A 72,089-nucleotide genomic window follows, 5' to 3' on the forward strand; every position below is an offset into this window, starting at 1 on the left:
AAAGTAATAAAAAGTGAGGACTTCTCCCAAAAGGTGAGAAGTGGGAAATGATTATAGATGGAAGTTGTCTTGATTTGTATTCTAGTTGATTTGAGTTTGTAAGTCCGTAGGGGTGTTTGAACGCCTAATGCCCTAAAGCCGTCTGGTTTGGGAGTCATTGACCTAACATTCGACCTCATGAATCGCTAGAAAGCTTAAGAGATCAACGCATTGCACAATGCTTCCATCTTTGATTCTAAAAAAAAAAAAAAAAAAAAAAAAATTGAGTGAAAAGAACAAGCATACCTAGATGAATAAAGCTTTAATAAAATGTCCAGTTTTTGTCTTGATGATCGGTACTAGATTTGTGTGCTAGTTTGAGGGTAAGGATGTGATTAATTCTTTAGTTGGCTAAGATAGCAACACATTTGATGCCGGTCCACTCAAAAAGGATTCTAGAGTTGTTTTGATTTGCATGATCATTTTCTTGGTGTGTGGAGGACCATACTTGTTTGCTTGATGTTGAGATTTTGGGAGATTGCTTAGAAATGTTTGAAAAATTGCATACTTGAGGTAGTTTTCTCCCAATGCTTGTTTGCAATATTGGTGTCTCTTTTGTGAGAATGAGCTTAATGTTTGTGGGTATCATTTCTGGAAACCCTCACAAGACTTCACTCGTCCACTAGGCGTAACTTAGGGGTTTAAAAGGCTTGTTGCATATGCTAAGTGCAATCGTGTTCCCTACGAAAGTGGCGTTATCCATTTATTGCTTTCTAGTTTATAGTTGTTTAGTTATTCATTTCATTCCTTTACTTTCTAGTTCATTGCTAGGGACTAGCAATATTTAAGTTTGGGGGTGTGATAAGCGCTGAAAAATGCGTATTTAAACCCCTTAAGCTTAGGCATTCTAGTACATTTATTTATCTTACTTTACCGTTTTAGATTGATTTCGTGTTATTTCTATTTTCAAGCACTTATCCCGAAAATAAGCTAACTCAGCCAAATAAGAGTAGAAATGAAGCAATTCTGGGATGAATCAAAGAAATGAGCCAAGTGGAAGCAAAAAGAAGAAAAAGGTGGAAATCAACATCTTCGATCGATCCAACATGATCGATCTCAGAACTTCAAGATGGATCAGAGCCATGATGACATTTTTAGATATCTCAAAAGTTCGATCGATCCAACATCATTCTTCGATCGATCGAACTACCTTGTCCTTATCCAAATGATTGATCTTATTCAGTTGTACCACCCTACCAACCACTTTTGTCCTTTTCCCAAAAATATCTTTGAAATATCTCAGATTTGTTTTTATCCAAAAAACGCCGCCATTAAGGATCGATTCAACTTCAGTTTGATAGATCTCAGCCATGTTTAATCAATCCAAGTCCAAGGTTCGATTGATCGAACTTCCTCCAGTGCGAAAAAGTTAAATTTCCAGCTCATTGAAAGCTGTCCTTATCCAATCATTAGGGAATATTTTGTGCACGACCCCAGCTCATTTTGTGTGTCACTTAACCTACCTATTGAGGAAGGATCCTTAGCATACCAAGAATCAATCTAGAGGCTATTCTTAGGGAGGAAGAAAGGAGGAGGAGGCTAGAGACACAAGCTTGGGAGCTTTTCATCAACCAAGGAGTATATTTCTTCCATGGAGTTTGCCCTTGAGGGTTGGAGAAGCACTACCATGAGTGGCTAGACATCCTCTTGGGGCTAGAGTTAGCCCCAAGCATGCTTTCTACATCTTAATTTTGTGTATTATTGAGGGATTAGTGTTGTAATACATGTTTTGGCACTTATATATATATAGATCTTGTTTATTCAATGATTTATGTGGTTTAATGTTTCCAATTGATCATTTCATTCTATCCATAAGTCTATGTATGCTAGAATAGATGTTCATGTATTTGTCTCTATTTCTTGTGTTCTTGATGCATGTCTATGTGTATTAATGTCATAGATCTAGAGATTGTCAAAACATAGTGCTTAATAGAATGCTCTTGTAATTTTCTTGATGGTTCATGCTCATTTCTTAATGGATTGTGCCTTTCCCTTAGCTTAATTAGTTTAATTTCATGTCATTAGCTTAATTGTAGTGTAGTGGTAATATAGTTGTTAGATGGGAGGACAATCCATGCTTGTTGTTTGATGTTCCATACTTTTGAATGCAAGTAGCATACGTCTCTAACCTTGTGGTGTATTTGGCTTGTGAGCTTAATGAAAGGATTAATGACTTGTTAGATATATTGTGCTTTTCACATGCTATTTAGACAAATATATACTTAATTGTTAGATATATTGTGTTTTTCACATGTTGCTTAGACAATATATACTTAATTGGTCACCCTTGCTAATTGAATCAACCAAACACACACACACACATCAATATTGCAATACACATTTCCCTCATTAGTCACTTGTTAAGGGTGTAGAAAAGTATTGTTGTGTGGTGACTTCTAAACCCCAAGATCTCTCTCTCTCTTACTTACTATTTATTGCATTCAATTATTTAGTTTAATTTGCTCTCTAGTTTAATCAACCAACCAACTATTTGTTTGATCATTCGACCTACTAACCCTAATTGTGATTTCACAACCTAATTCGACTCCAATCCCTTGGGACGATCCCTACTCACCCTAACTATATTTTTAGTGAAGGTAGTAGTGGCTTTTATAAATGTAAAACTTGGCCCTCACCTTAATGCACACTTTCTAAGCTTGTGGTAGGACGGCGGCAAACCCACCACCACCATTCTCATCAACTTGTGGCTTCTTTTAGACTATTTTCTAAGTATAATTACACTTGGATCTTCAACATTGCTCGGTCCCATGAAATGTCATCTTTTAAAGCTCAGAATCACTGGTCTTGACTGATTTACAATTAAAACCCTGAAATAAATAAAAACAATAAACAATGTAAAATCTCAAATAAGTTACTATTAAGATAATAAAACATGCAAGTAAAGGGGTTAAAATGTATAACATTCAGCGCCTAACACACTCCCAAACTTACATATTGCTTGTCCCATAGTAATAAAACTAAATAAAACATAAATGCCGCTTTCGTGGGAATCACGATTGCATTTAGCGTATGCAACAAACCTTTTAAACTCCTAGGTTACCCCTAGTAGACGAGTGAAGTCTCGGGAGAGTTTCCAGAGATGATACCCACAAACATACAACACAATTCAATCATTTGGCAATCAACTTATTCTTATATCAAGGCAATAATCAAGGGGAAGACTACACAAAAGTACTTTAAAAATTATCAACTGATAATACTTTTTTGTCCCTATTTTCATACTTCATCCCATTGTTTCCCACACACCTATATAATAAGAACAATAGCAAAATCAATCCCCAATGTTGTGAAATTAGTGAACTAGCAAATCACCTATGTAGTAATGTATTTTCAATTGAACTCAACTTCTATGACTTCAATTCCTCAAATCCCTACTCAAGTTATTTTCTATGGCACAATATTATTTATTTCTTTTTTATTTTATTTTATCCTTATCCCGACTTCTTCATGCGAACACTCTATGCATGTGAGACATGAGCCTCGATTACTCCATGAATGGGTTACGAATTTTTTTTTTTTTTTTTTTTATATCTATGTCATAGTAATAACCTTCAAAGTTCACCAATTTATATCCATCTATAGTCATCAGAATTCAACCAATAATATAAATACCCATAGATAAAATTCTAGTATGCATGTGAAATCCATCAGGGACCGACAATTACTAAAATTCCTATCATACTAGATAATGGAACCCACATAAAATAAAACACGAAAATTAGGGATTCAAAACGATCTCAGAAAAGAATTTTAAAAAGTACTCAAGTGTCTTAATCCCCTAACAATTCTCAAATACTTGAATTAAAGTCAATATGCTAAACAATTCAATATGTCAATATGTCAAAACAATTCTCAAATACTTAAATTAAAGTATTTAAGTAGCGCCCTCTGAATTACTTCCGCGCCAGGTCCTATGGGCTTTGAGTAGATACCAGCAGTCAAAATCCGTGAAATAATGTCGTGATCTTAATGCGACAGACTGGCCAGGCCTGAACTCTATTTTTGATGTTAGGGTCAATGTCTACGTATTTGGAGTTGTCACCTATCATTAAGTTTTAGTGTGCTGTTAGGTCACCAGATTATGCTAGAATGTGAGATGTTTGAACATTTGAAATTGTAAATCCTATAATTCGACTCTCGACTTATTTGTTTGAACCAGATAAACAAATTCGGTAGTTTGTTTACGTTTGGAAAATATCTAATTTGTTATTGTGTCACATTACCATAGCATGAGGAGAGACTTCCTCCTGCTCTGTTAGAGAAATAAATGAGATAGAAAGTAGTATACATAATAATTGAACTAAATTGACATTGATTATGTATAAGACAAGGTTTGAATACTATTTATTTAGAAAAACAAGAGTGAGCCAAAGGTAAAGAGTGTAAGATAATATCATAAGAGAGTATCACAGACCAATTTGCAAACAATACTAATCTAGTAATTAAAGTATCTCAATACAATAAGTTAATATAAATACATATATATATATATAATGGAAGTAAGTTGAAAAAAAGAAGAAGACACTGTTAGAGAACTAATATTACAAGGAATTTAGAATACTGATTCAAAATGCGAAAGGTTGATTCTTCAACTTTCTTAGTATATCTTTTGTAGGATCATCCAAGACTCATCTACTCACCAATAAATAAGTCATTCTTACTACCGCTGACATTGTCAAATAAAAAATATATAAATAATTTATAATTATAAAATTAGAAAAGTAATAAATAAAAACAATAATTTTTTTTTTTGGTAATAAATTTAGTCACATTTCCTTATTTGTCACTTTTCTAATTTTGTAATTACAAGCTATTTATGCATTTTTTATTGGACCACATCAACGACGGTCAGTAGAGATAACCAACTCACTTGTGAATAGACAAGTCTTGTCCCCACCGGTACCTTATAATGTTCGACATACACCACTCATTCGAAATTTGATTAGATCTTGGAACTGTAGATACCTTATTTCGATTTTTTTTTTTCCTAAATGAAATGATTGTATTAAAAGATCAGGCAATAAGAGAGGGCATACCCTCTCAATACAAAACAGAAGACACAGAGAAACACCACTTCCAGTAACAAAGGAAGTGGAAGTAGGCAACTACAGCCACGGTGGTATACATAATATTACAAAATGAACCTCAATTCTTGCAACTAAAAGTTTGAAATATCCAGAACTTCCCCCCAGGCCGATTTTGCAATGTCTTCAGCAGCCCTAGGGTTGTTCCCGTGCAGACGAGCATTTCACTCAGTCCAGATACTCCGGAGAAGAGTTACAACTAGCCTTCTAGCAATTCTGTGCTGACGAGACTGACTGTTAAAAGTAACAATAGAACAGGTGATCATTGCAATCCTCACCTCCAAAACAAAGATGAAAAATCAAAGTAAGAGTAAGGCCTCTCTTCTGCAAGTTGAAAAAGGACAGGTTCTTGTTCCAGAAAATAATGCAAGCAGTAACAGATTTCCTCCGTCTGCAACCACACCAGCTCAAGGAAGACCAGGAAACAGCAGGAAGAGAAGTTCTCCAACACTGCCATTCTGTCTTTACCTGAATGAATAGGCAACAGAAAGAAGGAAATTAAAGAAGATAAAGTTCAAATCCTCCATCTGCCATTATCAAGAAGGTCACTAACAGCAGCATTTTTTTGGAAGATTTAAGGATCTGTAAAGACTATGAGAGCACGTTTGCAATAAAGTTTGTCCATCACGCCAAGTGTCTAAGAATAATCTGATAGGAGAGATGCTGACGACGAAATGGTCTGAACTCACAGCATATATTTCCAATACCTCGAACAGTTAGGATGCCTCCTCTGAAACCAGGCCACCCACAGACAATCTTTTGAATTGTCCGTAATCCAAAAACCACCTTCCAGTTCAAACAGTGACTTTTCCTGGAACCATCAGTATCTTTCAGCTTCCAAACCAGAGAGGATGGAAGTTTAAATGCAGACCACCAGAGGTAAGTGAAAGAGTACAACACTGTTTTAATAAGTTCAAGTCTGCCAGCTCTAGAATGATTAAGCCCATTCTAAGCACTCAATCTGGACTTGATTTTATCAAGCAAAGGGCTACAATGATGCTTTTTGATACACTAGTAAGAGGCAATCCTGGTTGAAAAAATTAAAAAACTTTTTCTCAATTTTAAGGTTTTGTGATCATGCCAATTTTTAAAAATAGGTTAAATCCTACGAATTCTCAAAATCGCCTTTTTGTTTCATTTTAAATTGGGATCCCTGAATAAACCCTGAGAAACTTCCAAAACAGAATTTTCACAGTTCAAGGCAAATCTTTGCCGTCATAAAAATCAAAAGCTCATATTGTGACCATGCAATTGAGGGAAAAAATCCATGTAAGAAACTGACCTGGACTGCACATATATAATGATTACTCCCAAATATAATAAAAGCTTACAGTGATCATTTTATAAACCATGCCACTTGATACAACACACCAAAAAATACAAAGGGTTATATACAGATCAGAAGTTCACTGCATCCACAAATCATTAAGCAACAACTACTTCTATAGATGAAACAAAATTAAGCAAAACTAGTAGTGATATACAGCTGCCCAGAAAGAAATACCTTAACACCACCAAAATACTAATTTGCGAGACTGTAATCCAGAGGTTGGTTTACTTGCCCTGCATACTCCACAGCGCGAAATATGGAAACTTGTATAACAAGATCCTTCAGAACCTTGATCAGCTCAAAGACACAAACATCTCCTTCCACCAAATTATTTTCCTTTGCAAACATTCTCCAACCCTTGCTTAATATTGCCTGTCGACCACCGCTATCATGAATGCAACGGACACGCCACTCTCTTCCATCAGAAACCTGAAGCTTAACAATATCTGAAACACCAAGCAAATACTTGATTTTCATGGCAAATTCTGATGGTATATTCTGCATGAGAAAGAAAAAAAGATATCATTCCAAATTCAAACTGAAAATAATACTTGACCGATGAAGCAACATAAACAGATTAAGCAATAATCTTACACCATGTAATATGAATTCAAGAGCTCACCAAGGAAAACCGATTGTTTACATTATTTGGACGCAATATAACCATATGGAAAGGATTTTCAGACTTAAACATTCTTGCAGCATTAATTGCCCCCTCTCTTGCTTGGTTTATCAATGGTCCCCCTGTCGAACAAGTCGTTGAACAAGTGTTAATACCAATAATTTCTTCACAGTACCATTCGTGTTTTACCAATTGCCCATCTGCAATTTATCAAATTAGTGACAAGAAAATCGACTGTTACATTACTTCTGGCTGAAAAAAGTAGTCTGAAAGCTTACTAGAAACAGTTCTTTGATTTGTAGTCTTTGAATATATGCTTTCATCAAACTGATGAGGTAGGTTTGGTTGCCCTGCATACTCCGCAGTGCGAAATATGGACACTTTTAGCACTAAATCCATAACCTTGATCAGCTCAAAGACACAAATATCTCCTTCCATCAAATTATTTTCCTTTACAAAGGTTCTCCAACCTTTGCATAATCTTACGACTGGCCTTCTTCTTTTATGAATATAATGGACATGCCACTCTCTTCCATCAGAAACCTGAAGCTTGACAATATCTGAAACACCAAGCAAAGACTTCATCTTCATGGCAAATTCAAGTGGTATATTCTGCATAAGAAAGAAAAAAAACGGTATCTATCATTCCAACATCAAACTTAAAATAATACTTGATATAAGGTTAATATATTGGGAGAAAATTGCTTCTACTTATAAGCAGCTGGTTGGACATCTTTACCGGCATGATCAGTGAAGCAACATAAACAGATCAAGCAAAAATCTTACACCATGTACCATGAATTCAAGGGCTCACCAGGAAAAAGTGGTGGTTTACATTATATGGACGCAATATAGCCATATGGAAAGGATTTTCAGGCTTAAACATTCTTGCAGCATTAGTTGCCCTCTCTCTTGCTTCGTTTATCACTGATCCCCCTGTCAAACGAGTTATTGAACAAGTATTAGTCCAAGCATTTCTGCACACCATTCTTGTTTTACAAAATAATTTCTGCACACCATTCTTGTTTTGCAACTTATCAAATCAGTGACAAGAAAATCAACTCTCACATCACTTCTGGCAGAAAAAAGTAGTCTGAAAGCTTACTAGAAACAATTCTTTGATTTGTGGTCTGATAACTTGTATCTCTATTTCTTTGAGTCGCGACATGTGAACTATTTGCAATTTTTGTTGGATGCTGCTCCTCTACATCAATTCTATATGTTTTGTCTTTAAGTTCACTCTCATTCAACTGATCAAAACCCCTATCACGAACTGTTGGAGCCGATGTTTGTAAATTCTGAATATTCTTAGTGACAAACTGGTTCTTTCTCTTGGATTTATCCAATAAAGAATCATGCCAGTTTGACGTTTCGCTTCTGCTTGGTTTTCTTCCACACGCTCCATGCCAATTCTCTAATTCAATTGTTTGCTCCTGATCTTTTTTATATCTTTTGGTTCTTGTTAGACATCGAGGAGTGGGTTTCGAGCTCTCCAGCAAAGCTGCACTTTTACCCTTTTTGTCAAGTCCCAGACTAATTTTAGATGAAGATCCAACAAAACCTAAGGACCCCAAAATTTCAACAGAGTCATCATCTTCGATTTCGTCCTCATCAGATAATTGACAAAATTTTCCATTATTGTTTTCTTCAGAACTACTGCGAATAGTGCATGAATACTGGATCTCGGTGGCAGTCAAATCAAATATAAGAACATCAAAGCTTGATTTCCCTTTATATTTAAAGACTAAAAAGTACCCACAACTGATTGAGTAACGTTCCATAAATTGTTGCCAACCATCACAAAACCAAAGCATCTTGTCAGCCTTCTCTAATCCCACATGTGAAACGTGGCCAGTGGGAACAGTGAGCATGGCAACAGCAGAGAGTTCATCACCATATTTCCTGACAAACTTTTTAGGGATCGTCTGCCAATATAAAAATTAAATTGGGCTCAATTGTTTAAGTGAAGCTTAAAGCGCTCGCACAACATGAATGCAGCTCCAAAAATTGTAAATATTATTATTAGAGAATTTAAATATTAAAGTTACACTGCCTTTAACAATTTAAGCTTTTTAGAGTAGATGGTTGTTAACATGGTATCAGAGCAAGTAAAGTCCTGAGTTCAAACGTAACCGTTGAAATTAGAACACATGTTGGACCAAAACAAGGCTGCGCATGAGGAGGAGGAGGCGTGTTAGAGAATTGAAATATTAGAGTTATACCCTTTCTACAACAGAAACTGTAATCGCCTCACATGACTTACATTTTCGTTGTTTCTTCACTTTGGTTTGCAGCGAAGCGACCGCAAATGGCCACATAGCTACAAAACTGCCCCAATCACATCAGCGAGGTTTCAATAAAACGAGGATGTAGTCCCATTATATTATTTAAACTACATTACTCAAAAAAATTGCACATCGTGTAATATTATAGATTCATTTATTCTGAGAGATATTCAACATATAACAGGGGCGGAGGTAGAGGGCGGCCACGCGCCGGGGGTGGGGGGACAATTGCATGCACTCCAAAATATGATCAGCAAGGACAAGAGTTTGGTCATATTTTCTAAGTCTGTCAAGAAGAGAAGGAGTATAATGAGGCTTCTGCATTTCACTAGAGGCAACCTTCCAATTCAGTATCTTCGACTGCCTTAGGTTGGTGGTTCTCTCAAGAATGGTCATTGCACTCCATTACTTGATAAGGTTAATGCTAAGATCTCTTCTTGGAACGCTTCTTCTCTCTCTTTAGCAGGCAGGGTTGAGTTAATTAGATCTGGGCTTCTGTGTATAACATTCCTGAGGGCACCAGAAAGGTCTTCAACAGCAAGGTCAAGAGGTTTTTGTGGGGTTCTCATGATGATACCAGGAAGCTCCATCTTTCAATTGGAACAAAGTAGCTCTTCCTAGATCAGAAGGAGGCTTTGGAGTTAGAAGAATTGAGGATATCAACTTCTCTGCGAAATGTAAGCTTGTTTGGTTGCTTGGTTAATTATTGGAATTATGTGGTCAAAGGAACTGACTGTTCAGTATGGAAGAGAATGATCCAGGTCATAAACTTTATGCTCCAGAATATTCACTTCGGCATTGGGAATCGCAATCATTTTAGTCTCCTGTTCAATCCAAGCAATTGCTTTTTCTGGACAAGATGCAGTGAGGTGGAAGCATGGGAAGTTCAGCTTTAAAGTTGTCTGGGATGTGTGTAGGCCTCACATGGTTTAATCTATGTTGGGGGACACACATCATAAGCCTAGAGTCTCTTCCGCTGTAGCGTTGCTTCACCATGATGTTGTTCCATTAGAAGAAGGTCTTCCTGTGATTTCCATTTGTCACAATTGTTTTAGGGCCATCTTTTAGTTCACTGTCCTCTTGCTCAGGCAGTTTGGCAGTGGTGTTGGGAGCTCTTCAAGATTTCTTTCATTCTATCACCTATGGGATTGGTTGTCTACAATTGCTACTGGGAATGCTGCGAAAGCTAAGCTATACTGCAGTCTTATGCAACCTAGGTGGGGAGAGAAACTGCAGAATTCATTGAGGCATTACAAGAGCTACAGTTCTGATTGCATTGGCTTCGATTCTTGGAGTTTCTTTTACTGACCTACTTCTATTTTAATGAGTTGATTTAGTGTCATTTGTCTGATTGATTTTTCTATTCCTTTTCCAGTCTAATGGAAGTGGTGTTTTTCATGTGCTTTCATAAAAAGGGAAAGTATGCCCTCTCTATATCCTATGTACTTCAATGCTTCATCTTTTTCTAAAACAAAAACCCATTCAGGAAAAAAAAAAAAAATGTAATATTGCAAACGAATCTAACTTGTGACACCAATAGTAATGAAAAATTTTAATTGAGCCCCCAAAATATATCAAAACACTTATTCATTTGCCCCAATAATTATGAATTTTAATGTATTATCATCATCATCAACTTTGCATTTGTCCCAAATTATAGAAATAAAATAACTTTATCCTCTCAAACCTCATAAATTTTTTCAATTTCGACCATTTTAGCCTACTTTAAAAGCTCAAATATTGTTTGATAATTTTTTTTTTTCTTAATTTTTTTTTATCAACGTAATAATGACATTTTCCTCAAAATGAAATCAAAGTAATCAAATTAATTTTTTTTGGAAAATTGAATTTTTAAAATTTTAAAACAATTGTTGAATAAAATCTAATTCTTAAACAATGTTTTTTCTTCACCTCATTTTTTTACAATTAACTTATTCCTTCCTCTTCTCTAATTTTTTTTTTTTTTTAAATCCTGAATTATAATTTCTCAATGGATAATTCTCCACAGACTAAAATTTCTGGATCCACCCAGCAACTAAACCTATAAAGAAGATCCATATAAAAAGCCCACATTTTTGTGTTTAGTTTCTCAGAAAAGGTAGGAAAAGAAAGGAAAAATATAGAATTTTTTAACCTTGTGTTCCTTTGAGAGAATTGCAAGGGAAAATCTTCATTCACATTTGGCTTAGGTTCGTTCAGCTTCACCTCCTTGGGGAAGCAAAAAGGTCCAAACAAGCACAATAAAAATCCGTAAAATGCCAAAAAAAAAAAAAAAAAAACAGAGCTTTTCTTTACTTCTCATTTATTTTCTAGGGAACCAAACGCAGACTTATAAGGATTTTCAGCGGAACAAAACATAAAATAATGGAATATATTTATCAAGAGAGAGAGAAAGAGGGATCATATATTACCAGCTTCTTCTCATTAATAACGGAGGGTAATATTATCTTGAAGAATTTTGACGATGCCCTCACCGGAGATTTTGAGCGGCGGCAATCGCTTCCGTTGGGTTTCACTTTCCGCTTCCGCTTGTGTGGTTCCATTACTGTACCTGTACCGAATTACCGATATGGTGATGTATATCAACTGGGTTCTCACAAATAGAACAAAAGATTCACACTTCAGGTACATGTATAGATATTCCATATGAATTGCTTACCTCTTTATCCTTTCATTTTTCATTGCACTGTTACTCCTTGCACACAATTATAATCTACCAGTACTTTCATGATTAAATAACCCTGGGAAATGACATTCACGTTACGACAAATCTTTCTAAGATTCCATGTTTTTTTTTTAAAATGCCCAGACTACCCTTTTTCTTGTTTCTTCAAGTATACTGTATGTGTTATTTGCGAGTTGTTCGAGATGAAATGGTTGTGGAAAGAATACAGTATTAATCTATAAAGCGGGTGAAATGATTTTACTTACCCTTTTATTTGATTTGTTACTTAATATAATTTTTTAATCAAACAAAATTGAATGAAGTTTTTTTTTTTTTTTTTTTTTTTTTTTTTTTTTTTTTTTTTTAGGGTTTAGTGTTATAAAAAAAAAAGAAGGTAAATTACAATTACCTCTCCTAAATTTTAGATATTTTTTTTTAGGGTTTAGAGTTATAAAAAAAAAAAAAGGTAAATTACAATTACCTCTCCTAAATTTTAGATAAATGTCATGCAAATAAAGTATTCCAACTTTAATATTTTGATTTCCTAAAAAATGTGAAATGTCTTTCATTCTCTTATCTAATTTAATAATAGTTTAATAAAAAATATGTCAAACCAAAAACTCTATTATCCTTTTTTTTTTTTTTCTCTATCTTTTAAAGATTATCATACCCTAATTATAAAAAAAATATTTTTTGAAAAAAATAAAGAAACCTAATCAAACCCTACAAAGTAACCTAATAAAATATCATTAACAATATATATATATATATATATATATATATATATAATATTTTTCTGTAAATTTTACTAATAAAATTGGTAAGAAAATTGATACTTTATGTGATATTGTTGCCCGAAATTGGCATTGGGTTGCATGCGACCTACTTATAACCCGTTGGATGAGCTTTGTGTGGGCCTTAGCCCACCAAAAGCCCACATTAAGCTCTGGGGATACAAGGAAAGTTAGGGTAGAAGCAAGCGGGTTTTGGTAAAATTTTTGACCCGGTTTTTTGTTAATGGGTCATGGAGCCTAATTAGTCACTTGTAACCCAATATATAAGAGTATTTAGGGTTTGGAGTGGTGTAAGAGAAAAATTCTGAAATTCGTACAGAAACAAAGTGATGGCCCAAAACTTGTAATCTTTGATTTTACACATAATGAAGACTTTCGCCAGATCTCCACCATGGACGTAGGTTGTTGTCTAAATCCCAATAATTTTGTTGTTGCCACCATTTATAGTGATATATTTAAATTGGCTTTTAAAAAATCAAGTGATCAATCTTACACTTATTTAGATAAGAACTTGTACCCTGATGTTTATTTTTATAAAGGCCAGCTATACGCTTTGTTATTCAGTTTAATTCCTTTAAAATATAAATCGTTGAAATCCCAGAGTTAACCGATTGACCATAGTACAAGGTTCGTGGTGAAGCCAAAGCCCTAAGACTTCTTCTCTCTCTGATCTCTTTAATTTAAATTTAGTTAAATTTTATTTTATGTTCGTGACAACCAATCAATCAAATCCAATTAGTTACCTGTAAAACAAAAAGAATTAGATTAGTTAAAAACAAAACAATTAACACTCAACTCCTTGTGAGATCGACACCCTCTATATAGTCCTATCCTATAAAGATTCGTATTATTGCGAGTGGTAACATTGAGCACACATCATTTGTCTTTCGACACCTTTAAAGAACTAGAGATAGATTTTTTAGGCATGAATCGAATGAGGACCCAAAGATAGAGAAGTCATCTATGAAAACTTCTAAATACTTTTCCACCATGTCCGAGAATATTGACATCATACACCTTTGGAATGTGGCGGGAGCATTGCACAAACCAAAATGCATCATTCGGTAAGCAAATGTACTAAATGGACATGTGAAAGTAGTTTTTTCTTGGTCAGGCGAGTCTAGGGCCACTTGATTATAACCCGAGTAACCATCTAGGAAGCAATAATAACTTTGCTCGGCCAATCTTTCTAAAATTTGATCAATAAAGGGCAAAGGGAAATGATCATTCCTAGTGGCAGAATTGAGTTTGCGATAGTCAATGCACACACGCCATGAAGTGGCGGTGCGTTTAGAAATTTGCTCACCCTTCGCATACTAAACGACCGTAATTCCCGACTTTTTGGGAACAACTTGGGTTGGACTCACCCATTTGTTATCGGAAATAAGATATATGATCCCGGCATCTAATAGCTTTACCACTTCCTTTTTGACCACTTCTTTCATATTCGGGTTCAACCTCATTTGAGCGTTGTAATACCCCTAATTTTAAAAGGATAGTCTCGGTATTTAATTTATTATTTTATTACATTTTTAATTGATTAAATAATTTATTTGATTACGTGGCTATTTGTTTATGTGATTTTAATTGAATTATTTGTCTAAATTAATTTATGTGCTTAAATGTCATTTTAATTAATTATTGGTATGAATTGATTTGTTTAAATGCTGAGTGATTATGTGTATTTATTTATTTGCATGCTATGTGTTTATTTGTACTTAAATTGTTTGTTTTATTTTATTTTAAAAGGAGTTGGATATGAATAGTAGTAATAGACCAACCATTTGGGTTCCATGGACTACTTGAATAGGAGGTTTAATAGGTATGGATATTTACCCATAAATAATTATACTTATATATTTATGATAATATATATATATATATATATAGTTTTAATAATTACTATATATATATATATATATATATATATATATATATATATATATATATATCTATATAGTTTTAATAATTACTATTGTTATTATTATTTTTATTAAAAGTTAGAATTATATGTATTGTTATTATTATTTTTATGGAAAGTTAGAATTATATTTATTGTTATTATTATTTTTATGGAAAGTTAGAATTATATGTATTATAATTAAATATATTATATACATATATGTAACAGATTTGGTATATTTATATTTATATTTTCCTTTTTTCTTTATTTTAATTAAGGAAAGTTTGATTGAAAATAGGATTTTATATTTTATAAGTTGGAATGGGAATATGATTTTATAGTTATCTATATATATATGTGTATTGGGGGTTTGTAAAAATGTTAGAAAACTCTATTCACGTACGAAATATTAGAGAGAGTTTTGGAAAGAGAAAGAAAAAGGTTTTAGCAAAGAAGAGGGCTAAAATAAGGAAGAATGAGGCTTAGGTTTTCAATTTGAAAATCATAAGGCAAGTTCTTTTCTAACTCTTCTCCTTTGATTCGTGTTCTATACATGTCTAGATTAATTTTAGGATTTTTAAATTTAATTAATAAACCTAATTACATGTAAATATCAGATTTATAAAGTATGATTAGATGTTAATGGGTTTGTGCAATTTTACATGATCTAATAAATTGATGCATGAATTGTACTCTACAATGTTGAGATCATATTTATATACTGTATTGTCGTTGTTGGGACATCCTAGGATGTTGAATTGAAGCTTTGAATTTGTTTTCACATGTTTTAAATTGTTTAATTAGATTCATGGAGGATTTAAATGCATGATTTAAAGTTTATATGCTAGGTATGAAATTTAATTAATTTAAAAGATTAAATTAATGGTTGAATGTGGTTGGATTAAATTATTTTGATCAATTGTTTAGATTTAAATGAATTTTAACAGAGCATGGAGGTGTATAATTTAATTGAGATGCATGTTAATTTCTTATAATATAAATTAAATGCATGCTACTTATAATTGTTATTTTTGCTCAATTAAATACAAAGGATGTATATATGATTTATATCATGTTTATTTTGGATTATTAGATGTAAATATTATTTGCATTATCTTTGGATTGGAAACCTTTATTTGGTTATGTTATGGATTAATGCACCATTATGGGATGGAGGCATATTAGGAACAGATTAACTTATAAGTTAAGTCCTACCTATTTATACTTATAAGGGAACGGATTAACCCTAGAGTTAAGTCTTACTTATTCGTGTCAGGTCAACAGAACAGTTAGATGACATACCGTTGAAATATATGGATGAATAATTTACTTTTATGGTTAGATATGACAGATTATATATATATAATTATATGTCATGATATGAGCTTGAGCCTCAGGATCAGTGGTTAGGGTGCATATATTGTCAGGGATGTGTAGCTAGATATAGTGAATTGTGTGCCTTGGTAGGTTTAGGTACTTATGCCCACTATATGTGAGTTTTGCATGTTGCCTACTATTCAGGTTGAGCCAACCCTATATAGTCTAGTGAGGTTCCTTAGTGTGTATATATATATACGGACTATATTAGTTATTATTGAGTAACTAGGATGTATACGTGTATCGGATCTCTATTTGGGATATAGTAGATTAAAACTTGTTTGTGGGCTTGACTCACCATTATTTTTCAGGTGTTCATCAATTCCAGACTTAGACATTATTCGTGCTGAGCAAAGACAATCTATTCACTCTTTCGACTCTACGTAGGATTTCTTTTTTATGTTTTAGTATTTGGATTCTGTTTTATTTCAGTTTTAGTTGGGTTTTGGATAAGGGAACCACATGATGTATTCCCGAGTTATAATCTATAAGGTTACTGGTACCACAGGATTTAGATATGTTTGGAGAATTATTTTTTTGGATTTATTAATGGAGGATTTTATGATTTAGTTTCTTTCAGCTTCTTTATTTATTCTTATTTCATTTTATATTCTATGTTTGTTTATTATTAATTATTTGATATCCTTCGGTTCTGTGCTCGTACTTGATCACCCGTGGCTATAGAATCGAAGGGTATCATAAGCGTCCCTAAAAGGCTTTTCATTTTCTTTCGTATGAATGCGATGCAAACACACGGAAGGATCAATGCCCTACAAGTTGGCGACACTCCATCCAATGGCTTCTTTATTCTCTTTAAGCACTTCCAAAATATCATTCTCTTGGTCATCTTCAAGATTTGAAGTAATGATGATCGGAAGAGTTTCTTTAGGGCCTAAGAAGGCGTACTTGAGATTAGATGGGAGTGGCTTAAGCTCGAGAGTAGGTGAAGAAATTAGTGAAGGAACCGGTGGAGTACTAGAGAGTGGAAGAAGAGGTTCTTTTGAACCTTTCCATAGCGGGTAATCTATTGGGGCCACTGAGTCCATCAAAGCATTTACTTCACATATAGAGCCATTAATGTCAAATGCATCCATATTGAAGAAGAGAGGCACGCCTCAAGAGGGTTCTTTGAGAGAATAGAAGAAAGGGACTCTTTTACAAGCTCATCTAAGACATCCACTAGGAAACACTTGCCTTCATTGATGGGATGTTGGCTTGCATTGAACACATTAAGCTTGACCATCATATTGCCAAATGATATGTCCATGATGCCCGATCTACAATTAATTATAGCATTGGCGATGGCAAGGAATGGTCTTCCAAGGATGATGGGAATGTGATTGGTGGGGTGGGGGACCGGCTTGGTATCAAGCACCACAAAATCAACCGAAAAATAGAATTTGTCAACCTTAATAAGGATGTCCTCGACAATTCCCCTAGTTTTTTTTGTGCATCTATTGGCTAATTGGAGTACTACCGAAGTTAGCTTCAAGTCACCCAAACCTAATTTCACATACACGGAGTAAGGAATGAGATTAACACTCGCCCCTAAGTCAAGAAGAGCTCTATGGACCTCATTGTTCCCAATGATGCAAGAGATGGTTGGAGCACTAGGGTCTTTGAACTTAGGTGGGGTGTTATATTGAATGATGGAACTCACTTGCTCCGTAAGGAGCACTTTCTTTGGGCTTTAACCTTTACTCTTCCTCTTTTGAGTACATAAGTCCTTTAAGAATTTGGCATAAGGTGGAATTGTTCGAATAGTATCAAGAAGAAGAAGGTTGATTTTTACTTACTTAAAAACCTCCATCATGTCATGGATTTTCCCCTCTTGTCTCCCAAATGGAGAAGTGTCTCTTAAGGCTTGAGGAAATGGAGCTTTTGGCTCATAAGGCTTCTCTAATTGGGATGATGATAATGATGATGATGGAAGGTTCTTTCTGGAATCGCTTGTATCCGGTGAAGTAAAAGTAGGATTTGGAATAGAAGGGGGACAACCACTTGGTTGCACCGGGTAACTAACTTTACTTGGTCTCTCTACCCTATTATCCACTCTCCTAGCACTTCTCAATGTAGTGATTGCTTACACTTGCTTATGGCCAAAACATCCCGATGAAGGACTTGTTTTTACCGTGTAGTGTGCCTTATGATTAGGCTCGGGTTGGCTTAGAAATTTTCCTTTCTTTCTCAAATTCATTAAATTAGCTATTTGCCCAATTTGGGATTCAAGCTTTGCTATTGATTGAGAATGAGAGTGGAGAAATTGGGTATTTGCTTCAAGATTACCCCAAGGCTGCCAACACCTTGTCCTCAAAGGTGGAACTTCTAGGAGGTGCTTGAGGTGGATGAGAGTAAGATTGAGAATTGGAAGCTTGGGGATTAGAATAGTGATTCACATTGTGAGAAGGATATGATAAAGGATGGTACCCTTGAGAATTTGCATTTTGGAGATGAGGGGACACATATTTTCCTTGGTAACTTTGACCTTAAGGAGGGTTTGCACCGGCTCTTTGATTTCTCTAAGAAAAATTTAAATGATCCCTCCATCCCGCATTGTATGAATTGGCGTAGGGGTTATTCCCTGGATAAGTGAAGGTAGGATTGACTTGCTCATAAGACTCACTTGGAAAAACATGTCCAAGAGGACAATTAGAAGTATTGTGAGTAAAGCTAGAACAAGTCATGAACATCTCATTTTGATAATGAGGAGAGGAAGATGATTGATTTGTCAGGTTTTGACTTAAAAGGAATTGATCAAACCTTTGAGTAAAAGTTTTTACTTCTGCGACAATCTCAATGGAACTATCTATTTGACATAGATTTGAGTTTTTCTTCCCTCCCCCAATTGAATTACTACCTCCCCGAGAAGATGAAGATCTATGCATTGAGTTTTCACTCATTTTTTTCGAAAAGACTCCAAATGTCATCTTCATTCTTTTCCAAATAGTGCCTCCACATGAAGTATCAACCATACTTTTGTGAATATTGGATAAGCTTTCATAGAAGCATTGAACTAGTTGTCACTTAGGAAGGTCATGATGTGGACACTTCTATAACAAGTCATTCAAACGCTCCCATGCTTCATTCAAGGGTTCTCCATCACTTTGAGAGAATTCACGAATGGAAGTTCATATGACATTGGTCCTACTTGCGGGGTAATACTTCTTTAAGAATTCTTGTTGCATATGAGCCCAAGAAGTGATTGTATTTGCCCCTAAGTTGTTGAACCAATATTTGGCCTTATCCCAAAGAAAGAAAGGGAAGAGCTTTATTTTAAGAACTTCCTCCAGAACATCCGTGATTTTCATAGTTGTACAAACTTCTAAGAATTCATCCAAGTGTTTACATGGTTCTTCATAACTTAACCCATTGAAAAGAGGACATATTTGGATGGTTCCAGGCTTAATTTCATAATGATGAGCCCTAAAGTTTGGTAACTCGTAACAAGTCGGTGTGTTGTACACATTTGGAGTGTAATGGTCTTGAAGGACCATTGGAGGATTTTGAGGTGGGTACACTACATGACCTTGAGGAGGAATTTGCACAAGAGGAGGTTATTGCATTTGATTAGGTTGTGCAACCACATTTGGTCTTGGCATTCCTAGAAATTTTGGAACAATATTGGGTTGTTGGACTCCAAATGGTGGTGGCACCACGTGAGGATCCACAATACCAAGAAGAGGATTTTGTTCTTCTATTGAAGTGGATGGATGGTCAAGAATAGGATGATTAATCCTAGTACTACCTCTTAAACGCCGAATGAAAAATTCAAGTTCGTGGTCTAAAGACGAGAGGAGTATTAAGAGATCATCTGCCACAAATACACAACAACAAGCCACAACAACTTCACAACAAGCCACAACAACAATTCACAACCTCCACATATGATGTTCCCGTTCTCCTCAATATATCAATGCATTAAAGAAATAACCTCGACAAGGCCCATGCTTTGAACATTAAAATAAATGGCCTCGAAAAGGACCTATGCTTGGATAAGAAATTAAACAATGTGATAGCCTCAACAAGCACTATCTCGCAAGTATATATAGAGATGAACAATTATAGTAAGAATTCAATAATCGCTCACATTGGTCCCAAGAAATAACATCATGTTCCAATGCTCGCTTCTCTTGTGATTAAGTACCTAATTGAATATAGAGCAAAAAGTAAGAAAATAGTAGGAAATTAATCCTACTTGCAATCAAATGAACACTAATGTCTAATTTGATTCAAAAAAAAACCGTTAATCCTCAGTAACGGTGCTAAAAACTTAATATTTTCCTTAGTGTGTGCACATAAATGTGTCTAAATATTTAGAATTAAAAGTGCAAGTGGGCATCAACTTTTACTTTTATAAAATCCACTTAACACATACATTAAGTATAGTGAGAAGGGATCGTCGTTAGGGATTAAACACGCTATTAGAATCTAACTTGACTTTAATGAATCACAAGATTTAAAGGAAGTTTGTTTGGTGATTAAACTAATGTTCAATTTAAATCATGCAATATAAATTAAGCTAAATTGACTAGAGTTTAAAAGATAGGAGAAGAGTCTTAAGGCATACAAATCACCACTAAGATCATGCATCAAACCACTTGTTTTCAACTAACTGGGGAAAACATTAAATTGTAATCAAAATGTGGCTACAAGCACATACCAATCGAGAGAATAATGCAATTTGTAATAATAAGCATGGACTATCAAAATCAAGTATGAATTGTCTACCTAATCAACAAGTAAACTAAGGTGTAATGCAATTCATCAAGTCTAAGCATAATCCATAAAATTAATTAACAGTTACATCGAATAAAAACCATGCATAGCCATCACTAAATACAAATACAAAAAGTATCTAGCGTAGAGATCAATTTTCAATTGATCACACATAAGACAAAATGTAACCAACATAGAGAATCAATACAAAGAATTAAACATAAAATCCTTGGTACAACCAAGTTTTCATTACACAAGACTATAGCACAAATTACAATATATGAATCCCCAAAAATAGAAGAGCAAGGGTTTAGATTACACAAGCTTAGGGCTCATCCAAGTCCTAAGGAGAAGACCAGCTACTCATGGACAGTGGCGTAGCCATGTAGGGACAAGTGGGGGCAGTTGACCCCACTGAATTTTTAATTTTTTTAAATTTTTTTTAATTTTATATGGAAAGATTTTTATATTTGTATAATTATTTCCACTAAAAGTTGACATTGCACATATAATATATATATATATATATATATATATATATATGTATATGTATATATATAACCAAATGACCATTCACGGTATTATAAAATAAAAAAATAAAAAAAAGGAATATAATCTTTCCAAAATATATGATATTTTTTTCCACTTTTTCAAAATATTATATTCTTTCTCACTTTCCCCAAAAATACAAGATATTCTTTCACACTTTTGACTTCACCACAAACAAATACGTTGTTAATTTCCATCACATTTTCAATCTTCAACATTTCTCTTTCAACGAGTTTTCAATATTTCAAAAATTCATAAAATCCAAACAAATACTACAGTGCGAAGACAGGTAATCTGATATATATTTTTGTATCATCTAAATTTACTATTATTATACCATGAACATTTTGAAAACTCGACTGCACGCTTTCAGAATATGAAAAATATTCTGAAATATTTAGTACTGTTTAATTTTTACATATATTATTTTGGTTCAAATAATATATATATATATATATATATATATATATATATATATATATTGTTGTTGTTAAAAATTGCCCCCACTGAAGGAAATTCTTGGCTACGCCACTGCTCATGGAGAAGGTAGATGTGGTCAAGGAGAGCTTAAGATTAATCCCCATGCTTTGCTTCATCTTCCTTTTCTTATTCTTCTTCCTTGAAACCTTAGAGAGAGTGTATCTAGAGATTTCTTGCCTTCACTTCTAACCTTAATTTTCTCTATAAACTATCTACAAAATAAAACTAACATGTATAATAGTAGCTCCCCGAATAAAGATGATTCAATTCCCCTTTTATAGAAGTCTCTTGGAGCCCCAAACAGGTCAGAAATGTGCCCCAAAATTGATGCAATCCCGTAGCCCCTTGGTAGGTGAAGTTCGAGCCAAAACCGAGCATCAAAACAGGCCCTCAGCACAAGTTGCGATAGATCGCACAGTGTTGCGATCAACTGCAACTCTGGTATGAACGATCGTGATGACTTGCAAACGATCATGATGATGTGACTTGCATTCCGCTGATTGGACTTGCGATCGATCGTGACCCCCTTTTTAGCAATTTTTGGAACTTTTCTCGATGCATTTGCTTAACTCCAAAAAGATTTTAATAAACTGATTTTAGCACGTTTGAATCTTATTGACCTGAAATTGACAAAAACATAAATTAGGACTAAAACGGGAAAGTAAAGATAGATGAAAGGTCTAGAATATTCGAGATTAGGGTTGAAATATGCATATTTCAGCACTTATCAACTGTGGTTGCAGGATTATGAAATAATTTGGAAATATAATTCGGGTTTGTTTATTATAAGTTATATTAAGATAATGTGGAGAAATAATTACTCATGAGTATATTTTGAAAAGAACATCATCCATTTATCACGCCAAAGGTGTAAATTTATAAAATATTTGATGTGTAGGAAAGTATTACTGAAGGACATATATTAACAAAGAGATACTCCACTGATCACACCAAATGCGTGGATTTATGTAAAGCCGATATCATGTCTACTTGTGAGAAAGTAAGTGATGAGCTTTTATTGAGATATTTCCAGTCTCACTGGATTGAAAACGACTCCTAAAGCAAAAACTGCTTATTTCACAATCATGGACATGGTCGTGGGTATAGTCATAGTAGAATTGACTATTAACACCGTGGAGGTTATCATTACAATTTCACATTATATCCCCAAAGGTGAAACTTGGTTTTGTTTAGGATGATTATTTTGGTACATTAACTATTCCAATTCCTACAAGTTTCTGAAGGTGCATTGGATGATATTTTTTTTTTTTTCTGTCCTATTTAATATTTAGTGAATGCTTATTAGTAAGGTATTCATTGGTATAGTTGAATGGTTTGATGAATATGGTTTGCACTTATTGAATGGTTTGATGAATGACAGGTTAGATGAATGCATTGGTATAGTTGAATGTTTAGTGATGACATGTATTCATTCATATTGTATTTTTGAAGGTGCTTTGGATGTTTTTTTTTTTTTTTTTTTTTTTTTTTTTTTTTTTGTCCTATTTAAAGTTTAGTGAGTGCTTGTTAATAAGGTATTCATTGGTATAGTTGAATGGTTAAATGAATGACAGGTTAGATGAATGCATTGATATAGTTGAATGTTTAGTGATGACAGGTATTCATTCATATGGTTAAAGCATTAAAGTTGAACGCAATATTACATGAACAAATTTACAACAGAAAATAAAATACAAGCATACAATACAGGAACTCAAATAACAGATTCACATCAATATCTTAAGAAATACAATACAGGTCAAGAAGCTAAAGAGAAAAATGCCAAACGAACCAAAACACATTCCGGCAACAGTAGGTACCGATGGCTGAACTTCAGCAGTTTTTTTCACTTCTTTTCCCAAGTCTACTATCATATTTTCTAGCTCCAATAACCTTTCATCCTTCACATTCATGGGTGCCTCTGAAATCTTGTTGATACTTTAGCTCGTTGCAACTCTTGCACGCCTGTCATAAGATCCAAAACTAATTTACGGTAGTACTCGGACAATTCTTCATCTTTCCATCTTAAAAAAACCACATGAACCAGCTCTATAGTTTGCACAACCATAAAACTTTCTACCCGAATTTCTCTCTGTATTTGAAATCTTCAAAGAACTTCTATCTTTACAATAGCCGTAACATTTTTTTGCCCTTCCATATGAGTAAGAACGATTTTTTGAGGTTGAAGATTCCATGTAATATTATTGTATGCCTCTAGCTGAAAAAAATAAAGATAGAGAGAGAAATACAATGCTAGAGAGAGAGAGAAATGTTAGAGGAAGTATAGAGAGAGAAAACACTAAAGGTGTATATACAGAGGAAAAAAATAATATATATATATATATATATATATATATATATAAGGTAATGTGCACAAAACACCCTATAGTATGAGATTAGTAACATATATACCCCCTTGGGCATTTTCAAAAGAGTAAAAGGGTAAAATATGTATTACAACACTAATTTATGTCAGATTTCTGACAGAGGGGTAATTTTGTACAGTTTCAAAATATTAGGGGTGTTTATTGCATACTTTTTCAAATAGGGGGTGCTATGAAAAGTATACTTTAGGGGTGTTTTTTGCACTTCCTTCATATATATATATATATTAAATTATATAATGGAAGTAAGTTGAAAAAATAAGAAGATAGAGTTAGAGAACTAATATTACAAGGAATTTCAGAAATACTGGTTCAAAATGCAAAACCCTAAGGTTAGTTTTAACAACTTTCTCGGTATATCTTTTGTAGGATCAACCAATTAGTATGTCTTTTGTAGGATCAACCAAGACTAGTCTATTTACCAATAAGTAGGTCATCCTTATTGACCGCTGATATGGTCCAATAAAAAATATACAAATAATTCATAATTATAAAATTAGAAAAGTGATAAATAAGGACAATAACTTTTTTTAGAATAAATTAATGGACATTTCCTTATTTGTCAATTTTTTGATTTTGTAATTAGAGGCTATTTATGCATTTTATATTGGACCACATCATCGGTTAATAGGGATGACCTACTCATTGATGAATAGATAAGTCTTGTCCCCACCGGTATCATTGGACGTACACCACTCATTCGAATTTTGATCACAAGAATAAAATTTGATTAGATCTTGGTACTGTAGATACCCTATTTTGATTTGTTTTTTCCCTAAATGAAATGATTGTATTAAAAGATCAGACAATGAGGTACATGGTTAATAAGAGAAGCCATACCCTTTCAATACAAAACAGAAGACACAGAAAAATGCCACTTCCAGTAACAAAGGAAGTGGAAGTAAGCAATTACAGCCACGATGGTATACATAATATGACAAAATGAAGCTCAATTCTTGCAACTTATCCAGAACTTCCCACCAGGCCGATTTTGCAATGTCTTCAGCAGCCCTAGGGTTGTTCCCGTGTAGACCAGCATTTCTCTCAGTCCAGATACTCCGTAGAAGAGTTACAACTAGCCTTCTAGCAATTCTGTGCTGATGAGACTGACTGTTAAAAGTAACAATAGAACAGGTGATCATTGCAATCCTCAGCTCCAAAACGAAGATGAAAAATCAAAGTAAGAGTAAAGCCTCTCTTCCGCAAGTTGAAAAAGAACAGGTTCTTGTTCCAGAAAATAATGCAAGCAGTAACAGATGTCCTCGGTCTGCAACCACACCAGCTCAAGGAAGACCAGGAAACAGCAGGAAGAGAAGTTCTCCAACACTGCCATTCTGTCTTTACCTGAATGAATAGGCAACAGAGAGACAGAAATTGAAGAAGATAAAGTTCGAATCCTCCATCTGCCATTATCAAGAAGGTCACTAACAGCAGCATTTTTTTGGAAGATTAAGGATCTGTAAAGACTACGAGAGCACGTTTGCAATAAATTTTGTCCATTACACCAAGGGTCTAAGAATAATCTGATAGGAGAGATGCTGAAGAAGAAATGGTCTGAACTCCAGCATATATTTCCAATACCTCGAACAGTTAGGATGCCTCCTTTGAAACCAGGCCACCCACAGACAATCTTTTGAATTGTCCATAATCCAAAAACCACTCTCAACTTTAGGAGAAGTGACTGTGATACCCCCTAATTTTGGAACACGGATTGATCAAGTCCGCGCACAAAATCAAGGGATATCAAAACAATTTAAGTATTTAACAAGCACAGAATACAAAGATGAATAATAAAGAATAAATAAACCGCTGAAGAAAACTAATAAATAAATATTACTTAATAATTCTCCAACAATTACAATTCGGAAATCCCATAACTCAAGGACCCCTTAAAACATTATCCAATAATCCAATACTATTTAAAAGTACACAAGATGAATAGACGAATGACAGTCTCCCAGCTGCGGATCCTCAACCTCGAGACTGGAACCTCTAATAACCTGAAAAATAAATCGTGGGTTAAACCCTACGAGCAAGTTCACTCTACCAGGCCTCTGAAAACCAATAAGCAGATCATCTCTGATCAAAACCAAACCTAATAAAGTTTTAACTTTAATAAAGCACGATATACATGTCTATATATAATTACTATACTAATCACATCCATTAATAGGTTTATTAAATTTCCATACCTATTAAATAATTATTAAAATAATATTCATACCTAGACCAATCTACCATTTCATTTTATAAAAACTCCTTTGACCTTAATCCCATCCTAGTCAGTTGTTTAATCATTTAAACAACAAATTATAATAAAAGAAATACTCTATTTAATCCCAACCCGATAATGATTTTAATTGTTTAAATCACATATCCAAAATCCAAGTTTTGACAAATCATCCACGTCTTCCCCAATATTATTTTATTAATGTAAAATAATACACTAACCAGTAAGTACTAAACTATTCTCATTTAAGAATATCTAACCCTAATCCAATCCATACATACAACAACCATAGATGATATTCTAATCATCTAACACATAACAACGTAATTATGCTTTGGCAAATCAACCATGCCATTATAAATATTTTTATTTATATATTGGCAATTCAACCATGCCTCCATAAGTATATTTATTTATACATTGGCAATTCAACCATGCCTCCGTGTATGTATATTTATACATTGGCAATTCAACCATGCCTCCACAGGTATATTTATTCATACATTTAATTAACAATTCATCCATGCTTTCCATATATGTATTCTATTCATACAAATATTTAGGTAATATATTTAATCACTTGACAATTCATCCATGCCCACACTTTAACCATGCGTTAACTTTAAAATTAACAATACGCTAAATCATACATAGCCATCACATGCATATTATACGCATATCATTAATTTAACAACCAGCCTATTAAGATATGCCAAATAAGAATGATAATATTAATCATCTTAAATGATTTATATATATATATACCTACACATATGTTATTTAATGTATATATGTGTTTAACACCTTCTTTAATAATCCTTGATTATTTAAAATCAATATACATATATATATATATATATATATATATATATATACACTTCCTTCCATAACAAATTATTAATTTATTATATTTACACAAATTAGTGCAACTAAATATGTCAGAAATAGTTTCCTTTAAATACTCCATATTGGTTTAAATAGTTTTCCGACACTTTCTCACTAAAACATAAATATCTCCTAGTAGGATGGGAATCTGATAATGAAATTGGTACCATTGGAAAGAAGACGAAAAATCCTTGAATTTGAGCTCAAGAATGACCCAATTTCGATTTAAAATGACTAAGTTATGACCGTTTTAATTTCTAGTGTCGAATTAGGCCAACATAGTTTCCCACGCGCGCCCACGTGCTTACTATGCACTTGCACGCGCTGGATTTAAGCCTCCTTGTGTGCTGGTATTGGCTAAGCTCTTTCAGCTACCGTGAGCTCACCACACTGAATCCATCACTTCCTTTATGCCGCATCCAATGGTTATAAATGAGTGCGCAAATGAACACGCTCACACTAGATTATTTTCTATTAACTATAATAGATCTAAGGTCCAAATCAGCGAGTGTACCATCTTCTCATGGTCTGCAATACACCAAATAATCCCATAGTTGACCAGACCACTTCTATGGTCCAGATACACATGCGCACCAAAGTTTTATGCGCCGCGATGCACCATATCAATTCACATAAGTTTAATTAATCAAATGGCCCTAATTGGCGTATACACCCTATTATCCTACACCGCGCCGCACTGGATCAATTCTTTATTGTGCCGCCACTCCACATGCGCCAGTTACCTAGTGTATATATATATATATATATATATAATTATTTTCCTAACAAATAAAAGGAAAATAAATCCTAATAAATTCCTAAAAATATCAGAAAAATTCCAGAAAATTACAGAACAATTCTAGAAAATAAAGAAACCATAATTAACTCTCTTGGGTCACAAATCCACCTATAGATTGATTTTAAGATATACATAACACCTATATATATCAATTAAAATCCAATAATCTAAAAATCAAATATAATAGTTTATACTTTTTAATTATTCCGATCTAACCACAATTTTTAAACAAATAAATTTAATTAAAGCCTTGATACTCAAGGTGAAATCCTTATGGTTCTAAGAGGAAAGTTAGAGAAAACTCGCCTGAAGGTTTCGAAACGAAACCGACGCTTTAAGCTTTAATTATCTCTTCCAATTCCGACGTCCTCCTTTTCAGATCCGACCTCCTCCTTGTCAGCCCTTCTTCTTCCTCTCTCTCTGTCTGTTTTATTTTTCTAACGTGTAAAACCTTTAACCCTAAAGCCTTATGTGTATTTTTATACACCTTAAATTCCAAATCCTATTCCAACTAGTATTATGAATTAAAATAATAATCTTTAAATAATTTATATCTATAAACATATATATATATATATAAAAATATATATTCCTTCCATAATTAACTCATTAGTTAATTAAATCATATATACTTATAAATATCAATAAATATAAATATATATCTATATATATATCTTTCCATAACAATTATTAATTAATTATATTTATATATAATTATATTTATATATATATATATATATATATATATATATATATATATATATATATATAATTGATACAAAAGTGATCATTTAAATAATTAAATAAGCACGGACCTTCATTTATTAACCCAATAAGGTTTCATACAAGCCCAAGACCACATCTTTTGGTCCAACTTTCCTTAAGCCCAATCCAATTAATTTAAATAAATAAGATAATTAATTAAATACAGAAATTAAAATAACTAATTACATGAAGCACATAAACAAACAAGAATTTACAACTAAGTCATATAATACCAATAAAAACAACACACCAATAATTCAATCAATAATCAACCACACAAACAATCAATCATCATACATAATCACGAAATATAACTTAATTAAAATAAGATAATTGATCTAGCACTCAAAAAAATAAAATAAATCATTGAAAAATAAAATAAAATAATTAATCCTAATTAATAAATCTTTTAAAATTATCGGGGTATTACAGTGACCCCCTTCCAGTTCAAACAGTGACTTTTCCTGGAACCATCAGTATCTTTCAGCTTCGATACCACAGAGGATGGAAGTTTAAATGCAGACCACCAGAGGAAAGTGAAAGAGTATAACAAAAAAGTTCAAGTCTGCCAGCTCTAGAATGATTAAGCCCATTCTAAGCACTCAATCTGGACTTTATTTTATCAAGCAAAGGGCTACAATGATACTTTTTGATACACTCAGAAGTAAGAGGCAATCCTGGCTGAAAAAATCAAAAAACTTTTTCTCAATTTTAAGGTTTTGTAATCATGCCAATTTTTTAAAATAGGTTAAATCCTAAGAATTCTCAAAATTGCCTTTTTGTTTCATTTTAAATTGGGATGTCTGAATAAACCCTGAGAAACTTCCAAAACTAAGAATTTTCACAGTTCAAGGCAAATCTTTGCCGTCATAAAAATCAAAGCTCATGTTGTGACCATGCAATTGAGGGAAAAAATCCATGTAAGAAACTGACCTGGATTGCACATATATACTGATTACTCCCAAATATAATAAAAGCTTATAGTGATCATTTTATAAACCATGCCACTTGATATAACACACCAAAAAATACCAAGGGTAATAGACACATCAGAAGTTCACTGCATCCGCAAATCATTAAGCAACAACTACTTTTATGGATGGAGCAAAATTAAGCAAAACTAGTAGAGATATACAGCTGCCCAGAAAGAAATACCTTAACACCACCAAAATACTAATTTGCCTGACTGTAATCCAGAGGTTGGGTTACTTGCCCTGCATACTCCACAGCGCGAAATATGGAAACTTGTATAACAAGATCCTTCAGAACCTTGATCAGCTCAAAGACACAAACATCTCCTTCCACCAAATTATTTTCCTTTGCAAAAGTTCTCCAACCCTTGCTTAATTTTGCCTGTCGACCTTCTCTATCATGAATGCAACGGACACGCCACTCTCTTCCATCAGAAACCTGAAGCTTAACAATATCTGAAACACCAAGCAAATACTTGATTTTCATGGCAAATTCTGATGGTATTTTCTGCATAAGAAAGAAAAAAAGATATCTATCATTCCAAAATCAAACTGAAAATAATACTTGACCGATGAAGCAACATAAACAGATTAAGCAATAATCTTACACCATGTATTATGAATTCAAGAGCTCACCAAGGAAAACTGATTGTTTACATTATATGGACGCAATATAACCATATGGAAAGGATTTTCAGACTTAAACATTCTTGCAGCATTAATTGCCCTCTCTCTTGCTTGGTTTATCAATGTTCCCCCTGTCGAACAAGTTGTTGAACAAGTGTTAATACCAATAATTTCTTCACAGTACCATTATTGTTTTACCAATGGCCCATCTGCAATTTATCAAATTAGTGACAAGAAATCAACTGTTACATTACTTCTGGCTGAAAAAAGTAGTCTGAAAGCTTACTAGAAACAGTTCTTTGATTTGTAGTCTTTGAATATATGCTTTCATCAAACTGATGAGGTTGGTTTGGTTGCCCTGCATACTCCGCATTGCGAAATATGGACACTTTTAGCACTAAATCCATAACCTTGATCAGCTCAAAAACACAAATATCTCCTTCCATCAAATTATTTTCCTTTGCAAAGGTTCTCCAACCTTTGCATAATCTTGCGACTGGCCGCCTTCTTTTATGAATGTAATGGACATGCCACTCTCTTCCATCAGAAACCTGAAGCTTGACAATATCTGAAACACCAAGCAAAGACTTCATCTTCATGGCAAATTCAAATGGTATATTCTGCATAAGAAAGAAAAAAAACGGTATCTATCATTCCAACATCAAACTTGAAATAATACTTGATATAAGGTTAATATATTGGGAGAAATTTGTTTCTACTTATAAGCAGCTGGTTGGACATATTTACCGGCATGACCAGTGCAGCAACATAAACAGATCAAGCAAAAATCTTACACCATGTAACATGAATTCAGGAGCTCACCAGGTAAAAGTGGTGGTTTACATTATATGGACGCAATATAACCATATGGAAAGGATTTTCAGGCTTAAACATTCTTGCAGCATTAGTTGCCCTCTCTCTTGCTTCGTTTAGCACTGATCCCCCTGTCAAACAAGTTATTGAACAAGTATTAGTCCAAGCATTTCTGCACACCATTCTTATTTTACAAAAAATTTCTGCACACCATTCTTGTTTAGCAATTTATCAAATTAGTGACAAGAAAATCAACTCTCACATCACTTCTGGCAGAAAAAAAGTAGTCTGAAAGCTTACTAGAAACAATTCTTCGATTTGTGGTCTGATGACTTGTATCTCTATTTCTTTGAGTCGCCACATCTGAACTATTTGCAATTTTTGTCGGATGCTGTTCCTCTACATCAATTCTGTATGTTTTGTCCTTAAGTTCACTCTCATTCAACTGATCAAAACCCCTATCACGAACTGTTGGAGCCGATGTTTGTAAATTCTGAATATTCTTAGTGACAAACTTGTTCTTTCTCTTGGATTTTTCCAATAAAGAATCATGCCAGTTTGACGTTTCGCTTCTGCTTAGTTTTCTTCCACACGCTCCATGCCAATTCACTAATTCAATTGTTTGCTCCTGATCTTTTTTATAGCTTTTGGTTCTTGTTAGACATCGAGGAGTGGGTTTCGAGCTCTCCAGCAAAGCTGTACTTTTACCCTTTTTGTCGAGTCCCAGAATAAGTTTAGATGAAGATCCAACAAAACCTAAGGACCCCAAGATTTCAACAGAGTCATCATCTTCGATTTCTTCCTCATCAGATAATTGACATAATTTTCCATTATTGTTTTCTTCAGAACTACTGCGAATAGTGCATGAATACTGGATCTCGGTGGCAGTCAAATCAAAGATAAGAACATCAAAGCTTGATTTTCCTTTATATTTAAAGACTAAAAAGTACCCACAACTGACTGAGTGACGTTCCATAAATTGTTGCCAACCATCACAAAACCAAAGCATCTTGTCAGCCTTCTCTAATCCCACATGTGAAACGTGGCCAGTGGGAACAGTGAGCATGGCAACAGCAGAGAGTTCATCACCATATTTCCTGACAAACTTTTTAGGGATCCTCTGCCAATAGAAAAATTAAATTGGGCTCAATTGTTTAAGTGAAGATGAAAGCACTCACACAACATGAATGTAGCTCCAAAAATTGTAAATGTTATTATTAGAGAATTTAAATATTAAAGTTACACTGCCTTTAACAATTTAAGCTTTTAGAGTAGATGGTTGTTAACATGGTATCAGAGAAAATAAGTAACTGAGTTCAAACCCAACCGTTGAAATTAGAACACATGTTGGACCAAAACAAGGCCACGCATGAGGAGGAGGAGGCATGTTAGAGAATTGATATAACGGGGGGGGGGGGGGGGGGGGGGGGGGGGGGGGGGGGGGTTGTGGCGCCCAATTTCACGCACTCCAGAGTATGATCAACAAGGACAAGAGTTTGGTCATATTTTCTAAGTCTGTCAAGAAGAAAAGGAGTATAATGAGGCTTCTGCATTTCACTAGAGGCAACCTTCCAGTTAAGGATCTTGGACTGCCTTAGGTTGGTGGTTCTCTCAAGAAGAGTCATTGCACTCCATTACTTGATAAGGTTAATGCTAAGCTCTCTTCTTGGAATGCTTCTTCTCTCTCTTTAGCAGGCAGGGTTGAGTTAATTAGATCTGGGCATCTGTGTATAACATTCCTGAGGGCACCAGAAAGGTCTTCAACAGCAAAGTCAAGAGGTTTTTGTGGGGTTCTCATGATGATACCAGGAAGCTCCATCTTTCAATTGGAACAAAGTAGCTCTTCCTAGATCAGAAGGAGGTTTTGGAGTTAGAAGAATTGAAGATATCAACTTCTCTGCAAAATGTAAGCTTCTTTGGTTGCTTGGTTGATTATTGGAATGATGTGGTCAAAGGAACTGACTGTTCAGTTTGGAATAGAATGATCCAGGTCAGAAAATTTATGCTCCAGAATATTCACTTCTGCATTGGGAATCGCAATCATTTTAGTCTCCTGTTAGATCCAAGCAATTGCTTTTTCTGGACAAGATGCAGTGAGGTGGAAGCATGGGAAGTTCAGCTTTAAAGTTGTCTGGGATGTGTGTCGGCCTCACTTAGTTTAATCTCTGTTGGGGGACACACATCATAAGCCTAGAGTCTCTTCCGCTGTAGCGTTGCTTCACCATGATGTCGTTCCATTAGAAGAAGGTCTTCCTGTGATTTCCATTTGTCACAATTGTTTTAGGGCCATCTTTTAGTTCACTGTCCTCTTGCTCAGGCAGTTTGGCAGTGGTGTTGGGAGCTCTTCAAGATTTCTTTCATTCTATCACCTATGGGATTGGTTGTCTACAATTGCTACTGGGAATGCTGCGAAAGCTAAGCTATACTGCAGTCTTATGCAACCTAGGTGGGGAAAGAAACTGCAGAATTCATTGAGGCGTTACGAGAGCTACAGTTCTGATTGCTTTGGCTTCGATTCTTGGAGTTTCTTTTACTGACCTACTTCTATTTTAATGAGTTGATTTAGTGTCATTTGTCTGATTGATTTTTCTATTCCTTTTCCAGTCTAATGGAAGTGGTGTTTTTCATGTGCTTTCATAAAAAGGGAAAGTATGCCCTCTCTATATCCTATGTACTTCAATGCTTCATCTTTTTCTAAAACAAAAACCCATTCAGGGAAAAAAAAAAAAAAATGTAATATTGCAAACGAATCTAACTTGTGACACCAATAGTAATGAAAAATTTTAATTGAGCCCCCAAAATATATCAAAACACTTATTCATTTGCCCCAATAATTATGAATTTTAATGTATTATCATCATCATCAACTTTGCATTTGTCCCAAATTATAGAAATAAAATAACTTTATCCTCTCAAAACTCATAATTTTTTTCAATTTCGACCATTTTAGCCTACTTTAAAAGCTCAAATATTGTTTGATAATTTTTTTTTTTCTTAATTTTTTTTTATCAACGTAATAATGACATTTTCCTCAAAATGAAATCAAAGTACTCAAATTAATTTTTTTTGGAAAATTGAATTTTTAAAATATTAAAACAATTGTTGAATAAAATCTAATTCTTAAACAATGTTTTTTCTTTACCTCATTTTTTTACAATTAACTTATTCCTTCCTCTTCTCTAATTTTTTTTTTTTTTTTTAAATCCTGAATTATAATTTCTCAATGGATAATTCTCCACAGACTAAAATTTCTGGATCCACCCAGCAACTAAACCTATAAAGAAGATCCATATAAAAAGCCCACATTTTTGTGTTTAGTTTCTCAGAAAAGGTAGGAAAAGAAAGGAAAAATATAGAATTTTTTAACCTTGTGTTCCTTTGAGAGAATTGCAAGGGAAAATCTTCATTCACATCTGGCTTAGTGTCGTTCAGCTTCACCTCCTTGGGGAAGCAAAAAGGTCCAAACAAGCACAATAAAAATCCGTAAAATGCCAAAAAAAAAAAAAAAACAGAGCTTTTCTTTACTTCTCATTTATTTTCTAGGGAACCAAACGCAGACTTATAAGGATTTTCAGCGGAATAAAACATAAAATAATGGAATATATTTATCAAGAGAGAGAGAAAGAGGGATAATATATTACCAGCTTCTTCTCATTAATAACGGAGGGTAATATTATCTTGAAGAATTTTGACGATGCCCTCACCGGAGATTTTGAGCGGCGGCAATCGCTTCCGTTGGGTTTCACTTTCCGCTTCCGCTTGTGTGGTTCCATTACTGTACCTGTACCGAATTACCGATATGGTGATGTATATCAACTGGGTTCTCACAAATAGAACAAAAGATTCACACTTCAGGTACATGTATAGATATTCCATATGAATTGCTTACCTCTTTATCCTTTCATTTTTCATTGCACTGTTACTCCTTGCACACAATTATAATCTACCAGTACTTTCATGATTAAATAACCTTGGGAGATGACATTCACGTTACGACAAATCTTTCTAAGATTCCATGTTTTTTTTTTTTAATGCCCAGACTACCCTTTTTCTTGTTTCTTCAAGTATACTGTATGTGTTATTTGCGAGTTGTTCGAGATGAAATGGTTGTGGAAAGAATACAGTATTAATCTATAAAGCGGGTGAAATGATTTTACTTACCCTTTTATTTGATTTGTTACTTAATAGTATAATTTTTTAATGAAACAAAATTGCCCTTTTATTTGATTTGTTACTTAATATAATTTTTTAATCAAACAAAATTGAATGAAGTTTTTTTTTTTTTTTTTTTTTTTTTTTTTTAGGGTTTAGTGTTATAAAAAAAAAGAGGTAAATTACATTTACCTCTCCTAAATTTTAGATAAATGTCATGCAAATAAAGTATTCCACCTTTAATATTTTGATTTCCTAAAAAATGTGAAATGTCTTTCATTCTCTTATCTAATTTAATAATAGTTTAATAAAAAATATGTCAAACCAAAAACTCTATTATCCTTTTTTTTTCTTTTTCTTTTTTCTCTATCTTTTAAAGATTATCATACCCTAATTATAAAAAAAATATTTTTTGAAAAAAATAAAGAAACCTAATCAAACCCTACAAAGTAACCTAATAAAATATCATTAACAATATATATATATATATATATATATATATATAATATTTTTCTGTAAAATTTACTAATAAAATTGGTAAGAAAATTGATACTTTATGTGATATTGTTGCCCGAAATTGGCGTTGGGTTGCGTGCGACCCCCTTACAACTGGTTGGATGAGCTTTGTGTGGGCCCAAGCTCACCAAAAGCCCACACAAAGCTCTGGGGATTCAAGGAAAGTTAGGGTAGAAGCAAGTGGGTTTTGGTAAAAATTTTGACCCGGTTTTTTGTTAATGGGTCATGGAGCCTAATTAGTCCCTTGTAGCTTAATATATAAGGGTATTTAGGGTTTGGAGTGGTGTAAGAGAGAGATTCTGATATTCGTACAGAAATAGAGTGATGGGCTCAAAACTTGTAATCTCTGATTTTACACATAGTGAAGACTTGCGCCGGATCTCCACCATGGACGTAGGTTGTTGCCTAAATCCTAATAATTTTGTTGTTGCTACCATTTATAGTGATATATTTAGATTGGCTTTTAAAAAATCAAGTGATTAATCTTGCACTTATTTAGATAAGAACTTGTACCTTTTAAGTGATGTTTATTTTTACAAAGGCCAACCATACGCTTTGTTATTGAGTTTTATTCATTTAAAATATAAATTGTTGAACCCCAGAGTTGAACGATTGACCATTGTGCAAGGTTTGTAGTGAAGTCAAAGCTTTAAGACTTCTTCTATCTCCGATCTCTTTAATTTAAATTCAGTTGAATTTTATTTTATGTTCGTGATAACCAATCAATCAAATCCTATCAGTTACCTATAAAACAAAAAGAATTAGATTAGTTAAAAACAAAACAAAGAACACTCATCTCCTTGTGGGATCGACACCGTTTATATAGTCCTATCCTATAAAGATTCGTACTATTGCGAGTAGTAACATTGAGCACACATCATTTGTCTTTCGACATCTTTGAAGCACTAGAGATAGATTTTTAAGGCATGAATCGAATGAGGAACCAAAGACAGAGAAGTCATCCATGACAACTTCTAAATACTTTTCCACCATGTCTGAGAATATTGACATCATACACCTTTGGAATGTGGCGGGATCATTGCACAAACCAAAAGGCATCATTCCGTAACCAAATGTACCGAATAGACAAGTGAAAATAGTTTTTTTCTTGGTCAGGTGGGTCTAGTGCCACTTTATTATATCTAGGAAGCAATAATAACTTTGCCCGGCCAATCTTTCTAAAATTTGATCAATGAAGGGTAAAGGGAAATGATCGTTTCTAGTGGCGGAGTTGAGTTTGCGGTAGTCAATTCACACACGCCATGAAGTGGCGGTGCGTTTAGAAATTTGCTCACCTTTCGCATTCTAAACGACCGTAATTTCCAACTTTTTGGGAACAACTTGGGTTGGACTCACCCATTTGCTATCGAAGATAGGATATATGATCTCGGCATTCAATAGCTTTACCACTTCCTTTTTGACCACTTTTTTCATATTCGGGTTCAACCTCATTTGAGCGTTGTAATACCTCTAATATTAAAAGGATAGTCTCGGTATTTAATTTATTATTTTATTAATTTTTTAATTGCTTAAATGATTTATTTGATTACGTGGCTATTTGTTTATGTGTTTTTTTATTGAATTATTTGTTTAAATTAATTTATATGCTTAAATGTTATTTTAATTAATTATTGGTATGAATTGATTATTTTAAATGCTGAGTCATGATGTGTATTTATTTGTTTACATGGTATGTGTTTATTTGTATTTAAATTGGTTGTTTTATTTTATTTTATTTTAAAATGAGTTGGATATGGTAGTAATGGACCAACCATTTGGGTCCCATGAACTACTTGGATATGAGGTTTAATGGGTATGGATATTTACCCATGAATAGTTGTATTTATATATTTATGATAATATATATATATATAGGGATAGTTTTAATAATTACTATTGTTATTATTATTTTTATGAAAATTTAGAATTATATTTATTGTTATTATTATTTTTATGGAAAGTTTGTTATTATTATTTTTATGGAAAGTTAGAATTATATTTATTGTTATTGGCGTAGTCACAAAGGGACAAGTGGGGGCAACTGCCCCACTGAACTTTTAATTATTATTATTATTATTATTTTTATGGAAAGATTTTTATATATGTATACTAAAATTTAATAGTGCACATATATATACTATATATATATATATATAATCAAAAGCTCGTTCATGGTTTTACACTTTCCCACAAAATATAATATTTTTTTACTTTCCCAAAATATTATATTGTACTTTCCCGAACAATATGATATTTTTTTTTTGACTTTCTCAAAATATTATATTCTTTCCTACTTTTTCCAAAAATTATAAGATATTCTCACATTTTTTACTTTACCACAAGCGTGTTTCCATTGCATTTTCAATTTTTCAGTCTTCAATATTTTTCTTTCCACAAGTTTTCAACATTTCACAAATTCATAATACAAAAAAAGCAAGCGGAGCAACCATACCACTTTACCAGTAGACAGAAACTCGGTAAGTCGTACTATTTTTTTATCATCTAAATTTACGATTATTATATGATATTATAATTTTAATTAGAAAACTTATTAGTTATTTCTATCAAAATTATTTTAGGGCTTGTTCTTTCAAAATTTAGTTTGTATAATTGTGTTACTAATTAATATCCTATAAATATGACTTAAGAATTTTTTTTTTTTTTGCAGGCTTACAGCCCAAATCAAAATCACATATTCACTTACCCTATCAAATTTTGCGATTGATTGGATTATATGGTTTTAACTTATAAGGTTAGTTACCTTCATATCTTTGTTTTTTTATTTTATTTTTAATATGAATGGATTTTTATTATGAGTCGATTGACAGACATGGTAGTTATTAAGAATGTTTCTTACCATGAAATTTTTTGGAATGAAATTGGTTATTAATTATCATGTAATTTTATTTTTATTTATTTTCACATATGTGATATATAATATATTAGAACAGTTAGATTTAAGTGACTATGTTATTTTTTTTTTCATATCTTATTCTTCATTCATTGAATATGATTGTTTTTTTAGTATATTTATTTCATTGTTTGAATGAACTCATTTTTGAAATAGCAATGAATAATCTGAAAAGATATTACAAAGGAATACAAGACTTACCATCCCCTCAACCTCAAGAAAGAAATGATGACAACCCAACAAAAAGTCATATGGAAATTGACTTACCAAATCTTGCTTCAGATCAACCTCAAGAAAGAAATGATGACAACCTAAAAAAAAGTCGTATGGAAATTGACTTACCAAATCTTCCTTCAGATCCTAGGTTATGAATTAGGATTACAGATTACAATCCCAATATTCAAGACCAAATTCGCAGAGCATATATACTAAAGGGTCCTTGTCAACCTCGGAAACATAAATTTCCACAAAAGAAATTTAGACAAGCATCAGCATTAAGACGATTTAATCCTGATTGGTTTAATGATTATTCTAATTGGTTAGAATACAGTATTTCAAAAGATGCGTTATTTTGTTTATATTGCTATCTTTTTAAGCATAATATAGGAGAACAATCAGGTGATGACTCTTTTGTTAGTTAAGGATTTTCAAATTGGAAGAAAAAAGACAGACATCAGATTCATGTTGGAGGGCTAAATAATGCCCACAACCAAGCTTGGAATCAATATAAAGAATCAAAATCAACACATTCAAACAATAATTTTCAAGCAATCAGACCAGACTCGAATTGATTATCGAAAGCGTTTGACTGCATCAATTGATTGCATTCAGTATTTGTTAAAACAAGGGCTTGCATTTCGTGGTCATGATTAATTTGAGCATTCAAGTAATCAAGGAAATTTCCTCCAGCTTTTAAAGTTTCTTGCTAATCATAATGAGGATGTTAAATCAGTAGTGTGACGACCCTGGATTTTTCAACCCAGTGTGTCCTGTGATGAACCAAAAGAATGACCCGATATCGGATCCGAAATGCGGAAGCGAAAGAAACTAAGTGGCCACTAGAGATGTACGTCATCCTTAAGGCATCAAAATGACTCCCCATGGCATGATCAAATTGCATTATATGCTATTGTGTGATGATGTGAACATACACGCAAGTGTAATATGGCATTTTAAACATGCTACAATGGCCCATCACCTTATTACAACTCATTTACAACATTTGACATGTCAAACCTCCAAGTTAGAAAAATTACATCTCAATGGCAAACTCAAACATGCAAACACTTGCACGTGAACAAGAATACATTTAAATGGACTTTAAATTTACAAATCACCTAAGGAAAGTGCAATCCTCCAGATCTTGAATCTTGTACCTGAAATATACCCCAGTAACTTTGGGGTGAGCAACATAAAGCTACTCGTAGGAAATGAGCATGCATCGACCTAGCATTTTACAATTATATCACCTTATGGTGAAACATGTCAAAGGGGCTCATGCCACCTAACGTCTACGTCAAAGTGAGACTCAGGGATCATCCTAAGCTACTCATGCAGTTTAAATGAACTACGGCATACAAGTACACATGCTCAAGTACACTAAACTGTATTAAAACATGATACACGACATACAAGTATACATGTTCAAGTACCTTAAATCATGTTAAACAAGATAAGAAATATCTAACATACATACGCAAGTATTCGACATGTGTAGAGTACTTATAGATCAAGTATACAAGCACAAGTATACTAAACTAAACTAAATACACATAAGACAAGTATATACGGCAAAAGCATACTAAATGGAATTTAAACTCACGGAGCAAGTATACAAGTTCAAGTATACTAAACAATGCTAAAACATGTTATACCATATATAAGTATACATTTTCAAGTACACTAAACCATATTAAGACAAGTCATGCAATGTCTAAGCATACCTACACAAGTATACATTTTAATATGGAAAACTCATGAATCAAGTATACAAGTACAAGTATACTAAGCTAAATGAATTACACACAAGACAAGCATACACGACACAAGTATACAAATTGAAATCCGATTATACAAATCAAACATGCAGTGCGTAAGTATACTAAATAGGGTTTCGATACACAACCAAGGATACAAGTTCAAGTATGCTAAATGAGATCTAAACACACAAAACAAGTATACAGTTTTAAGTATACTAAATAAGATCTATATATCCACAGTAAGCATCATTCTCAAGCTACAAGTAATCCATGATTAACAACTTGAAATTAAATGCGAAATCAAATAGTGGAAAGACTAGGATCCTTGGCTGCAGACTAATCAAGTTATTCCGGGTTACTAGCCCGCAAGGTACTACCTAGTGCGCATGCGTATAAGTTATTCCAGGTAATTACGACCCACAAGGTACTACTTACTGCGCACTTCATATAACTTAGGAAACTCACAAATCCGTACTAGGGCCAGACCCTAGCCATCACATGAACATGATCCTTACAAGCCTCCAAAAATAATAAGTTCAAAACTTGTGCAAAATCAATAAGTTAAACCAAACTTATACATTTCAAATAATGTATAGGAATCAATTTACATGTACAAGTAAGGTTGAATCTACACAAACCATGTCTTAGAATTCAAGTCTAGATAGCATATGACATGTCAAGTCCCCATTATGCAATTTATACACAAAAGTAAGAATATTTTACAATAATTGAACCACATTATCATCCTAAGTCACAAGTACTAAATAAGCTACAATTTAGTAACAAGCTTTCAAGGTAAACAATTGTAATATTCTAACAAGCTATATACCTACACAAGATATATTTAAACGAGCCATTCAAGACAACGATATCACCTATCATGCTAAGTTAAATTACCATCTTTAGAGGCTACAACTACTAATTCTACAACAAGTTAGTAGCATGCTCACAAGGTAATTAAACGGACTACATTTCAAGGAATTATCAACCTATTACATCCAATATCAATTTAAGTGACTAACACACTTAAAACAAAATTAATTAAGCTAATTAATTAATTTTTTTTCTAGATTTTCAAACAAATCCAAGTGTCCTCAATTTAACATATGTTAAAGAACTCACCGAGGCCTACTTTAATATCACATTACAAGTTGATTTCATGCTTGATACAACTATGTGAATTAATCTTTTACAAAAGATAAATATTAAATAAGTTTTGCAATTCTTATTCAAGTACTCCAAATTTAATATATGTTACACAACTTATCAATGCCTAATTTACTAGCATGCCACAATTTAATTCTAAATTATATACCATCATTAGAATTAAATCCTAAACAAAGAAAATAAATAAATTAAATTCTAAAAACTTAAACAAAGCATGCTTACAAGTTGTATATGTTTATAAAACAATCAATATAATAATATTATAAACCTAAGAAATCCCTTACCTCAATTTGAGATGAAAATCTCAAAAGCCCACTGAAATGAAACCGCGCCGAATCCGACGAAACTCATAGGTTTTGTCGAGAACAACACGATCTACATGAACTCCCAAGAAGCCCCATCAAAATCACAACTTGACTTCAAACCCGAACTCAAGAAACGGTCAGAAATGAATTCTAATAAGGGGAAAAGGTAGAGCACGTCGAGGGGAACAATAAATGTTAAGGCCAAAGAATTTCCACTAAGGAAATCAAGTGGAGGAGAAGAAAGAATGAAGGCAGCCCCTTGGGCTCCCATGGCTGCCGGCCAAGAGGGTGAAAAAGGTGATGGAAATTTGACTTTTTCTCTTTAAGTCCCCTATTTATAGAAAATTTCAAAAAGTGTCCTGAAAGGGTCCCGCCGGGTCCTAAAAAGTGGATTTTGAGCAGACGCGCTCAAACGGCAAAACTCTGTGAACAAAAAAGATTTAAAATGAGAAAATATGAACAACAGAAGAAACGGCATCAAAAATTGAGTCCCGAGCAGAGAGATATGTCTCAAACAAGTTCAGCGGCAACTCGGGCCAGAAACCCTAAAACTGGAGAAAAACAATCAGAAGGAAATTCTAAGAGTACACAACTCGACGAAATGTGAAAATGAATCCCGTACGAGGATCCAGGCTCCAGACGAGGTATTTTGCAATAACTTTCATTAATTGCACAATGGCCCCTCCAAAAAGTGAAAATTGCACTAATGACCCAGAATGAAAATATCTTCCAAAAATATTTTCTTAAAAACCCCTGAAATAAAATATCTTCAAAAGATATTTACGAAAAACACCCCAAGAAAAGAAAAAGATTTTGAAAAATTATGCATTCATGCCCCTATGGACACCGGGAGTAACCAGAGTACTTTCTTGCAAAAATAAAGATACGTATTTCGTGAAAACCACTTAGAATGAAGATACGTGAAGTCAAAAACCAACTTTGAACACAAGGAGTGAGGTTATGCCAACAAAGTGACAAATGGGGGAAAGACAAAATAGGGAAAAGGACGAAATAGGGAAAATGACGAAAAGTGAATAGTGCCGAAAAATGAAAAATGTGGAAATGACTCGGTCCTCAAAGGAAGTTGTCAATTCAAAGGAAAGAGTCTCGGAAACCATTTCCAAGCACTCAAGACGACACTAAACGACGAGAAACAGAACTTAGAAAAGAGATTCCAATGAAAAAAAAAAAAAATTCATCTGTAAAATTCTAAGGAAAAAGGAAAGGAAGGAAAAGACCGGGTCATTACAAGTAGCATTAAAGAATGCTCCTGAAAATCTTAAGTTAACCTCACCTGATATTCAAAAGGATATTGTAAATGCTGCTGCCATTGAAACTATTAATGTTATTATTAGTGATATTGGAGATGAATTATTTTCTATCATGATTGATGAATCTCGTGACATATCAACAAAGGAACAAATGGCTGTTGTATTTCATTCTGTGGATATGGATGGTGATGTAATTGAATGTTTTATAGGTGTGGAACATGTTACAAGTACCACTGCTCTTTCACTTAAGATGGCAATTGATGAACTATTTTGTTGGCATGGACTGAGTATAACTAGATTGCGCGGGCAAGGATATAATGGAGCTAGTAATATGCAAGGCGAATTTAAAGGTCTTAAAACACTAATTTTAAAGGAAAATAAATGTGCTTTTTATGTCCACTGTTTTGCTCATCAACTACAGTTGGCTTTTGTGAAAGTTGCAAAAAGTCATGTTGATATCACTACTTTTTTTAGCTATGTTGCTAATGTGGTCAATGTTGTTGGGGCTTTATGTAAACATCGTGATATTCTTCATGAAAAACAAGCTACCATGGTTATTGAAGCACTCAATAATGGTGAAATTGAAAGTGGATGGGGTCTTAATTAAAATACTACTTTGAAGCGTGCTAGTGATACACGTTGGGGCTCTCACTATGATACTTTAATCAGCTGGATTTCCATGTTCTCATCTGTTATTGATGTGCTTGAGATAATTATAGATGATAGATCATATGTTAAACAGAGATCTGAAGCAAAAATTTTATTGACACTCATGCAGTCATTCAGTTTTGTCTTTACTCTCCATTTAATGAGGGCTATTTTGGGAGTTACAAATGAATTGTCAAAGGCACTGCAAAAGAAAAATCAAGACATTGTAAATGCTATGTCCTTGATTAAGTATGCAAGAAAGAACTTCAAATGATAAGAGAGAGTGGTTGGGATTCTTTACTCGATCAAGTTTCTTCTTTTTATGAAAAACATGGTATTGAAGTTCCCAACATGAATGATACACTTGTAAATCCAGGACGATCACAACGTAAAGCTAATGAAATCACAAATTTGCATTACTATCGTGTGCAATTGTTCTATGCTGTGTTGGACATGCAACTTCAAGAGTTGAATATTCGTTTGAGTGAGTCAAACATTGAGTTGTTTATTTGTATATCGTGTTTGTGTCCAATGATTCATTCGCTTCTTTTAACAAGAAAAAACTAATCCGACTTGCTGAATTTTATCCGAGAGATTTTGCTCCGTTAGACCTCCTAAAACTTGGTGATCAACTTAACACTTATATTATTGACATGTGCTCTAATAAGGAGTTTTCAAATTTAAAAGGAATTGGTGATCTTGCCCGAAGAATGGTTAAGACAAAAAGAGACAAGGCCTATCCATTAGTTTACTTGCTTTTGAAATTGGCATTGATTTTGTCCCATTGTTACTGCCACAGTGGAGAGGGCTTTTTCTGCCATAAATATTTTGAAAACTCGACTGCGCTATCGAATGGAAGACCAATGGATGAATGATATGATGATTGTGTATCTTTAGAGAGACGTATTTAGTACTGTTGACAATGATATTATTATTCAATGCTTTCAGAATATGAAAAATCGTTGAGGGCAGTTGTGAATATACTGAATAAAAATGTTATGAATCAATGTTTTAATTTTTGGATATATTATTTTGGTTCAAATTATATATATTATTGCTATAAAAAATTGCCCCCACTGGAAAAAATTCCTGGCTACGCTTTATTTTTATAGAAAGTTAAAATTATATGTATTATAATTAAATATATTATATACATATATGTAACAGATTTGGTATATTTATATTTATATTTTCCTTTTTCCTTTATTTTAATTAAGGAAAGTTTGATTGGAAATAGGGTTTTATATTTTATAAGTTGGAATGGGAATATGATTTTATAGTTATCTATATATATGCGTATTGGGGGTTTGTAAAAAGGTTATAAAAATCTATTCACGTACAAAATATTATGGAGAATTTTGGAGAGAGAAAGCAGAAGCTTTTGGCAAAGAAGAAGGCTAAAACAAGGAAGAAGGAGGCTTAAGTTTTCAATCTGAAAATCATAAGGCAAGTTCTTTTCTAACTTTTCTCCTTTAATTCGTGTTCTATACATGTCTAGATTAATTCCAGGATTTTTAAATTTAATTAATTAACCTAATTACATGTAAAAATCATATTTATAAAGTATGATTAGATGTTAATGGGTTTGTGTAATTTTGCATGATTTAATGAATTGATGCATGAATTGTGTTCTACAATGTTGAGATCATGTTTATATACTGTATTGTCATTGTTGGGACATTCTGGGATGTTGAATTAAAGCTTTGAATCCGTTATTACATGTTTTAAATTGTTTAATTAGATTCATGGAGGATTTAAATACATGATTTAAAGTTTATATGCTAGGTATGGAATTTAATTAATTTAAAAGATTAAATTAATGGTTGAATATGGTTGGATTAAATTATTTTGATCAATTGTTTAGATTTAAATGAATTTAATCAGAGTATGGAGGTGTACAATTTAATTGAGATGCATGTTAATTTTTTATGATATAAATTAAATGCATGTTACTTAGAATTGTTATTTTTGCTCAATAAAATGCAAAGGATGTATATATGATTTATATCATATTTATTTTGGATTATTAGATGTAAATATTATTTGCTTCATCTTTGGATTGGAAACCTTTATTTTGGTTATGTTATGGATTAATGCACCATTATGGGATGGGGCCATATTAGGGACGGATTAACTTATAAGTTAAGTCCTAACTATTTATACTTATAAGGGAACGGATTAACCCTAGAGTTAAGTCTTACTTATTTGTGTCAGGTTAACAAAACAGTTGGATGACACACCATTGAAATATATGGATGAATAGTTTACTTTTATGGTTGGATATGACGAATTATATATATATAATTATATGCCATGATATGAGCTTGAGCCTCAGCATCAGTGGTTAGGGTGCGTATATTGCCAGGGATGTGTAGCTAGATATAGTGGATTGTGTGCCTTGGTAGGTCTAAGTACTCATGCCCACTATATGTGCATTTTGCATGTTGCTTTCTATTCAGGGTTAAGGCAACCCTATAGTCTAGTGCGGTTCCTTAGTATGTGTATATATATACGCACTATATTAGTTATTGTTGAGTTAACTATGATATATATGTGTATCGGGTCTCTATTTGGGATGTAATAGATTAGAACTTGTTTATGGGCCTGACCCACCATTATTTTTCAAGTGTTCGTCATTTCCAAACTTAGACATTATTCGTGCTGAGCAGAGACTGTTTATTCACTCTTCCAACTCTAGGTAGGATTTCTTCTTTATGTTTTGGTATATGGATTATGTTTTATTTCAGTTTCAATTAGGTTTTGGATAAGGAGTCCACATGATGGATTCCCGAGTTGTAATTTATAAGGTTACTGGTATCAGAGGATTTGGATATATTTGAAGAATTATTTTATTGGATTTATTAATGGAGGATTTTATTATTTAGTTTCTTTCAACTTCTTTCTTTATTCTTAATCCATCCAATGGCTTCTTTATTCTCTTTAAGCACTTCCAAAATATCCTTCTCTCGGTCATCTTCAAGATTTGAAGCAATGATGATCGGAAGAGTTTCTTTAGGGCCTAAGAAGGCATATTTGAGATTGGATGGGAGTGGCTTAAGCTTGAGAGTAGGTGAAGAAATTAGAGAAGGAACCGGTTGAGTATTATAGAGTAGAGGAAGAGGTTCTTTTGAACCTTTCCATGGCGGGTAATCCATTGGGGCCACGAAGTCCATCAAAGCATTTACTTCACATAGGGAGCCATTACTGTCAAATGCATCCATATTAAAGTGATAGAGGCATGCCTCAAGAGGGTCCTTTGAGAGAATAGAAGTAAGGGACTCTTTTACAAGCTCATCTAAGACATCCACTAGGAAACACTTGCCTTTATTGATGGGATGTTGGCTTGCATTGAACACATTAAACTTGACCATTATATTGCCAAATGATATATCCATAATGCCCGATCTATAATTAATTATAGCATTGGCGATATCCATGATGCCCGATCTACAATTAATTATAGCATTGGCGATGGCAAGGAATGGTCTTCCAAGGATGATGGGAATGTGATTGGTGGGGTTGGGGACCGGCTCGGTATCAAGCACCACAAAATCAACCGAAAAATAGAATTTGTCAACTTTAGTAAGGATGTCCTTGACAATTCCCCTAGGTTTTTTTGTGGATCTATCGGCTAATTAGAATACTACCGAAGTTGGCTTTAAGTCACCCAAACCTAATTGCACATACACGGAGTAAGGAATGAGATTAACACTCGTTCCTAAGCCAAAAAGAGCTCTATGGACCTCATGGCTCCTAATCATGCAAGAGATGGTTGGAGCACCAGGGTCTTTGAACTTTGGTGGGGTGTTATATTGAATAATGGAACTCACTTATTCTGTAAGGAGCACTTTCTTTGGGCTTTGACCTTTACTCTTCCTCTTTTGAGTACACAAGCCCTTCAAGAACTTCGCATAAGGTAGAATTTGTCGAATAGTATCAAGAAGAGGAAGGTTGATTTGTACTTACTTAAAAACATCCATCATGTCATGAATTTTCCCCTCTTGTCTCCCAAATGGAGAAGTGTCTCTCGAGGCTTGAGGAAATGGAGCTTTTGGCTCATAAGGTTCTCTAATTGGGAGGATGATAAAGATGATGTTGGAAGGTTCTTTTTGGAACAACTTGTATCCGGTGAAGTAGAAGTAGGATTTGGAATGGAAGGGGTACAACCACTTGGTTGCATCGAGTTACTAACTTCACTTAGTCTCTCTACCCTATTATCCACTCTCCTACCACTTCTCAATGTAGTGATGGCTTACACTTCCTTATGGCCGAAAAATCCCGATGAAGAACTTGTTTCCACCGTGTAGTGTGCCTTACGATTAGGCTTGGGTTGGCTTGAAAATTTTCCTTTCTCTCCTGAATTCATTGAATTAGCTATTTGCCCGATTTGGGATTCAAGCTTTGCTATGGATTAAGAATGAGAATGTAGAAATTGGGTATTTGCTTCAAGATTACCTAAGGCTGCCAACACCTTGTCCTCAAAGGTTGAACTTCTAAGAGGTGCTTGAGGTGGATAAGAGTAAGATTGAGAATTGGAAGCTTGGAGATTGGAATAGTGATTCACATTGTGAGAAGGATATAATATAGGATAGTACCCTTGAGAATTTGCATTTTGGAGATGAGGGGGCACATATTTTCCTTGGGAACTTTGACCTTAAGGAGGGTTTGCACCGGCTCCTTGATTTCTCCAAGAAAAATTTAGATGATTCCTTCATCCCGGATTGTATGAATTGGAGTAGGGGTTGTTCCCTGGATAAGTGAAGGTAGGATTGACTTGCTCATAAGACTCACTTGGAAAAACATGTCCAAAAGGACAATTAGAAGTATTGTGAGCAAAGCTAGAACAAGTCATGAACATCTTATTTTGATGATGAGGAGAAGAAGATGATTGATTTGTCAGGTTTTGACTCAAAAGGAATTGATCAAACCTTTGAGTAAGAGTTTTTACCTCTGCGACAATCCCAGTGGAACTATCTATTTGACATGGATTTGAATTTTTCTTCCCTCCCCTAATTGAATTACTACCTCCCCGAGAAGATGAAGATCTATGCATTGAGTTTTCACCCATTTTTTTGAAAAGACTCCAAATGTCATAAAATTAGAATTTTTGGAATATATATATATATTTATTTTAATTAAATAAAATTCAAATTTTGAAATTTGAAAATTAAAAAGTTAAAGTCAAATGGATGCACACAGATCGATCGAAGATGGATTGATCGATATTCGATCGATCCAATAGGTTAAAACCTGCAGAAATCTTCGAACGATACACAAAGAGGTGAATTTTCAGAGTTTCAAAATTTTTTCTAAGTATAGAATTGAGATCGATCCAAGGGAGAACTAGATCGATCGAGAATACTTGGATTGATTTGATGAAAAGTTTGCACGATACATAGAGATGAAATATGCAGAGAGTTTTCGCACGATGGAACTGAGAGATGGGAATATGTAGAGACAGTGTTCGATCGATCGAACTTATTTTGTGATCGATCGAATATGCACTAAATGCCTAATTCAAAGATAAAAGTGCATGTATTCTTTATCAAAATCTCTAACAATGTTTATGAACCCAGAATATATCTAGACGACGCAAGAAATGAATGTAAAAATAGAAATGAGGGAGGAATAGGGTTATGAACCCTACGAACCACTAGTGTTTAACGTCTCTAGCAAGATGTTGGGCTTTTTTAGCCCGGATCAAAAATCTTGTTATGTATCCCCTCCTTAATAGGGCGAAAAGAACTTTGAACCCCACCCAACAAACTATTCCCTAGGGAACTTATTAGATTTTATTCAAAAGGAATTGACAGTCCTTGATCAAAGTAATTCTTGGGCTCCATGCCCTTGCAACACTTAATTTGAATTTTTTTGTCCTTGAAGTCTTTTTGAAAAACAAACCATTGGAAGTTTCAACATCACACAAAGACTCAGTTTTTTTAAATTCACTTTCAAGGCATTTTTTAACAACATATACTTCTTCGTGCTTATCCATGGAATTAGGGGTTGGATTGAATATGTTCAACTTCACCTTCATATGCCCAAATGAAATTTTCATTGTCCCCGTCCTGCAATTTATGTTAGCATTAGTGGTTGCCAAGAAAGGACGGCCAAGGATAATAGGAATTTGGCTCTTGGGATTTACGACCGGTTTCATGTCTATGACTATGAAATTGACCGAGAAGAAGAATTTATCAATTCTGATCAACACATCCTCAATGATACCCCGGGGCTTTTTGATGGATCAGTCGGCCAGTTACAAAACTGCCGACGTCAGTTTTAAGTCCCCTAAGCCTAATTGAACATACATCGAATATGGAAGAAGGTTTACACTTGCTCCTTAATCAAGAAGAGCCCGGTTAATGACATGGTCACCAATAATGCAAGAAGTAATAGGTGAACTGGGGTCATTGAATTTTGGAAGTGTGTTATGTTACAAAATGGAGCTTACTTGCTCGGTCAAAACAACTATTTTTGGTGCTTAGCTCTTGTTCTTCCTCTTTAGGGTGCAAAGATTTTTCAAGAATTTGGCATACGCTGGAATTTTTCTAGTTGCATCCAAGAGAGGAAGATTGATCTTCACTTGTCTAAGCACTTCTATTATCTCATTAACTTTGCTTTGTTGCTTTTCAAGAGAATTGGATCCTTTTAAGGCATCTGAAAATGGAACCTTTGGCTCAAAAACTTTTTCAAAATCCTTTTTGGAAGTATTTTTAATACAAGAATTTTTCAAATCATTTTGCAAATCTTTCTCAACAAAGGGGTCATGCATATGCAATGAAGGAGGAATAAGATGTGAGATGGGACGAGTGTCAACTTTTGGTTGTACCGGTTCACTATCTTCATTTTGAATACCAACTTGATTATCTACAATTCTTCCACTTCTCAAGGTTGTCACTGCATTGATATGTTCAATTGTGTGACCTTCCGAAGAGGAATTGGTCTCCACAACAAATTATTGCTTGGGTGGTGGATTTAAAGGCATTTTCCCCTTTTCCCTAGCATTCAAGGTACTAGATATTTGCCCGACTTGGGTTTCTAACTTCATAATGGATTGAGAATGAGAATGAAGTAATTGGGTGTTTGCCTCTAAAGTACCCAAAGCAGTCAAGACTTTATCCTCAAAAGCGGGACTCCTAAAATTCCCTTAAGAATATGAAGATTGATTTGGAAAGTGAGTATTTGAAAATTGGTTTCCATGTGATGATTGATATGATGATCTGTAACCTTGGGAACCTTAGTTTTGCATTGGGGACGGAATATACTTGCCTTGAAAACCACTTTGGGGGAGGGTTTGACCTTCCCCTTGGCTTTTTCATGAGAAGTTTGGATGGTTCCTCCACCCGGGATTGTAGTGAGTGCCATAGGGATTATTCCCTTGGTTGACAAATGCGGCATTCACTTGTTCATGGTTCTCACTTTGCACATGTCCATGGGGATAATTGGAAGTAGAATGTAAGACACTAGAACAAGTCATGCAAGCTTCATTGGAATTATGATGAGAATGGTTAAGGGAGGAAGACACTTGATTCACCGAATTTTGGTTAATAAAAAATTGATCAAACATTTGAGATAAAGACTTGACTTCGGCGGCTATGTCATTGGAATTGTCAACTTGATACAAGCCAACATTCTTCCATCCACCTATGTTTCTACCATTTTTGGAAGACAAGGATCGATGTATTGAATTCTCACTCATGCTCTCATAAAGACGCCGTACATCATCCTCATGCCTATCAAGATATGAACCACCCATGAAAGTATCTACCATTCCTTTATGATTATCCGACAAACTTTCAAAGAAAAATTGTACTAATTGCCATTTAGGAATGTCGTGATGTGGAAACTTCCTAAGCAAGTCATTTAGGCGCTCCCATGCCTCGTAGAACATCTCCCCTTCCCCTTGAGAAAACTCTCGAATTGAGGTTCTCATTGCATTGGTCTTTGAAACTGGATAATACTTTTTCAAGAACTTTTGTTACATTTCTGCCCAAATAGTTATTGAAAAAGGTCTTAGATTGTTGAACCAATATTTTGCCTTATCTTTAAGGGTGAAAGGAAAGAGTTTTAATCACAAAACCTCTTCCGGCATGTTCGTATATTTCACGGTAGAACACACTTCAAGAAACTCATCTAAATGCTTGTAGGGTTCTTCACTTAGAAGTCCATGATAATTGGGAAGCATTTGAATAGTTTGTGGTTTGATTTAATAGTGATGTGCTCTAAATGGGGGTACTTGAATGCATGTAGGTGCATTGTACTCATTTGTCACATAATGATCTCTCAAAGCAAGAGGGGGATTTACAACCGGTGGCACTATACGAGCATCTTGATTGCCTTGAATAATGGGAGGTTGTGGTGGAACAAAAATTGGCCGAGGCATTCCCAATGGGACATGATTTTGTTGTTGTTATTGTGGAATGAAAGGTCTTGGCATGCCTAATGGTACTCGAATGTTGTCATGATGCACATTAGGGTAGAGGATACCTTGTTGGTCGATGTGATCAAGGTCCTCCACATGGTCCCCATTGATGTCTTCCATTAATGAAATGGAATGACGAAAACTACCCCTTCCCCTAGGATTGCGAATAATGGATTCAAGATTCAAATTAAGTTGGACAAGAGTAGGATTCAATGATCTACGACCATACATGCATTGTCAAAATAAACAACAAATAAACAACAAGTATATAGCAAACACTTCTCCTCCTTAACAAATCAATCAACAATCCTCTACATATATTTATCCTATACTCCCATGCTTTGAAAAATATGCAAGAAAAGTAAATAGCCTCCACGCGGGCTCACGATTTATCTAACAATTTAAAGACTTGCCTTCACGCGAGCCGACGATTTAACTAAAGAAAGAGTTTAGAAAAGCTCACAAAGGGTCCTTAAACAACTTGAATTTAATTTTTAATTTTTTTTTCTTTCTTTGCCTTGCTTTGTTTTGCAATTTTTTTTATTTTAAGCTTTTTTATACTTTTGCTTAGCTTTGCTTGGCTTGCTTCTTTTTGAATTTCCCTTTGCTTCACTCTCTTGGCTCAATTCACTTAGCCATTCAAGAACAAACACAATAAGTAACCAAAATAGAACAAAAATAAAGACAAGATCAAAATAGTACTAATTCCTAATTGATTTCCAAAATACGCCGTTGCTAAATTCCCTGGCAATGGTGCCAAAACTTGGTGTGGTTAATACTGAAGCAACCAAAATGAGATGATGTGTAATGTGACCAAGTTTAAATTTAGAGATTGCCCACTACCACTTCTAACTATAAATATAGCTAGGGTGAGTAGGGATCGTCCCAAGGGAAATGGAGTGTATTAGCTTGGAAATCAACGTTGGATTAGTAGGTCTAATGATCAAAGATGGTTTGGTGGGTTAATTAAAGATGATTAGTAGGGAAATGGAGTGCACTAAAGTTTGGCTTTAGTGCGGGAGGTATGAGTTCTCCCCAATTGAGATAGTGCGCACTTAGGGTGGTTTTCCCTGCGGGTTAGTGCCCGAAACAACCATTGATCTCTGCAGAATTCTAAGTCTAGATGTCCAAGTCTTCTATTATTTATATTCGCATTCAATTCTAAGTTAGCAATCATGTTTATATTGTGACTTGTGGTTTTGGCTATCGGCGATTTTGATGTTGTTAAGTACATCCATGTTTTATGATCTTTGTAGATGTTGATGTTGCCAAGTACATCCATGTTTTATGATTTTAATAAATCATTTTAATGTTGTTAAGTACATTCATGTTTATGATTTTTAATAAATCACTGTGAACTTTTAATGTTGTTAAGTACATTCTTATTTTATGATTTTGATGAATCATTATAAGCTTTAGATGTTGTCAAGTATATTCATGTTGTGTTGTTCAAATGTAAATTAGGAATGATCCTATAGATTCATTTGGAACATAGACGTTAGGTGGCATGATCACTTATGTCGTTTTCGTTCTTTAGATTTCAAATTGATGACTTTGAGAATCTATGTTTGTTGCTATGTGTAGCATGCTCTTGTGTTGTTGAAATTGCATAAAGGATGTGTTTTATGCTAGAAATGATCTTAGGTAGCTAGGATGCTCCCCGAGTCTCACCTTTGACATAGACGTTAGGTGGAATGAACCACAATGATTAAATCATGTACACTTGTAAAACGTAGGTCGATGCATGCTCATTTCCTACGAGTAGCTTTATGTTACTCACCCCTACGATACTGGGGCATATTTCAGGTACAGGGTACAAGATTGGAGATTGCAATTGCTTGGTGATTTGCTGAGTTGAGCTTCTTTAGAAGCATTCTTGTTCACATGCAAGTGTTAGCATGTTCATGATTTGTCTATGAAATGTAATTTTTCTAAGTTGGAGGTTTGACATGTCAAATGTTGTAAATGTATTGCAATGAGGCCATAGGCCATTGTAGCACATCTATTTTATCATATTACATACACTTGCATGCTCACTTTGGCAAACAATACCTTCCTTGATGAAACAAAAACTTTAAGTAGCATTTTTAGGGAGTTTTACCCTATTCTGTTCCAGGGGCATTTTGGGTATTTCATAATGCATTTTTTTTCATTTTTCCTCGCTATTCACATAGAAAACTCAATTTTGAAGGGGGTTTATTCTTTGTGTTTTTCCAAAAAATATCATTTTGGCCCTCAAAAATCAATATTTTTCCGAAAAATCCTTGCTGCCAGGTTTTGCAAATTTTTAGTACAAATGTAGTTGGTACTATTCATTGACTTTTTTTTGAAAATCGTCATGACCGATCCAAAATTTCCGGAGGTCTTGTGGGTGCATTTTAAGATTGCATTTTCAATTTAGACAATTTAAAAACATCCCGAAGCCTTATTTCTAAAACTTGGGCAGTAGCTCGGATTAGTTTTTTTCCTCTTGACCTGATTTTCTTGGGGGCATTCTAGGCATTTTACAATGTATTTTTTTTGTTTCCGTCTGCGATCGGGTTAAGAAACTTGATTCAGAGATGGATTGTTAGAGTCTTACCATTGTGGTAAAGGCTCGCGTTTGTTTTGAGACGGGTGTTGTCGCATTGATTTTTTAAGACAGTTTATGACTAGGAATTGTCCTTTTCTTTTTCTTAGACACTCTAGGACACGATGTCCATAGGGTTCATTGTTGCATCATTTTTATCTTCTATAGTTTTATTTACTACCATGTTAGTAGTATGATTTATGATATTGTGATGCATGAGTAGGTGGAGGTCTATCCACATTTGCCTTCTTGTTGTGTGGCGATAGCATGCCTTTCTTATATGCTTCGAGATGCCATGTTGTTACTGCGCTTTAATGACATGCTTTTGTGTTTATGTGGAGATGTGCAACATGTACTTTTGATTTTCATCTATGTGAGTAGATTTTCTTTCTGGTAGTTGCATTCCTTGTCATATGCATGACTTCCAGGTTTGGTTTTCCCATTCATTTCCCTTGGTCGCACGTAGTCTGTATGCGGGTTTCCACAATGGTTTTGTGTTGGTTCGTATTAGGGACTTCACAAGGAGTGAGTCTCTTCCCTCTGTTGTGTTGTGCACTGTTTTGGGGTTGGTTGGTCCATGAGGATCATTGTTGTTGTCTTGAGTCCTTGGTGAGGATTTAATAGATTTTGATCGACTTATTTCCATGTAGGGGGTGAAGTCTTTGACCTTGTTGTCTTTCATTTCAGAGATAGAGTCGTGGTGTTGTCCTTTTTAGGACTAGTGGTCCCCTTTCTTTCGTGTCTTCCCTTGGGGAGTTCTTGCCATGGTTATTGATGGTTGTGGTGCTTAAAGTGAGTTGATTGGTGTGAGATCATTTTACGTAGACTTATGTCCATATCTTTGAGGATTGTTTGATTCGTGAGGTGAACTCGATACTCTTTTGAGAATGTCTTTTGGAGACTTGTTCCAGTTTTGGAGGCCTGGATGTGGTTGACTCTTAGGAGGAGTTTTGGAGGATCGTTGTTGGATATGGCTTGCTTGTGGAGTTTTCTCGTCCTAGTTATAACTAGGCATGGCCTTGAGGAATCGTAGTTCCAGTGGTTGTTTATGGATGGATTGAAATTGAGGAATTTTGATTTAGCTTGGTGTTGTCAAGTATGATTTTGAGAGACTGGTTCTATGACCTTGGTTGTCAAGATTTTGGTGTGTGTGCCATTTCGTAGACTTGTATTTCGAGGATCTAGTTATCCGTGATAGGGATTTTGATCCGATGTTTGATTACGGTGAGTAGTCTTATAGTTGATCTATTTTAGGATGATATCTGGGATTTTAGAGATGCTGTTTTGCTTGTCATACTTTGGATTCATAATTGATGTTGTTGATAGTAGTGTTTTGAGATGTTAAAATTGTTGGTCTTTTTGTATTGAGGATTTAAGGCCTTAAGCGTAGCGGTACCTATGGCATTGTTGTCAGAGTTTTGGGATTAGCCAGGATGGTCCGGCCGGACATCTTTGGACCATATCTCAACTCTCACAAAATGTTGGTTTCCATAATGCTTTTGATAATGGTCATTTTTGACATTGACGTCATTTGTATCGAGAGGTTTGATGGGTAGACCTAGTGGGGGCAGGTTATGAATTGGTACCTTATACTGTCATGCTACCGTATAAGTTGTGTGCTGTGGGCGGGTGCTAGTTGCCGTCGATGCTACCTTACTGATGAGTAAGTGTAGGCGGGCACTAGGAATTGTCTTTGCTACCACATATTTGAGTACATCGTGGGCGGGTTCTGGTCGCTATTCGTACTGCCATGTCGTCTTTGTTTAGTACTTTGATTTGATTCATGGATATCTTGGAGTTCTGTTGGTGGTTATTTTTCGCTCCTTATGATGGTTCGTCAGGAGGGGTGATTTCGATTGTTGTCTTCCGTTCCCTAGTCTGGCTTTAAGTTCTGTGTGTGAGTTTCGACTTGTGGTGTGGCCATGTGATCACTTTTCTTTTAAGGGGTTGTCCTGTCATGAGCACGTGGGTGCGAATAACATGGGGTTGTACGTTGTCTTCAGTTTTGTGATTGCTTTCGTAGCATGTTGTGAGGGATACTCAGAGATGTACTCCGTCGTTATCCTGGTTTCGCCTTTTTGTTTTGGTGGGGCTGGATTTCGGAGACGAAATCCCTTTAAGGTGGGAAGGTTGTAATGACCCGGTTTTTTTTCTTCTTTTTTTTTTTTTTTTTTTTTTTTTTTTTTTTCTCTGAGATTTTAATGGATATTTTTTTTTTCCGTTGTCTTTTCCTTTTTGGGTTCGGTTTTTCATCACTTGATGTCGTCTCGAGTGCTCTGGAATGATTTCCGAGACTCTTTTCCTTAGATTGATGTAATACCCCTAATTTTAAAAGGATAGTCTCGGTATTTATTTATTTGTTTTAATTGTAAATTAAATATTTTCTTTTCTTTTATTATTTTATTTTATTTTTCTTTTATGGTTATGGTTAGTAGTAATGGGCCAACCAATTGGGTCTCATGGACTACTTGGATAGGAGGTTGGATGTGTATGGATTATTACCTATGGATAATGTATGTATATATATAGATATATATTATATACATATATAAAAAGGAAAGTAATTTATTAATTATTTTTATGGTAACTTGGGTAGTAATATTTAATCTGCTGTATATGTTTTATATTTAAATAATAAAAATATACATAGATTTAATACGTGTTATGTTTTAAGTTACTTTATAATATTATGATAACTTAAGTATTATTGGATAATCCATTAATAAATAATGGAATGTATATAATTTATTTATTTAATAAACATATACATAAATAATATATGTAACATATTTTACTTACCTTTTTAATATATATATATATAAGAGAAAGTAATTTATTAATTACTTTTATGGTAATTTGGATAGTAATATTTAATCTGATGTATATGTTTATTTAAATAATAAAAATATACATAGATTTGATGCGTGTTATATTTTAAGTTACTTTATAATATTATGGTAACTTAAATATTATTGGATAATCCATTAATAAATAATGGAATATGTATAATTTATTTATTTAATAAACATATACATAAATTATATACGTAACATATTTTGCTTACCTTTTTAATATTTTTATTTTCATTTTTTTTTTTTAGTTGACTTGGATTGGGAAAATGGTTAGGATTATTTTATTTAGCCTATAAATATATAGCTATAGGTTGTAAAAGGGGGTTAAAAATATTCACGTGATATATACTGAAGAGATAGTGTTAGAGAGGGAAGGAGGAAAATGAAGGAATGAGGAGAAAAACCCTATAGAGAGAAGATCAAGGAAGAAGAAGTTTAACTTTCGATCCGAAAGTTTAAGGCAAGTTCTTCTTCTATCGCTTTCCCTTTGATTCGTGTTTCTGTACATGCCTAGGAAATTCCAGAATTTATTAAATACATAAAATTAAATAATTATGAATGTTTAATTGGGTTAGAACATAGGTTTTATGAAATTGGTTCATATCTGTTCTTGTGTTATAAATTTATAAAATGCATGATTTTGATTTGATTTCTTATATGAATTTTTACATGTTTAAATTATGTATTTTGCATATCTATGGAATGATGGAACGTAGAAACATGCCTAAGATTCCTGAACATTAAATAGGGACTAGGTTTGGGTTTTAATCAAGAATTTATTCAAGAGGGTGTGTCATTGGGAGGAATTTGCCGGTGTTGCACATGGAGGAGGAAACTAAGTCTCTTCATTTCCATAAATAATATGGAATTATTTTTTTAGTCACAATTTGCAACAATTAGCTGTTGCAAGGAAATTGATGACTTATGTAGAGGATGGGAAGATTTCATATTCTTTTGAAGTTAGATAAAGAAGTCGGATTGTCATTAACTTGTCTTAAAGAAGCAGGGTGTGTCAAAGACAAGATGGTGAGACCAAATACTTATATAAAGATGAGGTGCATGGTATGTATGGAAATGTTGTAGTTTGTTGACTTTTGTTGAGTTAAAGTCATAGTTAACTATTAATAAATTGAATTACCGATTGATTTTTAATATCGGCAAGTTTATCACGGATCAGTGGTGGATAGATTTAGTTACAGAATTCGCTTTTGAAGATGCTTCAATTTAAACAATGGGTACAGACGAAAGCTGGTGGTACCAGAGTAACGGTACTTTCTGTAGACAAATTTGATGGAGGATACAAGGATTGAGTTTCACAACTCTTAGTTCTTTATTCACCTTAGTAGAAATATGATGCTTCACAGTATGAAGCAGATGTTTGGAGGACAGGCAGGAAGAGGAATATAGTGTTTTTTCTCTAAGTCTAATATTTATTAAATAGTAGAGATGGACCATCAGAGATCAATGGATTTTTGCAGCTATTTTCTATACTGAAGTGGAAATGACAGAGCATTTTCACGGATTTAGTTGAGGGATTGCTGATTTGATGCAAGGGTCAGGATTCTAGATGGGATATTGGCTGACTCATAAAATTAAATCAGTTTCATTTTGTTTATTTTGATCGAGCTGGTAAGATATCAGTTCATACGAATATAACGGATCACGAGACGGCTTAGATGGATGCAAAGTATGAATAATAACACTTGTTATTACCAAGGTAGTTCAGGAGGTCAATTTTGAATATCGGAGCTGACCCTAGAGAAGGTGTTACCTTACTCAGGTGGAGTTTAAGGTACTGGAGGAGGAGTTAGTAGTTTCTATAAATAGTGATATGATAGTCGAGCGACTGAGATGGAAATTTATAATTTTTCTTGGTACACCCAGATGGTTAGAAGGTACATCACGACATCAAATGTCAGTTTTGGTGAACAGGTACGGATAGGGACGTGTATATAATTGCCCTAAGTGTAAAACCTGCTACAAAGGTGGAAAGTTGATCATTAGATATCATAGGAATCTTTAGCCACTTCCTATAACAAATATGGAAGTTGAACTAAACAGGAGTGATAGTTGGTGGGAAGGATCGACATTGATTTGGAATTTCAAATTTCCATATGGAATCCGAGTGGTGGATTGAGAAAGATCGCTTGAGGACATAAATTTGAGTGATGCTTATTTTAGAACTTCATAGTAGTTATATAGTTCAGTGATAGTGGTGTTATAGCATGTGGATGTCCATATTAGTGGATGCAAAGTGCTATTTCGAAGGAGCTTTATGAAGATTTTGGAGCAGCAGCTCTACTTCATATATATAAACGGAGGAATTAATCGAGAGATTAAATTACACCATAAAGGATATGTTTGAGGCGTATATCCTAGATTTTCATGGACTGTTGGAAGTATTTACTTCACTTGTCGGAATTTTGTCTGTGATATTGTTGGCACAAGGAGGTTAGTGTGACAACTTTGGAGGTTTTGTATCTTTCACAATGCATACCTCTCATTTGTTGGTTGGAAATGGAAGTAACGGTTGTACAATCAGACCTCGACTTCATTTAAAAATATGTCGAAAATAGATATTTCCCTTTATAATGAACTACGCGTGGTTGGGAGGCAACAGTAGGATGTTGTAAATAGTTGAACTCGTATACTAGAGTTTTTCTATCAGGGAGTAGTTTGCTCGTTCTATTTTCTATGTAGGAAGAAAGGCGATTTTTGGAGAAAGGTCAATTTTACTTATTACATTGACTTTTAGAAGATTGTGTTTCGCAATTGAGGCAGTCACCTCTAAATTAGCGTTACCAAATTATTAGCGCTGGGTGCATAGGAGTTTGTGCGTATATTCTATGGCACTTGGAGGTATGTAAATCATTCCCTTGTCGACATAGGAGGATTACGTTGTTATTTGATACAACCTACGCATTGTATGATTATTGTGTTTCTTAAAATATAGGAACTCTGTATACCACTTGGTATATTGGAGTTAAGTGGAGCCCTTATAGTGAGGTTGCGTCAATTTGGGAATATGAGGATGTTTTTCGCTCACAGTTTCTAAGCATAATGGAAGAAAGTAAGAGCGAATTTCGAGGATGGAATTCCTTTTATTAGGGGGGAAGAATGTAATACCCCTAATTTTAAAAGGATAGTCTCGGTATTTATTTATTTTTTTTCATTGTAAATTAAATATTTTCTTTTCTTTTATTATTATTATTAATTTTTTTTTTTTTTTTTATGGTTATGGTTAGTAGTAATGGGCCAACCAATTGGGTCCCATGGACTACTTGGATAAGAGGTTGGATGTGTATGGATTATTACCCATGGATAATGTATGTATATATATAGATATATATTATATACATATATAAAAAGGAAAGTAATTTATTAATTATTTTTATGGTAACTTGGGTAGTAATATTTAATCTGGTGTATATGTTTTATATTTAAATAATAAAAATATACATAGATTTGATACGTGTTATGTCTTAAGTTACTTTATAATATTATGGTAACTTAAGTATTATTGGATAATCCATTAATAAATAATGGAATGTGTATAATTTATTTATTTAATAAACATATACATAAATTATATATGTGACATATTTTACTTACCTTTTTAATATATATATAAAAGAGAAAGTAATTTATTAATTACTTTTATGGTAATTTGGGTAGTAACATTTAATCTGATGTATATATTTATTTAAATAATAAAAATATATATAGATTTGATACGTGTTATGTTTTAAGTTACTTTATAATATTATGGTAACTTAAATATTATTGGATAATCCATTAATAAATAATGGAATGTGTATAATTTATTTATTTAATAAACATATACATAAATTATATACGTAACATATTTTGCTTACTTTTTTAATATTTTTATTTTCATTTTTTTTTTAGTTGACTTGGATTGGGAAAATGGTTAGGGTTATTTCATTTAGCCTATAAATAAATAGCTATAGGTTGTAAAAGGGGGTTAAAAATATTCACGTGATATATACTGAAGAGATAGTGTTAGAGAGGGAAGGAGGAAAATGAAGGAATGAGGAGAAAAACCCTATAGAGAGAAGATCAAGGAAGAAGAAGTTTAACTTTCGATCCGAAAGTTTAAGGCAAGTTCTTCTTCTATCTCTTTCCCTTTGATTCGTGTTTCTGTACATGCCTAGGAAATTCCAGAATTTATTAAACACATAAAATTAAATAATTATGCATGTTTAATTGGGTTAGAACATAGGTTTTATGAAATTGGTTCATATCTGTTCTTGTGTTATGAATTGATAAAATGCATGATTTTAATTTGATTTATTATGTGAATTTTTACATGTTTAAATTATGTATTTTTCATATCTGTGGAATGATGGAACGTAGAAACATGCCTAAGATTCCTGAACATTAAATAGGGACTAGGTTTGGGTTTTAATAAATTTAAATAGACTCAATCATAACGATGCTTGCTATTTGAATGTTTTAAACAAACGAATGGATTTAATCTTTTAAAATATTTTAGCAATTGAGATTAAATGTGTAGGATGAATTGGATATGGAGAATCCTTATTTAACGGTATAATAAAATATCATCATGTATAAGATTCAGTTTGTGTAGGACATATGATATAGGAAGTTTTAAAAAATAATAAGTCATTCCTATTATGTGATAACTTGATATCATATTTATCATAGTTATTTATGGAATGTTTGATGTATTTCCTTAATTGTTACATCAATTGTTGGATTGTGTGGTTTAATGCACCGGTATGGGACGGTGGCATTCTAGGGATGGATTAACTTATCAGTTAAGTCCTACCTATTTTATATAAGGGAATGGATTAACTAAAATGTTAAGTCCTACTTATATTTAAGTCAGGTCAGCTGAACAAGTTGAATGACTTATGGAGGATTAATTTATTATATAAGGGAATGGATTAACTAAAATGTTAAGTCCTACTTATATTCAAGTCAGGTCAGCTGAACAAGTTGAATGACTTATGGATGATTAATTTATACTGGATAGGATGGTTACTAGATTATATATATATAAGTATAGTGCCATGATATGAGCTTGAATCTCAGGATCAATGGTTAGGGAGCGTATATCGCCAGGGATGTGTAGCTAGATATAGTGTAGTTGTGTACCCTGGTAGGTCTAGGTACTCATGCCCACTATATGTGCGTTTTGCATGTTGCCTACTATTCAGGTTGAGACAACCCTATAGTCTAGTGAGGTTCCTTTAGTGTGTATATATATATATATGGACTACTAGTTATTGTTGGATTAACTAGGATGTATACGTGTATCAGATCTCTGCTTGGACTGTAGTAGAGTAGAACTTGTTTGTGGGCCTGACCCACCATTATTTTTCAGGTGTTCGTCACGGTTAGAGGTTGTTCGTGCTGAGCGGGGATCAGTCTAATTCATTCTTCCGATGCTACATAGGAGTTCCTTTATGATTCAGTTTCCTGTTTTAGATTACTGTCATTTGTTTAGTTTGGATTTTCTATGGGTCCACACAGTATGGATTGCCGAGTTGTATTTTGGAGGATCAGTTGTATCAGAAGAGTTTATTAATTAATGGAAATATATTATGAGGTTTATTATTAGATTATCATTTTAGTTTCTTGTCAGCATTTTATATATTCTTCTTAATTCTTTTGTACTCTGTGTTCGTTTATTATCAATTTGTTTTGATATCCTCGGGTATTCGGGCGTGGGCCTGGCCAACCCGCATTCGGAAATTCGGGGGTATCACAATTGACAACTTCCTTTGGGGATTGTGTCATTTCCATATTTTATTTTTCCGAACACTATTCACATTTTGTCTTTTTCTCGTTTATCCTTTTTTCTTTCACAACCTCACTTTTTGTGCTCGGATTTGATTCCAGTTTTGCATTCATTCACGATATTTGATTTTCATGATAGTGGTATTTTTACTTTTCTAGAAAAGCATGTTGATTGCTTACTTCCTTCATAAAGGGGCATTAATGCATACTTTAGTGTAATTCTTCTTAACTTTTGGGGTTTTAGTGTAATTAAATAAAGTAATTATTTTTCATCTTGTGGACCATTTTGTAATTAAATTTGGAAGATATTTTCAAAAAGGACCTTTTTGTAATTTTTGAAAAAGTGTGACAAGTGTCACACTCTCATTGGTCCACTTGTTGACATTTGTGTGGAAACACTTTGATGCATTGGATGATGACATTTAGAGAGTAAGGATTCACCCACTTGTTAGCCTAGGATTGGTGCACTTGTTGGCTTGGATGGTTGACAAGTGTAGGTGTGGAATTAAGCCTAGGAAGGAGCCATGGATTGGTGACAAGTGTAAGTTCACAATTTAGTCTTGCAAATATCTTTGGGCCACTTTGGGATTATGGTTTTAAAAGAGGATTTTTGTGCAATTGACCAAGACTTGTGTGTGTTGACCATGGTGTAAGATCACATAGTGAGTGGAGGATTTCTAATTCCTCCACTCACACTTTATCTCATTGTTTCATTTCCTCTTTCACCAAAAACCCTAGCCACCATTAGAGGAGCTTGATGCTTAAGTTTGTGAGCTCACTTTTTCTCTCTTCCACTCATCCTTTGATCTTAAGCTTGGGAGAGAAAAGTTTCCTCTCATCCTCCTCTTCAAAACCCTTAAAGGATCTAGCCTAACTCCTAGTTTTGCTTTGGTATCTAGAGATTCAATTCTCTAGTGAGGTATTGATCTATTATTTTGAAGTTTTTTTATGTCATTATTGAGTGTTTTATATGCATAGAAGAGAATGACTTATATTCTGCCCTTAAACTATTTGAACTTGAAATAAATCTTGTCAAATTAAATATATAACATGAAAATATAATCAATAAGCTTCCATTTAGTTTTGGTTTCATGTAATTTGGATTTAAAATGAATTAGTTATGAATTTTTGAAGTTGCAAGCTAGTTGTTGGAAATTTAAATCTTTTCTTATCTGGTCCGGAAACAAATTTTTATATGGAGCTGTGGTACTTCAATTACCTTAAAATTTTTACTAGATCTTACTCCATGGGTTTTACACTACTCAGAATTTTTTCACGATTTTAGAGCATTTCTAAATTTTTTAAAAAATCTGAGACTATCTACTGTCCATGTTTTTATTGCTGCTGGAAAACATATTTTTAGATGATTTATTTCACTAACCTTTTGACATTGGATCATGGCTTAAATTTTCAGTTTTACACTCTCATATATTTACTTCCAAAATAAATTAGGTTTGCCCAATTTGGATGCCAAATGAATTTTTCATGAATTTTCAATGTTAGAAGCTACAGGTTGAAAATGTGTTTTCTGGGCAGAATTTGTTTCAAAGTTGTGGGTCAAAACTGTTTCAATTGGGAAAATATTTTGTTAAAATAAATTGATATTATCAAATTACAGTGTTTAAGCTTTCATTGGGCTTTGGATTCATTCAATTTGGATTAGAATTGAATTTTTTATGAATTTCCCAAGTTGAAGGTAACAAGCTGAAATATCTGTCTTGCGGACCAAAAATTTGGGGCGATTTCACGTCGGTGGTAATTGGGATTTTCATTCTAATTGAGGTAGGGGATGTTTTAGGATTTTGTATGTGTTGTATGAGGTATTTTCCATGATTATACAACTTGATTGCATGACTTGTATCAAATCTAGAAAATTAGTAATATTTAATTCTTTGTACAAGATTAAATTTACATGGATATACCTTGCATAAAATTGACTTGTGATATGCTTTTAAATTATGTCTTGGCATGTTGTTTAACATACTTAAATTTGAGAGCATTTGGACAAGTATGAAAATTTAGAGATTTTAATTAAAATGATTAATTAAAATCTAATTAAGGGTTCCATTGGCCTAATTAAGTGTTTAACTTGATATTTGTGATAACTATGACTTATGTTCTAGCGTATGTTAATTTGGAACCATTTAATGTTGTTTTAGAAGTTAGGGATTTGATTATCATGATTTAATTAAATTCCACTTTATTGTTCTTATAGCCTAATCGAGTTTTGATGTGGTGTATGTAATAACCATGCTATATTGTTTATCATGTATTAATTGGAGGCCATTTGATTAAGATTTGAAACCTAGGGAATTTAATTAGTTTATTGATTAAATTCCGTTTCTATTGTATTATTGATTAACTCATGTATTTGATATTGATAGTATGTTTAAAGCATGACTTTTGACTTATAATGAATTTATGAGTTATGTTTCAATATTGGATTATATTGTTATTGCACGTAACGAATCGCGCTATGAAGATTCGACATGTGATGTTATTATAGCGTGTAACGAATCACGCTCTGAAGATTCGACATTGTCATCCAATAGTAGTTGTGGATTTAGAGCATGTATTGTGTGGTCACAAACTACTTGTGCATGGGATGTGGTTTCGTATATATATAAGTTGTTAACTTATTTATTTTGGAGTCACTTGGGACATGGTTACTATGATATGGCTAAAGTTTGGCTTTAGTGCGGGAGGTATGAGTTCTCCCCAATTGAGATAGTCCTCACTTATGGTGGTTTTCTCTGCGGGTTAGTGCCCGGAACAACTATTGATCTCGGCAGAATTCCGAGTCTAGATGTCCAAGTCTTCCATTATTTATATTCGCATTCAATTCCAAGTTAGCAATCATGTTTATATTGTGACTTGTGGTTTTGGCTATCGGCGATTTTGATGTTGTTAAGTACATCCATGCTTTATGATCTTTGTAGATTTTGATGTTGCCAAGTACATCCATGTTTTATGATTTTAATAAATCATTTTAATGTTGTTAAGTACATTTATGTTCATGATTTTTAATAAATCATTGTGAGCTTTTAATGTTGTTAAGTACATTCTTGTTTTATGATTTTGATGAATCATTATAAGTTTTAGATGTTGTCAAGTACATTCATGTTGTGTTGTTCAAATGTAAATTAGGAATGATCCTATAGATTCATTTGGAACATAGACGTTAGGTGGCATGATTACTTATGTCGTTTTCGTTCTTTAGATTTCAAATTGATGACTTTGAGAAGCTATGTTTGTTGCTATGTGTAGCATGCTTTTGTGTTGTTGAAATTGCATAAAGGATGTGTTTTATGCTAGAAATGATCTTAGGTAGCTAGGATGCTCCCCGAGTCTCACCTTTGACATAGACGTTAGGTGGAATGAACCACAATGATTAAATCATGTACACTTGTAAAACGTAGGTCGATGTATGCTCATTTTCTACGAGTAGCTTTATGTTACTCACCCCTACGATACTGGGGCATATTTTAGGTACAGGGTACAAGATTGGAGATTGCAATTGCTTGGGTGATTTACTGAGTTGAGCTTCTTTAGAAGCATTCTTGTTCACATGTAAGTGTTAGCATGTTCATGATTTGTCTATGAAATGTAATTTTTCTAACTTGGAGGTCTGATATGTCAAATGTTGTAAATGAGTTGTAATAAGCCCATGGGCCATTGTAGCATGTTTAAAATACTATTTTACACTTGTGTGTATGTTCACATCATCACACAAAAGCATATAATGCAATTTGATCATGCTATGAGGAGTCTTTTTGATGCCTTAGGGATGACGTGCATCTCTAGTGGCTACTTAGTTTCTTTCGTTTTCGCGTTTCGGATCCGTTATCTGGTCATTCTTTTGGTTTATCACAGGACACACTGGGTTGAAAAATCTAAGGTCGTCATATGTATAGAGTATAAGAGAGGGTCTTGGGACTTAGAGTTCATTACTAAGCATTACCTTCCTAGACATTCAATGTTTGATAGATTAGGGGGATTATATGTTGCAATAAAAGTGTGTGCCATTAATTGAATCAACAAGCATGGATGGCCAATTAAGCATACATTGTCTAACCAAATTAGTGAATAGCACGATATATCAAATAAAACCATTATTCCTTCTCTTAAGTCCACAATTAATGCACATCATTAAATTAGAGAAAAATACTACTTGTATTCATCAACATCAAACAACAAGCATAGATTGTCCACCTATATAAGAAAATAAGGCAACTACACTATAACTAAACTAGTGACATGAAATTAAACTAACTAAACTAAGGGTGTGACACAATCCATCAAAAAATAAGTATGAACCATCAAATAAATTACAAGAGTAATTTATTTAAGCACCATGTCTTGATCATCACTAGATTCATAATATCAACACAGATAGACATGCATCAATGTCATAAAATCTAGAAATAAACACATGAACATTCATCCTAGCATACATAGACATATGAATAGAATTAAATGATCAATTGGAAGTATTAGACTACACAAATCATTGTAGAACAAAGATTTATATATATAAGATGTCAAGACAAAAATTACAGCACAAATCCTCTTTAATTACAAAACATCAAAGTCTAGGAGGCATGCTTAGGGCTACCTCTAACCCCAAGAGAATGGTTTAGCCACTAATTGATGTAGGCATCCAACCCTTAAGGGCTATCTCCGTGGTAGAAATGGTTTTCTTCTTCTTGGTAGAAACCCTAGATGAGTGGGAGAAATCTCCCAAATAGTGTGTATCTCTCTTTTTCTCTAGACTCCCCCCAACCTCTCTATTGTATATGGTTCCCTTCTAAAATATATATCTATATTGTAAAAATGGCCAAAATCCTTATATAGGTAGCTCAAATGTCACACCCAATGGTGAGACCTCGTGCACTAGGACCTCCAAATGATTGCACCACGAGCACACCTTTTAATTGGCTGGAACTCTCTTTTTCTCGCACTTAAGGAAGTTCGATCGATCACAAGAGTGATTCGATTGATCAAACTATGGCGATGCCTTTTTAAAATAATGACAAAGCTGAGATATTTTCAGGATATTTTGGGAAAAGGACAAAAGTGGTAGGCAAGGATAAGATCAAAAATGTTTGATCAATCGAAGGAATGTTGGATCAATCGAAGAGGGAAATTTCTTGAGGATAATGACAAAAGGCTTGAACCATCATGGCATGGTTGGAACGATCACTGTGTGATCGATCGAAGCTTGGCTCGATCGATCAAAGAATGCTGCTTTTCACCACTTTGCTTCCACTTTGCTCCTTTCTTCCACTAAGCTTGAGATTGCATCTTTTATGCTTTAATTTAGCTAAATTGACTTATTTGGGGGATAAGTGCCTGAAAAGGGAAATAACATGAAATTAGACTAAAACGGGAAAATAAGATAGAATAAAGTCCTAGAATGTTCAAGCTTAAGGGGTTTAAATGCGCATTTTTCAGCGCTTATCACAGTGTCCTAAAGGTGAACAAGGACAACATGTGCAGTAGGAATAGAGGGCACCATTACCTTTACTCGCTCCACAGATTCCACGTATTCAGGGACAAACATTCCCGGCTTTACCAGTACCACCGTAGCTATATGGACAGGCACTGTAGTAGTTGCATTATGGCAGGGTGTATAACCCCGTGCGACAGGATATTCAGGTGCCTCAGGCTGTTGAGAGTATGTTTCCTATACATGGTAGATATGGTCATATTTTATTTAATACGGGTACTACACATTCATTCGTGTCTAGTTCTTTTGTTGCATTATATGGGATGACGACTCGGTTATGCGGTAGACCTCGTAGTATTGCTACCCCTATAGGTGATATTGCTATCTTACATGAGAGTGATGGGCCTGTGACACTAGATATTGGTAGACTTAGATTTCTAGCCAATCTATTGGTCTTGGACATGCATTCTTATGATGTGATACTCGGGATAGATTGGTTATCTCACTACCATGCCCAAGTTAATTGTTATGATAGGTCTATTATATTCGCTATACTTGGTCAGGATATGTTCGTTGTCGCTATGCCACGTTCTAACGGGGTTTCTAGCACGTATTTATTTTATAGAGGAGACCGAGGATGAGATTATTGTATCACTGGATAGTATACCAATTGTACAGGAATTTTTGGATGTATTTCAAGAGATTCCAGGTTACTACCTAGTCAAGAGATAGACTTTGTGATTGACTTAGCTCCAGGCAATACGCCTATTGCTAGAGTACTATATAGGATGGTACCAGTGGAGATGTGAGAGCTGAGGGATCAAATTAAAAAATTACTCAGTCAGGGTTTTATTCGTAAGAGTACTTCACCCCGGGGAGCACTAGTTTTGTTTGTAAAGAAGAAGGATGGTTCACTCCACCTGTATATAGATTACAGGGAGTCGAATAAGGTTACTATTCATAATAAGTATCCTTTACCGAGGATTGATGATGTTTTCGATCAATTGAAGGGAGTTACTTATTTCTCTAAGAATGATTTGCGATGTGGATATCATCAACTTTGGGTTAGGGAGCTGGATGTTCCTAGGAGAACATTTCTCACTAGATACGGTTCTTTTGAGTTTCGTGTCATTCCTTTCGGATTGACTAATGCACCAGCAGTCTTCATGGATTTAATGAACAGAGTCTTTAGGGCTTACTTAGATTAGTTTTTCATCGTATTTATTGACGATATCTTGATTTATTCTAAGTCAGAGGATGATTATGCTAGACATTTCGCACAGTGTTGCAGACACTTCGTGAACATCAGTTATATGCTAAGTTCGAGAAATATAAATTTTGGCAGTGAGAAGTAAAGTTTTTGGGTCACGTAGTGTCAGAGAAGGGGATAACGATGGATCCAAACAAGGTCTCAACAGTAGTAGAGTGGGGACAGCCTACTACACCTTCGGAGATTTATAGTTTTCTGGGATTAGCAAGATACTACCGTAGGTTTATTAAGGGGTTCTTTAAGATAGCGGGACCACTTACGCATTTGACTAAGAAAGGTGTACGGTTCATATGGGATGAACACTGTCAGAAAGCTTTTGATGAACTAAAGGACAAGTTGATTTCTGCACCTATTCTATCTAATCCACAGAGCGGAATAGAGTATCTTATCTACACAGATGCTTCTTTGCAAGGTCTTGGGTGTGTTTTGATGCAGGAGGAGCGACCAATTTTGTATGGATCTCGTAAGCTTAAGCCTCATGAGAGAAATTATCTGACATATGATTTGGAGTTGGCAGTTGTGGTCTTTGCCTTACGCATTTGGAGGCATTATCTTTTGGGAGAGTTTTTTTAGATCATTTAGCGATCACAAGAGTCTGTAATATTTGTTCACTCAGAGGGAGCTGAATATGAGACAACACAGATGGTTAGAGTTTATGAAAGACTATTATTTCTCAATACAGTACCATCCAGGGAAAGCAAATGTGGTGGCAGATGCACTTAGTCGCCGACCCTATGCTAGTCTTTCTGCATTATTCGCTACTGAGTGGAATGCTTTGAAGACAGTTGATGAGTTGTCCGATGCTTTTATGGCTTGCATGGTAGTTACACCCTCTATCATTCATAAAGTTCTGAAGGCACAACTCACGAATCAACAGTGTATGAACAAAGTTACAGAGATATATTCTGAAGAGGTTCCATTTTATTATGTTGGGACAGATGGAGGTTTGAGGTATAAAAGACGTTTAGTAGTACCTTTTGCTAATGATTTGAGGAAGGATGTGATAAATGAGATACACGGATCTGAGTTTTTTATCCATCCAGGAGGAGACAAAATGTATCAGGTTATGAAAAGGCAGTTTTTGTGGGCGGGTATGAAGAATGACATTGCTATCTTTGTCTCTAAGTGTAGTACTAAGATTTATCATCAAAGACCGCCAGGTTCTTTACAACCACTACCTATACCGGAGTGGAAATAGGAGAACATTTCTATTAATTTTGTGGACGGATTACCTAATTCAATTAAGGATCACAATTTTATTTGGGTCATCGTTGATAGGTTGACTAAATCAGCTCATTTTTTGCCTATTCGCACTGATTTTACTTCGAAACAGTTGGCAAGACTTTACATTATAGAGATTGTGAAGTTGCATGGCATACCGTTATCTATTATATCGGATAGAGATTCGAGCTTTATGCCAGGATTTTGGAAGAGTTTTCAGCAGGCTTTGGG

General features: G+C 34.0%; 2 protein-coding genes and 1 pseudogene across 9 annotated transcripts; 1 reads left to right on the forward strand and 2 right to left on the reverse strand.

The window, feature by feature from the left end:
- Positions 1-4,993: 4,993 nt before the first annotated feature.
- Positions 4,994-12,122, reverse strand: LOC132311298 (B3 domain-containing transcription factor VRN1-like). 5 transcript variants are annotated; one of them, XR_009482921.1, is made up of 9 exons: positions 12,041-12,122; positions 11,793-11,932; positions 8,202-9,021; positions 7,911-8,032; positions 7,375-7,708; positions 7,097-7,296; positions 6,649-6,972; positions 5,852-5,955; positions 4,994-5,612 (listed from the first exon to the last, which is right to left on the reverse strand). XR_009482921.1 is itself a non-coding variant. In XM_059809166.1 (8 exons), exons 2-7 carry the CDS (start codon positions 11,922-11,924, stop codon positions 6,667-6,669), a joined length of 1,914 nt encoding a protein of 637 aa, XP_059665149.1. In that variant the 5' UTR covers positions 11,925-11,932; positions 12,041-12,121; the 3' UTR covers positions 4,997-5,612; positions 6,649-6,666. The 5 variants fall into 5 exon arrangements, 4 of the variants coding, with proteins under 4 accessions (XP_059665149.1, XP_059665150.1, XP_059665151.1 ...); XM_059809166.1 differs by lacking the exon at positions 5,852-5,955 and having other exon boundaries at positions 4,997-5,612; positions 12,041-12,121; XM_059809167.1 differs by lacking the exon at positions 4,994-5,612 and having other exon boundaries at positions 5,619-5,955.
- A 7,028-nt stretch (positions 12,123-19,150) lies between these two features.
- LOC132315187 (small nucleolar RNA R71) lies at positions 19,151-19,248 on the forward strand (annotated as a pseudogene).
- A 5,741-nt stretch (positions 19,249-24,989) lies between these two features.
- Positions 24,990-35,310, reverse strand: LOC132311300 (B3 domain-containing transcription factor VRN1-like). Of its 4 annotated transcripts, XR_009482922.1 has the most exons (9): positions 35,229-35,310; positions 34,981-35,120; positions 31,640-32,459; positions 31,349-31,470; positions 30,813-31,146; positions 30,536-30,657; positions 30,084-30,407; positions 29,359-29,392; positions 24,990-25,925 (listed from the first exon to the last, which is right to left on the reverse strand). XR_009482922.1 is itself a non-coding variant. In XM_059809172.1 (8 exons), the coding sequence occupies exons 2-7, from the start codon at positions 35,110-35,112 to the stop codon at positions 30,102-30,104; spliced, it is 1,836 nt and encodes a 611-aa protein (XP_059665155.1). In that variant the 5' UTR covers positions 35,113-35,120; positions 35,229-35,310; the 3' UTR covers positions 26,048-26,249; positions 30,084-30,101. The 4 variants fall into 4 exon arrangements, 3 of the variants coding, with proteins under 3 accessions (XP_059665155.1, XP_059665154.1, XP_059665152.1); XM_059809172.1 differs by lacking the exons at positions 24,990-25,925; positions 29,359-29,392 and adding an exon at positions 26,048-26,249; XM_059809171.1 differs by lacking the exons at positions 24,990-25,925; positions 29,359-29,392 and adding an exon at positions 29,399-29,609.
- Between the last annotated feature and the right edge of the window lie 36,779 nt (positions 35,311-72,089).

The sequence above is a fragment of the Cornus florida genome, unplaced genomic scaffold (genome assembly GCF_030987335.1).
Source record: "Cornus florida cultivar Cherokee Brave unplaced genomic scaffold, ASM3098733v1 CherokeeBrave_3.0.0_Hap2_Chr06, whole genome shotgun sequence".
Lineage (NCBI taxonomy): Eukaryota > Viridiplantae > Streptophyta > Magnoliopsida > Cornales > Cornaceae > Cornus > Cornus florida.

Coding starts and splice junctions, on each gene's coding strand:
- LOC132311300 (XM_059809172.1), bottom strand. CDS start 35,112: ATGGAACCACACAAGCGGAAGCGGAAAGTGAAACCCAACGGAAGCGAT. Junction 32,460..34,980: donor TTATTAATGAGAAGAAGCTG/GTAATATATTAT, acceptor TTCTATTGGCAG/AGGATCCCTAAAAAGTTTGT. Junction 31,147..31,348: donor TAAACCACCACTTTTACCTG/GTGAGCTCCTGA, acceptor TTTCTTATGCAG/AATATACCATTTGAATTTGC.
- LOC132311298 (XM_059809166.1), bottom strand. CDS start 11,924: ATGGAACCACACAAGCGGAAGCGGAAAGTGAAACCCAACGGAAGCGAT. Junction 9,022..11,792: donor TTATTAATGAGAAGAAGCTG/GTAATATATGAT, acceptor TTATATTGGCAG/ACGATCCCTAAAAAGTTTGT. Junction 7,709..7,910: donor TAAACCACCACTTTTTCCTG/GTGAGCCCTTGA, acceptor TTTCTTATGCAG/AATATACCACTTGAATTTGC.